Raw genomic sequence first — 66,017 nt, forward strand, 5'->3', positions numbered from 1 at the left:
TACGTCCGTCCTGTGATGAAAAGAGCCGGTCACACCTGCTACACCTCCGCCGCTCCAGCCCCGCAGAACCACCCATCCTGATGCGATGTCCTCGTGATGCCGAGTATCCACCTTCTACAAGGTTATTTTCATTCCTCTATGTCGTTTCAGCTTTAACTCATTCCTAGAGGATATGACGACTTCAGTTCTAAGTAGAATGCAAATTCTTGATATCAGAAATTCAGTGGTAACTAGATATAATGTCAATTCTTGATATTGGAAATAGCTTTAGCTAGTGAGATTAAAAATGTTTTTCTCATTCATTTCAATGGGAGGTGGAATTTGAATAGATTAAAATGTTGTCACGCCCGGCTCGTCCGATCCTCGTGTGTGCCACGCCCCCTGATTATCCACGTGTGCTTCCCTGATCTTGCCCAGTCCTGTCTATTTCAGTCCATGTCTTGCCTTAGTTCATGGTCCGTCATTGATGTTAGTCGATGTTCGTACTAGTGTTCTGTTCTGTCCTGCCCTTACCTTCTAATAAATCCCCAGTTTTCCCCCGTACTTCGCCTGCTTGCCTGCTTTCTGCCTGCTTGCCTGCCTGTGCGATCACCCGCTTCCATGGCGATCGTGACAAATGTGAGTTTCTGATATTAGAAATTCACTATTTATAATTGAATTGTAATTGATGAAATATCAACGTTTGTCAGGGATTCGGCTGTAACTAAGTATAATCAAAACTGAATTATGACTAATTACGATTGAATTCCTGACAGCAGAAATGGGATTTTCAGATAGCTAAATTTTAAAATTGTCATTTTAACTACCTAAAACTGAATTATAACTAATTTCTGAATTCCTGATATCAGAAGTTTCTGATATCAATAATATGCATTTTAATTAACATTTACACATTATAACTAATTACAAATGACTTTCTGATAAGATTTTGCGTTCTAGCTGGCTAGAAATGAACTGAAGCTACAACGACCTGCCAGATCATCACCACTCCTTGTCATTACGGATGGATTCCAAAAACTTCTCACCCTGTTTGCTCAGTGTGCAGTCCTCCTCTGCAAGTCGTGCCCCAGGCCTAACACATCCTAACACTTATTAAACAAACATATGGTGGAACAAATATTGGAAATTATTATAAAGTATGCCTCCAGAACAAGAGGGCTTCTGCCTGTAGTTTTTACTAGAGGCTAATATTAGCATGCTGTCAAGTCCGGAATGTACAGAGGAAAACATAGCATTCAGTTATTTAATAAAAATATACTCACATGTGATGCCGGCACTTGGCTGGATCTTCACGGCGCTGACGGGAGGTATGCTAGCTGCAGGGGGCACAGTCCGGCTGATCTTTGGCGTTTCCATGGGGATTAATTACAGACCCTGTGTCCAAAGGCGCCACACTAATGATGACCACACAATCGGCAAAACGAACATGGGCGAAAAGCCGGCAGCCCTGCGACATCGCAGCCGACTCTAATGCATGTCATTTATGTGCAGCGGATGAAACCTTTTTTCGCCACAGTGCATTGAACGGCACTGTAATCTTTACGAAATGCCGCAGAACATTATAGAAACGCGTACAACAATAAGACAGAGATTCATATGCACAGTCTGCACACAATTTATCCTCAAGCGGTCGAAAGAACACTATTGGCCACAAAAAAAAATGATGTGAACATGAAGGTTTTGCAAGATGAACTGGATAAATGTAAACCAAGTGACTTTTGAAACAGACAAGAGGGGCCAAGGTACATAAAACATTGGATCATCCATCTGAGACTTTAGCTCATGTTTGCTTGTGCTGTTTCCTCAGGATCCCCCACCTCCGTAAAGACTACATGCCTCCCCAGCCCCCACCCCAGAACTTCAGGGAGGAAGTGTGACTCTTTTTATGACACTATTTTTGTGACAGATTTCTGTTCGGTTTCTGATGGTCCCTAAAAGGAGTTGAGTTGCATCACACATTATCTATCATTAATTAGGAAGACAATGCTTCGCGATTACTCAGTACTAAAGCAGCAAATTACAAAATGAGTCATGCATTAAGAATTAGTTATTAACTAGTTTAAAGTGTGAAATTTAAATTTGACAACTGCAAAGCAACTGAGGGCAGAAATAAATAAGGAACATCAGCTTCAGAGCAAAACCAGCATTTTTTTGTCGGAAATACGAGTCATTGCATTATACTGTAGTTAATATACCTTCTAAATATGGTCTAATCGAGGCCTTTGTCCTGGGAGCGTTTCTTGAGTAACTGGGTCCTAATCAATGTTTATACATTCATAACTCTCACTTTATCTTGATTCTCAGTCCTCTCAGAATGTCTTGTCACTGTGGTACGCTTATCGCCATTGAAAGTGCGTAGAGTTATCTGGAAAACTCTTACTGGTTGCATTTTCAAAAGCATAAAATACGATACGCCTGATGAATGTTCTGGTGATTTTTATTTATTTTCATCTCATCTGTGAATATTTCCTACTGAAGTGTCTGCGACAGTCTCTATAGCAACTAAAGACAGACAGCATCCAGAACATACATTTCTTGTTTCATAATTGCGGTGCTTTTGGAATGAGACGCACAGAAACCTGAGCGGGGGAGGCGTTTGGACGACGGATAGATGGACAGACCCCCTAGAGGGCTGATCTCACTCACCAGCACTAGTCACTGTCCTTCTTCACACCTGCTTTTTTGGACGAAGCAGAAAAGGGCGATCTGCTTCGGCGCCCCCTGCTGGTCACTCCTATGAACGCGTGCCGGCATGCCTATTTATCTGTGTCCCCAGCTCTTAATCAATTTCCCCTTCGTTTCTCCCGCTGCCATCGGATAGAGGGAACGGAATGGAAGATATCTGGGCTAAGCGGACACCACCATGGCACATGGTTACAAACTGGCAGACGTCCACCTTGAAGAGAAACATTAGATGTTGTTAGCAGCTATTGTCTGCTGTCTGTTCGCTCCCTACACTTTTGGTGTTTTTAGATCGGTCCTCTGCATGGTGGCAAAGACCTGCCCCTCCATTAGTGCGTTACAGCCCCCCCCCCCCCATAGTTAAATGCAGATTTCACTCTGGCTGTCTGAGAGACCGTGGCGCACCGCTAAGCCACGGGATGCCGGCATTAAGCATCAGGACAACTGCTAGGAGGACGCACGCAGGCTTGTGTCTGCCAGCGGGGAACCGGGGTATTTTCAGTGCTCACAGAATGCTCTGGAACCTCCTCAGGCAGAGGCAAAAGGAAATGGAAATGAGTGTTTGTGTGTGTATCCTCCGTGAGGCTGCCACTCGTCCCCCACGGTGGGAAAGGAGGATCGGCCGTGCTGAACGTGTGGGTGTGGGTGGCTTTTCAGGTCATAATGTAATGAAAAAGCAAATTATTTCCTCGGCTAGATATTCCCGACTGTGGGCTGCAGACATTTCATTAATCCTTCTAAAATTAATTGGTACACAAACATGGTTTCTGGAAATTTAACATAGGTTCATTTTTGTGGCCAGATTTAACAGATTTAACCTTATGATGTCATGTACATGGTATATGTGTGTGTGTGTGTTAGAGAGAAAGAGAGAGAGACCACATCACAATTTTTTGTTTCATTCATTTCTCAGTTTAAGGGTATGTCCTGTATAAAATATATATCTAAAAAAAATTGGCAAACTGCAGCCTGGCTCTTCTCCATTTCTCATTGACAAAGGGATTCTTCCTTGCTTTATGGGACTTCAGTCCTGCTTCTAGAGCCTGATACAAACTGTCCTAGCAGTGCACCTCACACCTGCACTTAATGTTTTCCATTCCTCTTGAAGGTCACATGATGTCATCCCTGATTCATATATATATATATACAGTATTTTTGTTTTGAATCATATTTCTGAGGATTGTTGCAGGGGTCTCATTGAGTTTCATTATTTTATTAGTTAATAAGTTATAAAATCTGCTGTACTGTGCTCACACTGAGTACAATCTCTTCCCCACCGTTTCTTTCAGTAGTTGCAATAAAAATTGTTATGAATCATTACTTTGAACAAACTAAACACAAGGCCTCTTCAAATATGTGCATTATCAGCCACGTGGTGTCCTCAGTTCAGCGTCTGTCTGCGCCCACACAGGACCTAACGGTCCAGAACTGAGGGCGCAAAACAGGTCTGTCTGTCTTTTTATCAAATTTGTTCTGTTGCAAAACAAGACTCCACTGCTTTCATCCACCACATATTTTGGGAGAAGATGCAGCCCCCGAGAGTGTGTGGTTTCATGCTGTGGTCACAGGAGCGGCCCAACACCTGGCCCAGGTGGGCCAGATGGTCCCGGAAATCTGGTGTTACTGTATGTCTGGCAGGTTGGGGAAAACACATCATACAGATAAATCAATAAAAAGGCATGAAAGATGCCCTCATGTTACACGCTGTACGAAGCTGCGTTGAGGCTGAGGCTGAGGTGACCCACAACTGTACTCATGTCTTCCTCATCTCTCACAGTCAAGCCTCCGCCAGTCTGGCAGAAGTTAGCATGTTTGCCAGAACTCCAGAAGTCCATAGTTGAAGCTTCACGTTCCTTTATTGTCATCAGCAGCTGTGAGACATAGTGAGACGAGACGACGTTTCTCCATGGACTGTGATGCAACATACAATAAAATATAACAAGATACAATGTGCACAAGGACAAAACAACACTAAACAGTGCATTGATATTTGACACGGGACTTTCTGTATGCGTGTTTTAAATATAATCAGCATAACGAACAGCATGTTCAGCATCAATTACTGCACAAAAGGAAATTCTAGCAGCTTTTGTTGTGTGTTACAGGTAAAGTGCAAATGCCATAGAGACCATAATGGGATTATTGGGAGCCATTCAGTGAGGTAGTGTGCTAGAATGGCATTTGGCTAGGCAGAGATTTTAACATGAATTTGCATTAAGAAATCTGATGACTTGTGGTATGAAGCTTTTACACAGTCTGGCTGAAGCAGCACACATGCTTCGATGCCATTTACGCAGTCTGGCTGAAGCAGCACACATGCTTCGATGCCATTTACGCAGTCTGGCTGAAGCAGCACACATGCTTCGATGCCATTTACGCAGTCTGGCTGAAGCAGCACACATGCTTCGATGCCATTTACGCAGTCTGGCTGAAGCAGCACACATGCTTCGATGCCATTTACGCAGTCTGGCTGAAGCAGCACACATGCTTCGATGCCATTTACGCAGTCTGGCTGAAGCAGCACACATGCTTCGATGCCATTTACCAGATGGCAGAAGATAAAAAAAGTCCATGTAGTTCAGGCCTTGGTCCTCCACGATGTTAGCGGCTCTGCGAAAGCTGTGATTGTGGTTGGTGGCCCTCAGGGGGGCATCTAATGGCCAGTATATCAAGGAAAGTCCAGCCGTCACCAAAGCATGACATTGTCCCATTAATCTTGGGAAGGGTGACAAACTCAGAGAACATTCAGCGACATCAGTTGACGTAGTCATGGGCGCTATGGGATTTTCACGTCACGTCTTGTGCTTCGACTTGCACGCTTGTGCATCGCAACGACTCAAGGTCGACGTACTTCAGGAGTCGGCGACTTTTAAGGAGCCGATTTTGCCTAAGTGCACCCTGCCATTTCCGGCGTCGCTCCCCTAGCCTGTATGGCGAAATAATTCCCTCCCCTCTGGAAGCTGCGCCTTTTAGTCCTTTTAAAAATAATTTCAGTCGAAGTCAGCAGCCCATTATTTTTTCATTTGAAGTGGCAGCTTCGGCAGAGGGAAGCAGATTTTGATTAAAATATAATGGATTTATCCGGGCTAAAATGTCATGTGTGCATGGAGTAGATTGAAAGATAACACAAAAACAATGCAAATGAAGGCATGTTGAAGAGGCTTTGGAAAGACAGCGTGGCTTGGTGAGTGATGCACTGGGCCGCGGATCAGAGGCGCTGCCTGGGGGTAGGTAGACAGCTCTCCCTTTCAGCCTCATCCTCTCCGTAAATCTGCAGCGGAAGCAATGCTTCAGCCAGCCTGGTAGCTGGCATTGTTTGCATCCTCTGATCTTCCTGGTGGAGAGCGGTAATGTCACAAGTGTAGGGGGTGTAGCGTGGGGTGATGGAGCACACCCAGAATGCATGACATACACAGGAGGAGAGCCCAGCCTGCAACCACCGCCCCACAAATCAGTTACACGAATCCCGTAGCGGTGGGTGCGATTTGAGGGATTAGTGTGAAGCAGGCGGTTTCGAGGTCCGCGCCATGCAAAGGGCTCCATTCACACGTACGCAGGAGTCCTGCAGAAAATGCAAAAAGCAGCGTGGTGCAGCCCGCGGTGGCCGTCTACAGCCCCAGAAGACCTTCTCGGTGCTTCACCACCCTGCTCCTGCCTGTGGCACTTTGCATCACATCCTACATTGTTTGCGCATGGCGAATTGTTTTAGCTTCGATTCATTTCAAGAAGGTATCGCAAATTCACTTCTAACTAGTTAGAATGCAAAATTTTTCCTATTTTAGCTCGTAAGATTCAGAACGTTTTTCACATTAATTTTTTGCCAGGGCTGGATTTTGTACTAATTACATCATGTTACAAATGATATCAGAAATCTTCAATGTCAATAATATTCATTTTAACTAAAGTCAAATTTCTGATCTCAGAAGTAAGCATTATGACTAGTTACAATTCAGTCTTTTTATATCAAGAATTCACATTCAAATGAGTTAGATTTCAATGTATGATATCCCCTAAGATGGCTTGTCATGTTCCTATCGTTGAAGTGCCTGTTAGAAAGCTGCTCGTTAACGAGAAGGCCGGGCTGTTTCCAGATTCCTTTCCGAAACACGGCTGCGGAGCGTGCCGCACATCCATCTTCCGAGAAACGTCATATCTCTACTGAAATGGAGTCCGTCCTGCAGCGGCAAGCAGTGTGAGGGTCATCCGAGGGTGCAGGTCCACCAGAAGCAGCCAGCCTGGAATCGAACCCCGTAATAAATCACGGGGAGCTGACTGCAGGCTGGAGTGACCTTTGGTCTGTAGCAGGAAAACAATTTGGAAACAAGGGAGCTTGTGATGAGCCCATCTACAGAGAGGGGCTTTCATTAAACCACACGAAAAAAGTCCCACGTTTTATGGGCACTGTGCAAGCTTGCGGGCTTTCGGATCCAGCTGTGTGCGCCCCTCCGCCTGCAGTGACTGATGCTCTGCAGGCTTTGGATTAACCTGCGCTAGTGGTCACAACTGTGGGAACACCCAGCATTTCTGACATTATGCTTTAAAAATTACTGCGGGGATACTGGCGGTAATGTTTACGAAGAAAGAATGGGCTCCCTCTCTCCGTTCCGTCTTTTATCTATATTTTTAAGTTCCGGTCGCTTCTTTGGCTCATTCAGGCTTCCTTTCCTAGTTCCTTTTAGCATCTCCCTAACTAGCTTTCAGATGTGCTTCAGAGCCTTATGCATTTGCGTACATCTCCTTTGTCAGAAACCAGGGTCTAATGCATTTCTGATGTTCACCTGTCCTTCATACTCTGTTTTTAAGTATTTTTGTACTCCATTCATGAAAAGCTTTTCTTGAAAAATCTTAGGAGTGACATCAGCCTGGACTCCCCTTGCTGATTCCGTTTCTTATACGCGGCCTCTGTTAGTGATGGCATTCCTGCGTGACCTTCACGGATCCCATGTGACTCATCACATGCAGAGCAGTATCACCCCCCCCCCCCCTTGGACAATGTTGGCTTATTCCGCCTGCTTTAGAAGTTGTTTTTCTTTGGCCTTCGCAGACAGAGCTGCGAGGACGGGCTGACGGACGAGAGCTCCCGGTCGAGGACCAGGAGTAAGCCGGCCTCTCGCAGACCCGGTGGGGCTTCCCCAGCTTATCGCCCCCGCACAGTCCTGCCCCCACCGGCCTCCTCCTTCCCCTACCTCTGTTTGCTGTGAATTTCATTCCCAAGCTCCGCTGCGCAGGAGCAGAACATGTTGACGATGCCTATCGCTCCCCAAAGCAGAACACATCAGAGGGGCGGACTATCTCCGCTTTCCAAAAGGAGTCATTACCCGTCTTTACCGCGGCATGTGGAGGAAGGCAGAAATGTCATCTGAGGAACTGTGACCTAAATTCACGAAGGAGCGCGTGCTTCATTGAAGCAGTGCTGCACGGGTGAACGACTTGCTAAGCTGCAGCTGGATTTTCACACATAAATACGCAAATTCCCCAAGCTGATGACATTATTTTTTTATTTGTTTAGCAGATGTGTTTATGGAACATGACTAACACAGTTTGCTGTTGTAGTTTTTTCCCCCCATTTATTCAGACTTTAACCCTGTGAATACTCTTCAGTGATGCACAGTTATAAACTGCTTGTCATTTCTCTCTGTGACTCACAGCTGTGTGAAGGATTTATTCTTCTGGACTATTTTGGATTTATTTACAAAGTTATGTGCTCTGCAGTAGTACAGAACTTAACAATCAGTAGTTTATGTAGAGATTCACTCTGTGGTCACGCCTTATTACTGGCTGTTAGAAATAAGTCAGATAAATCACAGGAACTTCTATCATCACCGTTCTGCCCAGCATAGTGCAGAGCAACACTCAGATATTCAGGCCAATAAAAGACCATGTTCAGGTCGTGGCACTGGGAACGTTTCCAGGATGCAGTCGCCATCCAAAACAGAGCAGAAACCTGCAGCGATAACCAGCCTGTGCAGGGTCAGCTTCAGCTATAAAAATGTCCATAGTTTTGCTTTAGGCTCATATTCAAGGAGCCTTTAACAAATGCGTCTGATACAGGAGAGATGAGACTGTATTTGCATTCACGCTAGAACGATGGAGACTGTTTGATGGTAGAAACGCCCAGCACGCGTAGAAACGCCCAGCACGATGTCCGTCCCCCATGTGGATGCGCTGCACTGCAGTCAGCAACCTCAGACGCCACTAAATGGATCCATCAAGCGGCTGGTGAGAGTCCGTATTTCTCCGTGTTATTTATCTTGGTGGTCAAAGCTGCAGTATCACTAATATGTGGGCTGAATGAATTTTTAAAGCTTGGGCGATGAGAGGCATGGCGTCAACGTGAGCCTTCATCTAGGCCTCTCCGCTCTGAATAGACTAAGGCGTGCCTTGGAAAGGCAGCGAGAGCAGAAACATCAAAGGAGAGACTGAGATGCAACCCCCCCCCCCCCCCATGGTGGTCCCAGCGGAGAAGCGTATGAATCTTCCTGCTCCACTTCCCGCCTTTGTTTCGGGTTCTCTGCCTCCTCCTCGCAGAATCCGCGCTGCTTCGTCTTCGGCTACAAAGCCACATCTGCAAGGTGCCAGCTGTCCGCAAGACGTTAACTAAGCAGCATGTTTGCTACAGATGATTAGTGCATGCAGATGGTTACCTTTGTTTCTAAATCTCATCCAGAAAAGGAGATACGAATTTAAGATCAAACTCTCCGCAGTGAGTGCAGTGCTGGACTCTTCCGTTATGTCGGGGGCCTTTTTGGGCCTTGGTGGTTTTCCCACCCAGCTCCTTATTTCTCTGCAAAATCCAGTGACATTGTTTCATTTGGCGTCACAAAATGATACCAATAGTTTGGGCGCTTTGAATTGTTTTGGAACATCTGTACAAACATTCCGCAAAGATACTTAAAAGGATTGTTTTTTGTATTATAAACAAGAGAAAATCATTGGTGTTATTTAGTCTATTTGTATGGAATGTAGTTGCACATGCCCTATAAATGCATCTATCCAACTTCTAATCGCTTATCTTGGTCAGGAAAATGGGGGCCTGTTGCCAATCCCAGGCAAGTATCTTAGGGCAGAGGGCAGGGGATACCCAGGACGGGATGCCAGTTCATCACAAGGCACGGGGCTGGGGGGCACCCTGGACGGGATGCCAGTTCATCACAGGGTACAGGAGAGGGGGACACCCTGGATGGGATGCCAATTCATCATAGGGCACGGGGCAGTGGGCATAAGGCTGCAGTACACCATGGATTATAAATCAGTCCCTATATCTGAAGATATCTTCAGAACTTTTCCAGCAATTGGGCCCCTCACTGGTACATCAGCATGTGACTGGAAGAGCCACTCAGAATTTAAGCCCAAAAGACTGGCAGCCATTGTTGCATCTTCCTGATTTCTGGACACTAATGGCGACATGGAAGAGCAGCTTTCAGAGGAAGAACCGTCTGCAGGTGAGCCGACACAGATGGTTCCTGCCGTGCTTGCTGTGCCGTTTCTGCTGCTGCTTCAGGGTAATCTGTGGTGGCCACGCCTCCATCTTCGCATGGAGAAGGAACAAAAGAGTGAATCTACAGATGGAGTGAGAGGACAGTCTGCTTCTCTGCTACAAAGCCAAGGCAGCCCGTCAGCTTCTGGTGTAATTAAAACGGAACGAAGGCTGATGAGGTTTGCAGTCACTCCAATCCCTGACATGAAAGCTTCTGAACTCTTTGTAGATCAAGCAAATAATCAGATCGTACTAGACAGGAGGTGTGTAGTTCAAGAGAGATGGAACCTCTCATGGAATCTTTTAGGGTGATTTGTTTAAATGGTACCCTATCATGTACCTGATGAGCAAGCGGAGATTGGCCCTTCAAGATCTACATGACCCGTGAAGCCTGTGTTTGGACTAGACAACTTTAGGGAGAAGTCAAGGGATGTGGCAGGCGCTAGACTAGACACGCCCCAAATTTACTTTGTGTCATACTTGCCCAAGAAAACCTTTAATGTCCATCCATCCATCCATCCATCCATCCATTTTCTGTACCTACTTGTCCTTTACAGGGTCCAGAAGCTATGGGGATGAGGACGGAAACAGCCCAGGGTGTGGTAGCAACCCATCACAGAACACTTTAATGTGCTTCTTCATGTGCGTGATAAGCGTCTCTGGCCACAAAGCGAGAGAGGATACCACATATCGCTCCCAGGGGAAGGACGGGGGGCCCCGCAGCTGGGCCGCCAGCAGTCCACCCCCTGCTGGTGCCGCGTGATTTTCCGCTGCAGTGCTGATGGGTCTGCATTCACCCCCGAGCTCCTGCACACTGAGGGAAACCAGCAGGGCTATAATGCAAAATTGCACCCACATCTGAAATTTCTTGAGCACTTGGGAAGGCCCTTGTCAAAGCCCAGATCCAAAATCCCGACCCCAATCCCCCAGAGAGCCTGGGCCCATATTCTCCCACCCCCCAGCCCCCAACCCTCGCCCCGTTTCAGAACTGAGGGGAAAAAATAATGACTATGCAGGATGTCCAATCCTGTGGTAGCAGATCAATGCATTCATAAAGAAAGCTCTCTCTCTCTCTCTCTCTCTCTCTCTCTCTCCCTCACACACACACACACAGACACACACACACAAACGTATTCATATCTTCGTGGGGACTCTCCATTCATTTCTAAGGGCGAAACCCTTAAACTATCATAACCCCCACCCAGCCCTAACATTAACCATTAGTAACAAAACTAAATACAAGACTTTTAACACTTTTGGTTTTTTGATTGCAGTCATAGATCTGAGCAACACAATGTCAAAATAACAGGTTTTTATCATGTTGTGGGGAGCAAATGTCCCCACAATGAAATACATACATGACCCCCACACATGCACACATACATTCGCACACACACATGCGCTCGTAATGTGGGAGAACAGTGGAGAATTTCTGAATTACAGCAGAAGACCCTGACAGCAGGGTGCCGAGTTCCTGCATTCTGACGAGAGTTTACGTGCCAGATCTCCTCCATCAGAGTCTCTGCAGATAGTGCTAAACCAGAAAACAATTTACTGAGGCCTGGCGAGCAGGCAGGCCTTTGGGAATAATTAGCTTCATCTTTTCCAGCTCCAGACATCATACAGCTCGGATGGGCTTCTTGGAAAAAAAGGAAACATCATTATTATGCAGCTTCTCCTTTCTGGATCCAGCCGTTGTGGGAATGCGCCGCAGAATGTGCATGCCTGTCGCCTGACACCGTAGGATGCGAGACCACATTAGACGGCTTCATGCTGCATGGTAGCTTCCTGACATGAAAAGCCCATCGTTCCAGAGCAAATTCGAGGAGCTCGCTTTTTTTTTTTTTCTTCATTTTTTTCCCCCTGCCCCGTTTCTACGGCTACGGGCTAAGTATGTGTCATGGCAGCTGTGCAAAACCTCGATGTGCCGCAACCAACCCGTCGAAGGTCACGGAGCCCACAGCAAAACATGCGCGCGCTCCAACTCAAACGTCCCAACGCTGCCAGAATGAAACTCGACCAGTGAACTGCAGACTTTCCATGCCGTTTTTCCAGTCTGACATGACCAACAGAAAAATGCAACACATTGTGTCGACCGTAAGCAGTATAAAAATATCACAGTCGCATTAATAACATCTGATGCTTTTTCCATAGACGAACGGCAGCCATTATTTTATAAAATCTAGTATTACAACTTCTTACCAGAGACATTTCTTCTCATGTTTCGACCGAAAATATCCTAATAAAAATTCCAACAAACAAGAAATAAAGAATGAAAAGTCTTATCCTCCTGCAGCCCTGTACTGGATCAGTAGTTTTAAGATGAAAAGATAGGTAGTTGGATATGATGCCATGCAGCTTTTTGGTCGATCACATTATATCCTGAGTGCTCTCTCCTGTTTTTGTTCAGATTATATATAATTTTTTTTTTTTCACTGAGTCTTCATGGTTCTTTGGACGAGAGACACTCCCAAGTAAACGTGCCGGCATTAATTCTGCCTGATTTATGACAAGTGTGGTCATGTGACCTTGCCAACGGTGGACAGAGGGGACGGCATGACGATAGGATGGAGGAGGCCGAGAACGGCAAATGTATGACTCCCTCCCTGCTACTGTTACGACTCCCGGAGTCATGTGGAGTTTCCTTCTCTTTGCGCACGGCGGGGCGGTGAATCAGTCCATTTCATCTCCATTTCCCCTCTCCTCCCCATGCATCTCAATGAGCCCGCAGCACCGCTAAAGCACGGCAGGCGTGTTGAGAGAGCCTCTCCTCAGACGGACGGCTGCGTCACACGTTTCCCTGCATCATGCCAGCCTCCGGCAGGTGGCCTGCGACTGTAAAGGCATCTGAGTCCCTCAGGCGCGTTTCTCATGTGCCGCAAAGGTCGGCCATTTGGGGGGAAATCGGTTCCCTGGAATTACTGGGAATTTGATGAGGTCCCATCGTTTACGGCAAGGCATGGCTCTCCAGTTGATGCAGGTTCGCCCGAAGAGAAATGATTAACAGGGGTACACTCCAGGACGCAGAACCAGCTGGCCCCTTTCCGCCGGGGGAAGACGCTCTCCCTCTGGACTGCCCCATGCCAACGGCGGGATGTCCCGCGATGCACGGCAGCCTCGGGATCCAGACGCGCACCGTACTCCCGCCTCTCTGCTTTACCTTACTGCCGCGGAAACCCAACACTCAAGGCTCTAGGCGTCTCATTTGCCTTTTGTACATCATTATATATGAATTCTTCCTTGAGCCATACAGTCAGGCACAGGTAGCATACAACAGGGGTTAGACAGTGCAAAACAATGCCTAAAGACCTCACAAAACATCGGAGTAAAGCAGTATCGTGTTTATGGAATAAATATGAAATAAGCCAAAGAAATGGCTAAATCAAGAAATTTGGAAAAATAAATCCATCCATCCATCCATCCATCCACGTTCTCACAGCCTATGCTGGAAGTTACTTGCACAAAGCAGGGAATAAAGTATAAAAATATGAAATAAATATAAATTAAATTAAAGAAATGACAAAGTGGAAATACGGTGCAGTGAGCGAAGGGTCACTCTGCCCAGTGCAGTGTACTGTGTGTTTATAAGGTTGCAGTGTTATTGCTCTGTATTGAGTTACCGGACTGCAGAGGGGTGCAAACTCTTCCTAAACTGCTTGGCGGCTGCCCTGATGCCGTTATCTCTTCAGGCGAATCTTACTTTGGAGAACTGGGGTGAGTTGAGTCATGCAGGATTGCGAGACAACTGTTTCTGCATTGCTTTCTTCCTGACAGGAGAATGCCGTGCATGATCTCCACCCCCCTGCGCCGCACTCCGAGAAAAAAAACACGATTGTTACCAAAATAGCGGCTGGCCGCCAAGGGTCAGGAGCAATCAGCACAGATGAGGGCGTCAATTCTGCGCCGTGTTCCTGCCATGGATTAATCAGGATGGTAAAGGGGCGTGTCTCTTCGCTGGCAAACTGCTTCTCTGCACTGAGCATGTCACGGAGAGCGAAGACCATTGCTTGATTCCTGCAGTGGCAGAGCTCGTAATACTGTACAGTTTTGGCTGCCATTACACAAGGAGCCAGACCACACTGGCTCTGAATGACGTTGCACCCAAACTGGCCTTTAATAGCGATAATGTACTATTAATTGCTTAAACATGTAACAATCCAATATTTTCTATCGATACTTGTTAGCTGTAAGACAGACTTACTCTATTAGATGCGCTTAACGGCCCGGAAGGTTAAACTCATCTATTTTAGTGGCCAAAAAGCACAGTGTGTTTTTTCTGAAACACATTAATTTAGAAATCTTCCATGGTTCAGTTTGTATTTATTCCAATGTTTATCTGAAATTAATTTTGTCTAATTATATTGGGTGTAGCATTTGAGGTGGCAGAGCTCAGCTCCAGCGTAAATTAAGCACTGATGACGACAGGTCCAGAGCTGTTCCACTCTCTGGCCACCTTAAAGCCACAAGCGAAGGCAACTCTCAGAATATACATCCCGAGGCAGAGAGACGAGAAGCGGCACCTGATTGGCTGGTGATTCCAGGTGCGGTGGCCTCCCTGTACAGGCACATGTGGCAGGGTGCTGACGGAATGTTTTCTAGGTGAGTCCCCCCTAGGCAAACAGAAATGCCAAACACAAAATCGGCGATGCTCTGCTGGGCAAACAGAAAACACCCACTAGGACATGTGCCAACACCTGCTGGCTGAGAACTGTCCCCCTCCCCATTCCGAACCCTCCCAACTGTCTCCTGACAGTCCCCCAAAGGGCTCCCTCACTCTGGGACTGGGGGGGGGGGCTGCGGGGATGTCTGTGTGGGGGGTCGGGGGAAGCGGTGGCTGCACTCTCCTCACTCTAATGGCTAATTCCTGAAAATGTGAAGTGGGGGGGCACTAACATGGCCGCCCTTGGAGGCGACTGACACATGAAGAGTGAGAAATGTGTGTCAGGCTCTGCGATGCGCCATCAGGCGGATCCTGCCGCTCAGGGTAGGACAGGCGACGAGGGACGACGACTGACACCCAGCGTCTCCTAGCAACCAACTGAGACAGGGCTGAACTGGCCTGGATTTTGGGGGCCCCCCATAATACATTCGTCCAATCAGGATGGCAGATCCCCACGATGAATTTTTGTAAAGAGGGAGGGGATCCTCCATTAAAACTTTTTCTGACCAGCAGGAGAGAGGGGGGGGTGGGTCTCATGATAAATTTTACCAGCCCACAAATCCATTGACTCATTGCTTAGGGCGCCGTCTTATGGAGGGGGCTGACTTAGTGGGCTTCACTGTCTGAGACAAATTAAATTTGGATGATGATGTGTGCTGGGGGGCAATTGAGCAATGACGCTCTCCTAGGGCGCTCCCCGTCTCCTGTTAGCAGAAATCCCCCTCCCCGCAGATGGTACCGGGGCTGACCTCCGATGGGGATTTCCCATCAGCCCCTGGCATCGCCCCAGACGGCTGCACATGAAGAATCTGGAAGTGCGTGCTGGGCGTTTCTGTGGGGGTCGGCTTCTCACGTTGTTTGTATCCAGATATGTCAAACTCCATTATGCTTCCTTTCCACGGAGTACGGCACCGTCGGGATCAGACAGAGCGGACGCTGTGCTGGGCACCAACAAATGGACTGGCGTGGAAAATATACAGAGGAACGTAAAGAATAGCTTCACTGAATAGCTTTTCATATTTATTAAGAATAACAGCTTCTAAAAGTAAGTGAGTTGTGCTGGGCGACTGTGATTGACGCTGTGTCAGCATTAAACTCACCGGCCAATTGTAACTATTAAAAAAACGGTCATTAACAATGGATGTGATGTAGATTTAATATTGCATTACACTATCAACTGGGAACATGTCCAGTGTGTGTCCCAACATCAAGCCCAGCTCCAAGACTCCTGGGACCCCCAACCAGGATGTGCAATGAGGAGGAAGATGGATGGATGGATGGATGGATGGATGGATCACAGTAGCAGCACATCATAACAGTGACGCTGTCCACTGGCACACAGTAACACACACCTGAGCACTGGCCTGAAAATGCATAATGACTCATAAATCTCCCCAATTCAGCCTGTGAGACAAAACACTTTCCAGAAAATATTTGTGAGGCATCAGTTCTTAATATAAAAATATGAAATCACTGTATCTCTCTTTAAAAAGGCATTTAAAACTTCAACTGTCCTCCAGGGACTAACTTATAATCCTATAACTGATTGCATTTTACCATCAAATTTCACCCCAGCTGAAAAAAATCCTATTGTAAGAAGGTGGTGGTGGAGGTGGTGGGGGGGGATTGTCCGGGTGGATTGTACCATTCTGCATACCATATATACATTGACATTTACTTAGCCAGACGCCCTTAGCACAAGTGCTTAGAAGCCTCATCAGTGAATACGTTCTGAATACACCTTATACAGCTGCAAGAGCACAGGAAGTGGGGGGGAGGTGTCAAGGTGGATCGTACCATTCTGCATACCTCGTACACCTGCATGAATACAGGGTGTGTTTGTGTTTTTGTGCCTGTGTGTGGCGTGGGGGGGGGGGGGGGGTTGAGAGTGGATCGTACCATTCTGCATACCTCGTACACCTGCATGAATACAGGGTGTGTTTGTGTTTTTGTGCCTGTGTGTGGGGGGGGGGGGGGGGGGTTTGAGAGTGGATCGTACCATTCTGCATACCTCATACACCCTCACGAATACAGGAAGATCTGAACGTATTGCTAAATCTTCTATTTAGTTTACATGCAGATTCTGAATCCCTTTGCAAATGCAAATTAGCCTTCATAACTGACTAATTAATGGCCTAGTAATATTTTTTTATATATATATTTTTTTTTAATCTATGGTACTGAAAACTGAGTAAAACATATGATAATCATTTAAAAGCCATATCTGATTTATACAGTACTATTCCACTGAACATGCATTTCAGTGGAAGAGAGTTAATTAAAAGCGTTTACAGTTCAGGCTTAGTAAAGGAACCGAGTGAATCTGTGCTGTCTGACATTATCAGAAATTATATTCACACTTCCTGATGACGGCATTGGCGATGAGCACTCCAGAGCACCCCCTGGTGGCGGGGGCTCGTATGTGCTATCAATCACTCCCTAATCGCCCAATGGGTAACAGACTTACTGTAACTGACAACTCATGCTAATTTTTACTACCACAGGGGTAAAAAGTCCCCTTTCTCGTCCTTCCCACACCACTTGGTGACACACACTAGCCCCCTAACGAGACTACAGAAGTTGAGTGACCCCTGCCCTCCCCCATCCACACAGTGTTATATTTAAAAACAAATGCCATTTTCACCATTTCCTCTGTTCTCTGCATCAAAGCTCATTAGTCTGGGATTTTAGTACATTGCACAATTATTACATTTAGGCCAACGACAGCAAACAAAAATACTTTTTAGCATTTTATATTTTTTCATTTTGAAAAAAATAGGTCCCTATAAATGGCTGGTAAAATGAAAAATACATATAGATGACAGGAAAATTTGGGGGTATATGATGGCTGTAATTTCACAAGTAGGACGTCACATTTGAATGAAGTTCCCATTTTAATGCTTATTTGTAAGGCCGCCTCATGCCGACATACTTGTGGGCCATTACACTAATACAGAAGTAGAGGCACTGCAGGCTTTGGCAGAACTTGAGATAACAGGCCGCTGTGGAGAGAAAGACAGGCTGGGGTCAGGACTGTACGGGCATCAGCTTCAGTTAGGTGTCGCTGGCTGGGATGGAGAGGGACAGGATGCTGTATTGAGAATCCTAGGGTTAGGGTCACCATGCATGTGTGTGTGTGTTTGTCTATACACATGCAGACACATCTACACACACACACACACACACACACACACACACACACACATATATATATATATATATATATATATATATATATATATATATATATATATATATATACACACACAAAATACAGATATTTTATGGGTTCCACTGAGAAAAGTGAAGCTAATTATGAGAATGACCTCAGTGTGTATGTTGATGCTTTCATGTCCTACTCTCACCAGTGTGGGGAAGCAATAAAAAACGCTAATAGGATGTTGGGTTACATCTCTAGGTGTGTGGAGTTTAATTTAAGGGAGGTGATGCTACGATTATATAATTCCTTGGTAAGACCCCACCTAGAATATTGTGTGCAGGTTTGGTCACCATACCTTAACAAGGACATTGCTGCCTTGGAAAGGGTTCAACGTAGGGCTACGAGAATGATTCCTGGTCTTAGAGGAATGTCTTATGAGGAGAGGTTAGCTGAGCTGAACCTGTTCAGCCTCGAGTAAAGGAGACTAAGGGGGGACATGATCAAGGTATATAAGATTCTGACAGGTCTGGATGCTGTTCAGCCAAATAGTTACTTCAGTGTTAGTTAAAATATAAGAACTTGTGGCCATAGATGGAAATTGACAGGAGAACATTTTAAACTGGATTTAAGAGAGCACTTCTTTACACAGCGTGTAGTTAGAGTATGGAATAGTCTTCCTGTTAGTGTAGTGCAAGCTAAAACCTTGGGCTCCTTTGAATGAGAGCTACATAAGATTTTTTTAAAACTTTAAGCCATTACTTGAATTCTCCCCAAACAAGCTCAATTGGCCGCATGGCCTGCTCTCATTTGTAAGGTTCTTATGTTATTAGTACATTTCGTTTAGGGTTTTAAGGGTAGGGTTATGATGCCACCTAGCATTAGCTTCATAATCACGATATTACATTCTTTAACTCGTTCTTTAGCTCAGTGTCCTTCAAATCAGTCCTCAGGGACCCCCAGATGGTCCACATTTTTCCTCTCTCCCAATTCCCTGGGAGCAAAAGCATGGGACGTCTGGAGGGCCCCAAGGAGTGGTTTGAGAGGCAGTGAATTATCTCATTATCAGGTGATTTGTCAGATAGAAAGTCATAACAGATCCCCAGACCCCCCTGGTTTACGATTCGTGCTGAAAGCCTCGGTTTTGCCTCATGCTCCTTGACTGTATTCTGTCTGCACACTTGTTAATGCACCATTCCTCATTCACGACGACGCCTGTGAGTCTTAGGCTCCCATGAATACTCTGTGCGACGAGAAGAAACTGTCGGGATGATGAAGAAAAGCTCCCAGGGAATTATGGGAACTGCCAACTGTGGGCCACAAAAAAAGAATAAAATCCTGAGAGGAACAAAAACAAAATAGACGTTTGTACACCAGACCCTCACCAGAATAAACATGAGAGGGTACAGGGAAATATCTGTCAGATTTTACTGCATTTCCCCTTTAAGTGTCAAGATGGGTAGTACAGAAAGTCAGGCTCACTGTCCCGGGCCACGGGGGTTCCGTATGTGAGCATGACTGCAGGAATATGGCATGACGTCATCAGGTCTCCTGGTGGCTTTTGTACCCACAGAAGAGGCAGAGAGGAAATGATGGACAGGACCTCTATAGAGCACGTAATATGTCTGAGCTGCGATCACACGCTGACCGGCACCCTGTCTACGGTGTGATATCTAGTCACAGCGAACTTTTGGTGATGTAGGAATCATTCTGGTTAAGATACATGATTTGATATTGAGTATAGGTGGGTAGTTCAAAAAATCCAGACCAAGATTTTGTTTCAACCAACCAGTTGAGTATAAAGGGTTACAGTTAATGAGTGCTCAACTGGTTGGTTAAAACAAAACCTTGGTCTAGATTTTTACTCTATGGAGCTGAACTACCCACCTCTGATATTGAGTATGACTATGTGTGAGCATCATGCCTCTCTTGTCTCTTGATGGCTGTAGTGACATACCTAGACATCTCAGCCTGAATTGCAGCCTGTTCTTTCCGGAAGCGTGACTGAGTAGTGAGTTTGAATGTTACCAGTGCAGGAGGACAGCCCCCACGCTCCACCATGAGGCTCAGACTGAAGATCCTGCCTCCTACTCCGGAATGTTCCAGATCACGTGGTCTCACCTAGCCTCACTGATTCCTATGTCTTGCTCCCACGTCAACCCTCCTTTCCTTCCTGGTGTTTGATCATCAGATCTGATGTGAGGGGGTTTGGAAGACAAAAGCTGCCTACACTGTCCCCCCCCCCCACTATGAAAAAGAAGATGCTCATTCTGACCTCAGAGGGTAAACTACACACAATCTCTGTTGTGTTTCTGCAAATGCACTTATATAATATGTAGCCCATTATGTCATGCCTGTCATGGATTGCCCTGGGGAATCCTTATCATCCCAGCCCCAACCCCGGGGATTCCGACCGATAGAGTGATGAGCCCTATCCTCCCGTTTTCTGGTTTTACCTACAAACCTATCCCAGCTGTTTCAAGTTCTCTCCTGATCAATTCTCTATTTCTGGTGACCCGGCTTGTTGATCTACACAACATCTTCATGGTGTGCCCTGACTATGGACAATTCTCCCTGTGTCTGGTTCCCTGTATTTCACTTCTAGATTCCGTGCTTCTGCTCGTCCCTCTCAGTACCGACGCCGGTCGCCTAACCTTAACCCTGGATCACCGACCTTGACTTTCGCCTCAACTCTCTTGGAACCGACACCGATCGCCGGACCCTCGCCCGGATTACTGACCACAGTCTTCGGTTCTGCCCCCCGGTTACCTTTACCCGAAGCTGATCTGCATCAGTGTCTATCTTCTGACCTTCGCAACAATGCCATCCTCATACTTCTAGCCAATCATGCATGGCAGTAGATTAACCACTCCTATCACACTGAGGTGTGCTTCCCCAGCTCCAAGGAGAGAGTGCCTCTGTCCAATCACACGCAGCAGTGGATTGACCAGTCCAATCACATTCAGGTGTGCTTCCTCAGCTCCAAAGAGAGAGAGATCCTCTATCCAATCAAAGTCCGCAATGCCGCCTCGGGACTCTGTGTCCTGACCTAGGAGGAAACTCTTCCTTCTTATTAGCTGAGTGCCACCTAGTCTGCTCCACTCCCCTTTCTATTCATAATCATCTGTTAAACGCGGGTCTGACGAGGTCCACGTTTAACGAGGCTGACAATAGAAACGATTCATCAGTGACAATTTGGAGCGTGGCTGCTGTTTGACTTCGTATAAAGAGCATCTTTATCTTCAGGGAGATTCTCTCTGGGAGAGCTATTAGCTCCCTCCCTGGGGATGCTGGAAAGAGCCCCTAATTACCACTGGAGGTACAGCTGGCCAGACGCTCGGCACCCCCATGAACTCGGCCCCCCACCACGCACCTGTGTTTTACCTCAGAAAGGATGGATTGTACCTGCCACATGTAATTCCCAGGCTCGGGACAAAATTACTTCAACCGGACCCTAAAATGTACCACTCCCCCCGCCCCCCCCCCCCCCCCCCCCCTACAGACCCGGGTCAGCTTCCCCAGCCGGTGAGTCTGTCCCTAACCATGTGATACAAGAGCTGCAGTAATCTGTGTTCACTTATCACTGTTTTAACTGCCTTTTCAATCATTTTAACATTTGCTGTAAAGCAGCAATTTAAAAAAAAATGCTCTAAAACTAAGATCCCACTGAAGTGATTTCCAGTTTTTTATTTTCCATTTAAACATTGTCAGTGCTTTGGGCCAGCAGTTGCGCTTAAGTATTACATTTTAAAATTGATATATTTTCGTAAATTTTATGGCTGTCTTATGATCAGTGCTGGTCGGGGTTTGTACGTATGTGGTACCTTCGTGCGGCAGGGAATTCTCCTGATCACCACACAAATCCCAGACAAGGCTGTCTCCCAGCTCGCACATGTACCTGCTAGTCCGTAGGTGCTTAATTTTCTCCTAAATTGTAATGGTTTCCAGACATTAGGGGCACACTGTGAATGGCTAATTACTGCAGTCTGCGATTATTTAAAGGGGCAAAAGAATGTTACTCAGGTCTAGCAGGCATATTAGGCCTGTCCACTGTACATCTATGCTGCTACTCACCTTTTACTGCGAATTCTGCAGCAGTGAACAGGCTAGTTTATTGAAGGTCCTGGAAGTATTGCACCAAACAACTGAGTCATCTGATTATTGTACTAAACACTTGATATATGGCACAGTGAAGCACTGTATAACTCTTTGGTTGAGATCATTAATAGCCGAGCCAATGACCCTGAGGTCCCACTGTAGCTGCTGAGTTAGGTCAGGCTCGGTAGGTGACGGGGCCACCAATAGACTGGCCGAGACATTTAGGATGGATTCCTCACCTGGTTCCTCATGTCAATCCTCACATGTGTCAGGAAATGAGTCTTTGTTTGATGACTGGCTGCCATCTGTCATGTGACTATTATGTTGCGGGGGAAGAAAATGGAGGACTATAGTTTGTTGCACGCAGTCCACAGCTCAGGTCCGGTGTCTCCTTTATGTAACAGTATTGTTCCTCATGTCATTTTTCACATTATTCTTTTGCTTCTGCCTGTCTCCTTTGCCAGAAACATGAAGAACTGTATTATTTTTCAACTCTATTTCCCATCCGGTTTATGTTTAAATCCGGCCCATTGTCCAACTGGAGCCTTCACAAGCTTCAGCAATAGCCAATCTCGTTTCCAAATGCAAAAATATCCAACGGAACAGAATAATTACGACATTTTCAGCTGCAGGAAGGGAAATAAGTCCTTAGAGCATCATTTCGAATTCCTTCACTCAACAACCTGCATTGAAAACTACTTCGAAATTAATTCATTTTCAAGTGCAGATGATCAAAGCTAATCTCGACCTTTCCAGTTTACTGTTTGGCTTGAACGAGGAACTCATATGCTGAACTGTGCCTGTCAATTGATTATTTTTCCCCCCACAAAAGTAGTTATAAAGGATTTAATTTTCATTAGTGAAACAAGTGAAAACCCTCAGTTACTTCGCTGTGCTCAGACTGACGACGGTGTGTCAAATAGACCGGCAGAGGAAAGACTTCTGAGCACAGCTTGCCTTCACTGCAATGCGTGTCCGCTTGGTCCTTTTACTGCACAATATAAGCTGACTCCGGAAAGATCCGCGGTGCGTGTGACGGCATCTGTCTCCCATGCTGCTCTCACAAAGGGGGAGCGTCTAGTGCATAAGGGATGCAATTTACTGCAAACACCTGATCGGCAAAGGAACCAGTTGTTCTCTAAAAATATTTATTTATTTTGAAATTAAGTTGTAATTAACTGCAGCACATTGCTATGATCCTAATTAATTTCTTTGCGTTCTGACGGAAAGCAGAGATGAATGATTAAGTTGAGGGAAACCTTTTTTAATTCACCACTTAGCCTAAATATGAAGAATATATATATATATATATATATATATATATATATATATATATATATATATATATATATATATATATATATATATATATATATATAAATTTGATGTCTATAATAGTACTTTATGATGTACAGGATTCTTGATATTAATTCATATCCCAGGATTAACCAGAAATTAAAGTACATAGAAATGTTTTCTGCAATAAAACATAAATATTAGTAGTTGAATATTAATGAAATACTGTAACAACATGGCTATGTACAAACAATGTTTCTCTAACAGAAAACATAGGAAAGACTTTAACGGTATAGCTAACTTTGTCAGGGTTAATACTAGGTCCCAAACATTTACCCATGTAGAATTATTTTATTCAATTATGTGTTTATTTCTTATAATTAAATCATAATGGTTTTATTATATCCATAACCGGATGGAGAAATGTTTTGTGGTACGTCATGTCAGGTCCCCCCCATTTCGTGGTCAGATTCGGGGTGTGTTTTGGATCACTGTCTTTTGCACCCAGACTTTGGCATCTGTCCCAGGGAACATGGCATTTGGCCAAAGAGTCTGAGCTCATACAGTCCATCATACATCTATATTAATACAGAAGCAATGATCTGTGTCTAAAATGACCCCAAAATCGGCAAAGCAAACCATAATACCGCCTTTTGTGTCCCAGCCCACTTCGGAAACTACAATTGCACAGACACACGTGCCTTATTACATTTCATATATATTTAGCAGAAGCTTTAATCCAAAGCGACGTGAAATTGAGAAGGCGGGGTCAGACAGAAGAGGGGGCTAAGGGCTCATCAGTGAAATCAATCTGCCGACCCCAGGATTTGAACCAACAACCAACCAATCACACGGACCCTGAACCACACGCCATAACCCCCCTCTCCCAAACAAAAAAAAGTGTGTCATATGCTTTTATTGGCATTCGAAGAACATATAAAACGCACTGAGGACTCCTTGACAAAATAGAAATGGATTAACGCTTGAGCTGCGGTATTCTCAGCAGGCTCCTTCACGTCTTAGAAATACTGATGGAGCTGGTGAGTTTTTGTACATTAACATAATTACAGGTGCTGACATTCTTATCAAAGGATGCTGCTGTTATTGTTATCAAAACATTGCTGCTTTGCCCTTCATTTGTTTAGAGCAGTACTGTCCCAATCCGGTCCTCCAAGACCCGCAGACAGTCCACGTTTTTGCTCCCTCTCAGCTTTCGTCCCAGATGTCTACCATTTCGCATGTCCGTAATCAAAGTGTCTGATCCTTTGCTTTTCCAACAGATATCCCACCTTTGCTGTTCATTTCACAGGCCCTAGGATGGTTCTCTTCTGATAAACCTGCCTAGTGTACGAATGCTGTCTTTGCTGCCTGGAAATGTTCACCTGTATTTCATGGCTGCAGAAAGTAAAACGTATTTTATGCAGAAAGAATCTCGAAGTAGGCCTAAACAAATCTGTTCCATTTCTCCGAGATGGTGCATTTCTAACCATTGACTGTGTAAGCCAAAAACTTAAATGAAAAATATGAGGAAATTGTTTCATTTGTAAAATCCAGATCTCCAGCACTTGGCGCCATGTATTATATCGTATTGAAAGGACTGCCGACCGTTCCTCGCATTCGATCCATTTGGCCAATAGCATAGCCCATTCAATTAACTACTGGTCATGCCTTTGATTACATGAGCTGGTGGTGTCACAGGTCAAATATGTGAGAGACAGTGATCCATAAACGAAGAGTGAAACTGTGTGACAGAAGTATTAAATATTTCTGTGCAGAATCCAACAAATTGTATCTGCCTATGAGGGAAATTGGCTTGCATAAGCTATATTTTACAGGCTGATTATGAATAACGAGGCTTTATCAAAAACCAATTTTGATTTCCAAGTGCATTTAAGTGGGTTTTTTTTTGCAACGGGAAAGGCATTTTAACTGATTCTTCCATCAGATGTTACTGTTTAACCTTTGCATCCACAGGAATCGCTGGAAGCATGACAACATGCTGCATCGTGCAGTAAGAGCTTGTTCAGCCGCGACTGGCTGACTGGTATCTATATGCTCTGACAACGAAGCCTGGGAGCTGATCACCTCCCAGGACTTGCATCAACACACCTTCACGTCTTACTTATAAACCGAAGAACATCTGTAGATGCAGATGACTCATTAATTATTGAAATTGTTGCACTCATGCGTGCATTTCCGATAAACTAATTACCCAATTTAGGTCCGAGGGAAGACGGATACAGCGCTACATGGCAACCGCATGCACACACGGTGCCATCATCTTAGCTGTTCACAGCCATCGGTTCAGCTGGACTGCAGCTGCTGGGTAACAAAAACAGACCCACACAAGCAGACTACAAAGACACACCCAAGGATTGCTCCCCCTGGAGGTGGGAGGTGCAATCGAAGGCAGCAGAACTACAAGGACTCATGCTTGTAGTGGTGCTTTCAACCAGGAAGGTTTAGAGGAAACCTTCAGCATCCATCCAAACGTGCACCATTGTGCTCTCGACTTCTCTGTAAGAGAGGAACAGGTTGTTGAAAATCAGCATCCCCAAGATGGTGGGAGGTCCACGGTGTCTGTACAGCACATCTACACCAGAAGAACTTAACCATTGTCCCATGATTCTGCTGGGTTCCTCCCTTTACTAAGTCAGTTTACAAAGAGCGTAGCAACTCAGAAATGTACCAGTGACGTCCCAGCTGCAAAATGACTCTAAAATGTAATTAAATTTCAGTAATTTTATACAGAGTGATTTCCCAACCCAGACAAATTCCAGACATGAGTACAATACCTGCTGCATGCAGTCTTCGATTGCTTTGGTTTTATTTATCTCTATAAATCTGAATTGAGCAGCAGCGCCCCTCTAAATCTGTGCTGTCTGATCTTCCTAAAATACTTATCAAAGGCATTTCATAAGGTGCAAAGCCTTCATAAGCACTGGAAAATTATAAGTCAACAGGAAAACACATTTCACCCACCCCAGCACCTCTGCTGACAGGAAGAAGAGGAACGAAAAAAACACTGTGACAGCGTGACAGAAACATCACAGGGAAAAGGAAAATTACCTTGGCAATCATTTAGAGTGACTGTGAACGGCCTGTGAACTGTGAAAGCCAAATGATACCCGCGGAATATGCAGGGATCCCAACTGGCCCCCACAATGCCTATGAGGGGAATTCAAAACCAGCGGGACAAATGGGGGTGGGGGTGTAAACAGAGAGCTGGGAGGGGGCCATATACAGATAAATGGATGAGGGAAGGTTTAATGGAGTGCTGGGGGGGGGGGGGGGGGGGGTGGAATATATAGAGAGCTTAGTGGGGGGGGATATACAGAGAGCTGGGAGGGGGGGATATATGGAAAGTTGAGAGATGGGGATATACGGAGTGCTGGGAGGGGGGAATATACAGAGAGCTGGGAGAGGGGGATACATACGGAGAGCTGGGAGAGGGGGATATATGGAGAGCTGGAAGGGGAGATATACGGAGATCTGGGAGGGGGGAATATACGGAGAGCTGGGAGGGGGAAAATACGGAGAGCTGGGAGGAGGGATATACAAAGTGCTCGGAGGGGGGGATATATGGAAAGTTGAGAGATGGGGATATACAGAGAGCTGGGAGAGGGGGATACATACGGAGAGCTGGGAGAGGGGGATATACGGAGAGCTGGAAGGGGAGATATACGGAGATCTGGGAGGGGGGAATATACGGAGTGCTCGGAGGGGGGGATATATGGAAAGTTGAGAGATGGGGATATACGGAGAGCTGGGAGGGGGGGAAATACGGAGAGCTGGGAGGGGGGATATACGGAGAGCTGGGAGGGGGGATATACGAAGTGCTGGGAGGGGGGGGATATACGGAGAGCTGGGAGGGGGGGATATACGAAGTGCTCGGAGGGGGATGCATTTGGAGGTTTTGCCAGTGATTTCTGATTATGAGTGAAATAAGAAGAGGAGCTTCTGTAAGTTTCTGAATGTCAGAGCAAACTGTAGATACAGGTAGTCAAGAGCCAGAGATCTGACATTGTCCTCATAGCACCTTCCGTCAGGCAGGTGAGACACACTCCCCGTCTGTTTCCCAAGTTTATAATTTGAAAGTACAGTAGGCATGCTCCAAAAGATCAGATCGAGAGCAATGCATCCTGCTCCATTTTCTCTCTGTGCTGCAATTTCTCTGCTGTCTTGTAGGAGATTCTTTGATTTTTTTAGTTTTAAAACTCACCCAGCTGACGATGCCAGTGACGAGGAGGGACTCTGCGCTGGTAGAGAAGCAGGCCTTCCGCTCGGAGGGAGGGCAGGTTGGGGGGGTTATCTCCACACATTCATTTTCTGAAACAATCATTTCCTTCTCTGCAGAATTTCAATGCATAATATTAAAATCTGTTCGCTCGGTCCAAAAATGAGTTACACGATAACATCGCCGGATAACGACCCAAAGGCAGAACGGCAGTCAAGAAAGGTGACGGTAACCTTTTTAAAGTAGAAAGACGTTTCGTCTTTAAGAGCTGAGACTTCAAGTTCCGGCTGTTGGACGTGCAGTGCTAACTGGCTAATCTTTCTTTTTTTTGTTCTGATGCAATGGTGTCATTACCGTGAGAAGCCACGCTGGTTGCCCAGGGCAAACGTATATGCAGACGCTCAGAGGAGAGCTACAGATGTTGCTTTCGGAGAGCGCACGGTGTGAGTGCGAGAGGGGAGATTACACAGGAAAAAGTGGGTTGGGAAGAGTTTAGGCAGAGAACTACATGTGATCTTTCTCCATTAGACTTTTGTTTCACACTCATTCCTTTCTGCAGAGGGCCCAGTGAGCCGTGGTACAAACTGCTGGTGAACAGCGGAATGTTTAGAGAAAACCTTCAGCGTCCATCCACACGTGCATCATGGAGAACATCTTCACCGGCCTCAATCGGCCGGCTTGGAGTCTGTAAATCTGTGCGATGCGCGAATTGTGCATGAATTCACTTCACAGACACCCCATCTGATTCTTATCTTAATATGCAAGAAGAGGGTGGATGGAAGTCTAGGCTGATCATGGCTGATTACAGTTACAGCATATGCCCCTCACCTCCAAACAGTCACAGTACCATAAGTACACGCATTGTATATTCTGACCTAATTACATAACTAATGACCCAAGCAGTGGAAAGCATGGCCCTGTGGGAAGCAGAAATCACGCCTGGGGTCCCCTAGTCAGCTGGGCAGGGGCGGTGGGCGAGCAGCTCACAGATGACTGGGGAGGTCTCACTGCGTTACTCATAAATAGTCTGGCATGTGAAGCAAAGTGGTCACAGGCAAACACCTTTTACATCACAGTCTCCAAGTTGCACCTAGGTTGAAATAAACCTCTATCATGGACGCGTTGCAAACAGACAGATACCAGAGGCAACGAGGTACAGTACTGCAGAGTGCTTAACGTTTGGAGAAACACAAGGATGGAGGGAGGGAGGGAGAGAGAGAGAGAGAGACAGACAGGTCATACATTTCAGGACTTGGTGTATCTCGTGGTGTTTTGAGGGGCAGCATTTGCTTAGAGGGCCTGCATGGGGTGTCAGAACACCACACCTTAACCCCACCCCAGCTGAGAATATGGTGATGTGAGGGAGACTGGCTTTCACTCTGCATTTACAGGCTTTTTACCACGCTAGGCAGTCACTTACATGAAACATATGCGCAGTGAACAAACACAGGCGAAACAGAAGCAGACTGTTAGGAATATCACAGTGCTAGTCACAGTGCTAGTCACAGTGCTTTGTATGGAAGTGAAAATCATCCAAAAGCTTCAAACACATCTGACTGGAATAAAAAGAATAAAAGAATAGAAATCAGGAGCCAGAGAATGACTTCTAACATTTAATGATAATAGTAATAACAACAGTAATAACAATGGTAATAACGATAGTGAAAATGATAGACGCCAGGAATGTAATTATGCACATAACATTTTAGAACTGGGTGTACAGGGGATCTCATCTTACCACACGTCTGTCCCTCCTACATCAGTCCTATTTAAAAGGGGCCCACAGGTCCGTCACATGTCAATACAAACACTCACCAGCACGCTGAAAATCACACTGAAAAGGATCAATCGCTTCGATAAAGCGTTGTGGGGTTCTGCATTTTTCACATCATATAAACATTCCTGCCTCTTCTATTGTGTGGCCCCGCGGGCAGGTTCCACTGGGGACGACTCGTGCGACTGGTTAATTAGCACGGAACCTTCTTTAAAATGATCGTGCCTCATCATCAATGAGGTTTACAATACACTTCCTTTGTGCAAAGCAAAACATCACACTTAGTAAACAAAGAGCAGAGGTTTGGCCCAAAAAGCACTACAGAACAGCTAAGCGTCCTCTCGGACACACGGGAATGGGCTTTGGAGCAGGAGAATAGTTTCAAGACGATCAGCATACGTGATTGTCATGCCTTTATACCTCCCCAATGAGAAAGGGTTCTATTTTCCTTGTAAAAAGCACAGAATTAGAAGAGGAAGTAACACAAAGAGGAATTTGGAATGAGATTCTAACCAATCAAGGAGGCCTTTCTTGGAGATCCTGTCCTATTCAGGATGACAGAAATTATGTAGTGAGGTTTCAGGAATAAAGGGCTCTGAGATGGAGTCATGAACCCATGAATGGGTGAATGCGAGAGAAGTCCATCACTGCTTGAACAAGCGGGCGGGTTAGGGTCTAATCAGCTCTCAGACGAGCACTTTCAGTCCAGGGCAGCCAGGAGGACAAAAAGCAACCATTTTCAGGCCACAATTTTCAAGCCAGACAGAAGCTTTCAACCAAGGTTTAGACCAGAGCTGAAGGAGAAGAAGAGACCCGGCTTTAAGAAGGTCTAGGGCAACAATGCCAGGCGTACGGTGGCGGGTCCTTGCAGAGTTATAAAGCACAAATGTGCCGACGAATCCATACGCTCCACTGGAGGTAATGTGACTAACAGCGAAGACGTCAGCTCTGCTTATGCTGAGGATGCAGCAGCGAGGTGAACCTAACAGACTCGTTAAACTAAAATCACGCCCACCCAGGACCCCGAAGGGGGGTGGATGCTTCCAGCCAAATGGCGCCAGGGCACTGACAGCACTGATGCGAAGAGGGTCGGTTTGAAATACGCACCATGGGCAGCTGTTGGGAACCAAACAAATTCCATAACGATAAAAAGATCCTGGTCTGCTTGAGAATCCACTTTAGCGAAACTGCTGAAATGTTGCAGCTTGTGTTATTCTCCAGGAATGATGGTTAATGGGAAACGGCGCACAAAACAAAACTGAATTAATATTTTTGTCCATAAGGTAGTAGATGCTGAAACTTCCCATTCCAGGGTCCCTTAACAGACAAGTCGGGTTCAGTTTCCATGATGACATCACTGGTGATCTAGGTATGTTGTTCCTTGTCACCAGGATGACCAGCTGACCTCCAGCTACCAGCTTACAGTCAGAGGAGCACATCATGTTATTGCTGCTAAGTGAGATAAGCTGATATTTAGCTCTTCAAGAAAGTTCTTTTGTAGACGGGAGCTGTAAGTGAGGTACTGTAAAGCACAATGGGGAAATGACTGTCTCTCCCTGTGGATGGATCACACAGCGTGCTGGGGGTTACCCCCGGTATCGACACACAACTCACTGGGGGTTACCCTCTACACGGTATCTACACACAGCGCCCTGGGGGTTACCCCCTATGCGGTATCTACACACAGCGCCCTGGGGGTTACCCCCTCCATGGTATCTACACACAGCGCGCTGGGGGTTACCCCCTATGCGGTATCGACACACAACTCGCTGGGGGTTACCCCCTCCACGGTATCTACACACAGCGCGCTGGGGGTTACCCCCTACGTGGTATCTACACACAGCGCGCTGGGGGTTACCCCCTCCACGGTATCTACACACAGCGCGCTGGGGGTTACCCCCTACGTGGTATCTACACATACATATAAACAGTCAGGAAAACCACCCATTAAGGTACCATGATGGGAACTGTCTAGCGGTCAAGACAACCATAGTACTGTACAGAGGTAATTATGGTCCAAATCCCAGAGACAAGCATCACTGGAAAACACACATAGAGAGGCGTACACAGATATTGGCTGTGAGGAAACAATCGCCGCAGGGTGCGTCGGAGGAATCGGCAGACGCGTGGTCGAATTTGTGTACGGGTTTGAGACCCAGCATGTGGGGGGCTACAGAAAACAAGCTTGGGTGTGGTGAGTAGTAGTCAGTACAGAGCGCAGTGGTGCTGGGGGGGGGCCTCCGGGTCCTGCTCCTCTGGAAGCTCAGACGGTCTGCTCTTTGGGGAAGTTGTAAGGGAGCTGGGGACCAGGGGGGTTTGTGGGGGCCGGCCTGTCACAGGGGTTCTGAGGCAGGTAGGAGAGAGGGAGGCAGGCAGCAGCAGGGCGAGAGTCCAGGCAGAAGTCTGTGTGGTGAACGTGAGGGCGTCTCAGAGGAACAGACGGGTTCGATACGTCTTCATGGTGCTTCCCGTGGCTCTGTAAAAACATGAGTGAGAGAGGAAATAGACAGAAAGGCACAGCAAAAGTGGGAAAGCTGATTGGTTGGCTAGCTGATTGGCTGGCTGGCTGGCTAGCTGATTGGCTGGCTGGCTGATTGGCTGGCTAGCTTACTGACTGGCTTAGTGAGAGGGTCTCATGAGCAAGGTACAGGTCACAGTGCGACGTCCTCACCTCAGAAACGACATTAGCGAACCCTGTAGTATCCACAGTGGAAAATACCTCCTCAAGTCTATATGCTTCTTCATGTTAATCACACAAAATAAAATCAGATTATTGCAGGCAATGCTGAATTAATTAGCAAAATTCATTATAAATGGACACAACTGATGTACAGTGTGTTTAACAATAATTTAATTATTCTGCTTTGCATGTAAATTCATACTTGGTGTTCAGAAAATTTTTGAAAATTAAACTCTTGAGAACTGATTGTAATTACAGTACCTTTCTTATATTAATTACTGTTATTATTGTAACTATAAATTCATTATTATTAAGTTATAATTATGTATATTTTCTCATTGAAAGCCTTTATTAAAATATCTTGATTCATTAAACCATTTTTTTTCAGTAACATTGATCATTTACATTTGCGCATCTCATTTTAATACCATTCCCCGTGGAAGTGAGTCTAGCATATCTTCAGTATACATCTTTATAGCACCATAGATCTCCTTCCTCAGGAAAGCACAGGATTTCATGGTTCTTTCTGCACTGTGTGGGTGTGAGGACCAGTTTCCATGATGCCATTTCACCCGGGGCTGAGCGTAACAAGGTCATACGATCGCTTCTCGCCTCTTGTTAAGCCTGGTCTGTGTTTGGAGGCCTCTGTGGTCCGATAAAAGAGATCCGTTGAAGGAAACCTTCCCAACCTGCGGGCCGGGACTGGAGCTTGAGCGATTACACTACAGGAACAATTACATGCATCCTCCTGAGATGCAGCAGTTCACTTTTAGCCTCTGTAGAGGACATTTTGCTCATATATCTCAAACTATGCATGACCTGTTGTTCCTTAAAGACATCGTGTGTAGGACATTTTGTGTGTCGAGGTGTGACCTTGTCAACTTCCTCTTCCTGTCAAATCAATATTTTAATCAAGAATAAAGAATTTTTTTTACTTTTTCCTGGATCTCAGGAGGGTATGAGGAGAAGTCAGTCAGCAGTTGTTTTGAATGATGAGGAAGGCAGGGTGGGAAGCGGAAAGAGACGGAGAACGGACTTACGAAGTGCCCCCAAGCATCTGCACGTTTAAGATGATCCGCACTCTGATGGCAGCATGACGAAGGGGTGGACCCAGAGAATAGAGCTGGTCACCTTTGACTGAAACGGCGCCCTCTACATGTCCACAGGAGCGGAACACCATAATGGGAACTCAGGTGGTATAGGGAGACTGGGAGGAAGAGGCATCATGCATGTGTGGCTGTGTAGCTCACCCCTCCAAGAGTGTGTCAGTCTTCTGTCTATGAGCCCATAGGTGTTACTGACCGCATGTGGTGGCAAAAATTGATCTGTGCTATTTGTTTACTCAGACATAAATGCAACCTCTTCCGTTTCATGTATGTACTCTTAACTTGGCCTTGATGTGTACATTTGTGTAACGCAACACAAAGCAAATGTAAAGACATCCCTCTCCCTAACCCTGACACATGCAAGCGTTCATTTGGTGCTGATGGGGCTGTCAGGAAATGAATTACTTGAGCTAGAAGGCTTTGTTGAAACATTTCAGGGGTCTAATATAGGACGTGACAGTACAGTATTTCAGACAGCTTCAGCCTCTGATGTGGTTACTTTGCTGAATTAAGCTGTCAGATTGTTTAGCAAACTATTAAAAGCCACAAAGTACAGTGTATAGTCTGCACTTATCCAGCTGCGGATCTTTTTTTTAAGATAAGTGCCGGCGGAAATCTCAAATAAGGTGGTACCAGAGGGAGTGAAAGTGGGTAAATGCATGTCACGCTTATGTAGTGCTGGGTACAGAGAACGTAAACATGGCTAACAGGGTTAACATGCTGAAGCCACGCTGCGCTAAATTCCCATAGCGTAACATGGCCAGTGTGTCTCCTCGGGGTGCTCTCACGCCCCCACGAACACTTCTCACCGGCCCAATATCTCATGGATATTGGTGTAAAATATTCCGACTTGCCGAGAATAACACTGGCTAGCCAAGCACTAGGCTGGAATGACCCTTTGGCATGAATGAGCAGGCAGAACTGGGCCAAGGCCTGGCAGCCATCTTAGAAGAGTTTACTTTACGGGCCTGTGGGCCATGAGCAACAGGAGGCCAGAGGCCGGCTAAAAATACTATTTTCTCTTCATCATTTTAGAACACCACTATTTTTTCACGTGTTTCCCTTGGCAGCCATTTGCTCTGATATATTATACACGCAGATCATGTGCGTACTCCTGGCTGGTGGCACATACATTACAGGTGAATGAGGAAATGTCTTCTCTAATTACTAATAAAATCAAGAGTGTAATATCCAGGGCAATATGCACTGATTTTTAACTATACAGTAGCTACTTGTCATGCCCTGCTCGTCCGACCCTCCTGTGTGCCACACCCCCTCGTTAACCTTCTGTGGAATCCCCGTGTTTATCAGCTCTTTCTTGTTATTTCTACTAAGTCCTATGCATTTAAGTCCATGTCAGAGTATGTTTCCCTAGGTATGTCATTGAAGTCCAGTGTTTCATGTCTCATTTCCCAATTAAATCCCGAGTTCCCCGATCCTTCGTGTTCTTCTCCTGGTTCCATGGTCCGTTCATCCACGTAAGACACAACACTACTATCTGAAGCATTATTTAAACCAATTTGAAACATTTACAGTTTCGGTTTATTGGAAGGTTTTGCAGTTGATCGTGGTTAATATGTCTTTAATTCACATTCTCTCTTGACTGGATGTATAGGCCGAGGTCGCTGCTTGAAAGTGTAGGACACTGACAATAAACAAATATAATGTCCAAATTATTTCATGACAAATTATTATGGATTGTCAGAGGTGATGTCACAATGCCTAAGATGAACGTTGTATATGAACGATTACAGGTCCATGCTCTCTGTTGGGGTGGGGATTTCCGGTCTTTCCACAATGAATCAGTACAACTGTTGGGTTATCAGTCATTCTGTTGCTGTGTCCTGTTTCAGGTCCGTATTTCCTTCGTGAATTATCAGAACTCTATGGCAGGCTACTTAAGGTAAAGACTTTCTATTCGTAGATGGTATAATCAATCACACATATAAACTGGGTCATATTAATTCCATACTAACGGATAGCAAAAATCTTTGGCTCGCATAATTAACTTCAAAAGCCAGTCATTCAAATAAGACTTGCTTAGCACTCCAGGAGTCAGGTGCTGAGATCTTCTTGGAGAGCATCAAATAAACAATGGCAGTAAGCCAGAAGCCGCCTCCATTGACGCTTTGGGTACACACTATATTCACAATAATCTACAAAAGAAATAAACAAAGTTACTGACTTTTAGCAAAGGCTGTACAAATTTTAAAAATAACTCCAAGTGTGAACTAATTAAGGGCGTTTCTGCTTGTTGACACTTTCCTGCAGAGCATTACAGTGCACATCACAAACAGCCAGGCCAGCATCAGCGTGCAGGAGCCTCTCAGTGTATGTGGGATCTTTCAGCTCTGTGTGGAAGATTCTAAAGAAGCCCACGGAGCGAGAAATCAGATCAGTGAGTCAAGGTGAGATAGAAACACCATGCAGATGCAGTGAGCATCTTTATGGATCAGGATCATGGGCAGAGGGTTGATGAGAAACCCTGATTACGTGGAGACTAGCAGCATCACAGTCCGTGTGCAGTCACATTCAGGAAGATAACTGGCATGCTTCGACTCTGCTTATTGGATCAAAGAGCTAATCTCACTCATGATGAGATGACTCCAAAACATCAAAAATACATCCTATGGCATATATCTATCCATCCGTTTTCTGTAGATGCTTGGTCGCAGGGAGTCCTTGGAGACTACAGGTGCAAGGCAGGGAACAGCCCAGGATGGGGTGCCAAACCATCACAGGGCACACACACACACACCATTTACTCACACAGGCAATTTGGTAGCTCCAATTAACCTCAGCATGATTTCGGACCGCGGGGGGAATCCGGAGTACCCGGAGGAAACGCCACGATGACACGGGGAGAACATGCAAACTCCACACACATGGAACCATGGCAGAGAATCAATTCCTGGTCCCTGAGGTGTGAAGAAACAATGATAAACATTGGCCCACTGTGCCACCTTTGGCATCTCGTGGTAAGTGGGACAGTGAAATGGGCAGCCATCGCCCTTCCCGATGTCCGTTCCTCCTCATGCTTTTGGATGAAGTCGCTATCAATGTCACTCTGCAGCCGCCTACGCAAAATGAACTTAATCCAGAATGTTCCTCTCACTGATCCCTAAGCAGGTTTCCCGAGGTATTTCCAGCAGTCTCATTTTCCTGATTAACAAAGAAATGGTAATGTCAAGAAGCATGAATAGACTGATCGTACTCATTTTCATAAAAAGCGCATTCATCAAGACTTCCCTCCCCTTCCTGCAGTTATGAATCTCGCGAACAAAGAGCGACCCCCGCTAATGCTGCAGCTCGTTTCATAAAATGTCACTCGGCTCTGGAAACACGCCCCAACGGGATGCGATTTAGGGGTTTATGCCAAGGATGCAGGGAGATCCTTCCTCCCAGAAAGGCCGTGTCTCTGAACCAAAACACCACTCTTTGCTGCCTGTTGCTCAGCTTAAAAACAACAACCTTGAAGTCAGCTTATGCTGTGCTCACATACGCTGTTCTGCTAACGTCGTGCGCTTTCACCCAAATGCCTGTCAAATCCCTCCTGATCAGGGGTGACCAATCTTATCCAGAAAGGGCCGGTGCGTATGCGGCTTTTCGCCGCAACTCCCTAATTAGATTACTAATTAGAAGACTGATTAGCTGAAGAGTCCACATACCTGGATATGAACAGCTGACCTAAAGGTTACCCCAAAAACCTGCGCACTCACCGACCCTTTGTGGATAAGATTGGACACCCCTGCTTCAAATGGTCTAGGTTTCATTCACCTGCCGTGTGAGCACAATGAAGGCCCATTCCTCTTGTTGAATCAGACCATCTCTAAGAAACTCTACTGAACACCTCTAATTTTGGTGAGGTCATCTCTAAAAAGGCCATACAATGTGTGTTGAGAAAGAGTTTGCAGATGCAGCTTCATCCACCTTCTCCATCAATGACATCAAAACGGCGTCGGTCCCGTGGCCACTTTCCCCTCCTGACACGCCGCCCTCTGATCTTACTCCTTCCTCCTTTCTGCCCAGCGAGCAGCGCAAACAGCCTTCGGAGAGCCTCTGAAATGCCACACTGTGATGTTAATTGTTTGCCTTTCTGGGGAGCCTGACGCACTCGGGTGAGACCCCCTGAGAATGGTCCCCGCTATTACCTTTCAGAGGAGAATAAATGGGCTTCTCTCCAGGGGAGAGCCCTTTCTTTTTTTTACGAGGTCTGCCAAAGTCCAAGCTGTCCTGCGCTCGAACCTCTAGGTGGAGCACCGAGCTCTGAGTGACCCAAAGGCTGAAAGTCCAAATCCTCGTTCATTTCTAATTAGGACAGATCCCGATAAAATGGCAGTATGCTGCATATAATATATGGCCATAAGTATGTGGACAGCAGCTTTTCCTTCCAAAACTAATATGAAGTTGGTATGCCCACCGTTACTGCAGTAGCTACTACTCTTCTGGGAAGGCTGTTCATAAGGTAACTGGAAAACTGACTGGCAGAAAATCCCACAAGGAGTTCAGTATTGCTGTTGGGTTATCATGTCCCTTTCTGTGAGCTAGTGTGTCCTACCTCTTCACAACTGAACTTCCAGATGTTTTGACCTTCATAGTCACTTCACCCGCGGCTGAGCAGGGCAGCTCTAGCAGGGCATACATGGGGCAAACTGACTTGCTGGAAAGATGGCTTCCTACGATGTTGCCAAGTTGGAAGTCACTAACCTCTTGTGTACAAACTCCGGATCTGCTAATAATGTTTGTTGTTGTGTGTTTAATTATACACCTGTGTCAGCAATGGTTGTGGGTTAATTAGGCATTTCCTCTAATTAGTAGGAGTGTTCACATATTTTTGGCTTATAGTTGCATTTTTATTAAATTTATTATAAGGTCCCAATGGAAGCATATTCATTTTGTAAAATAGCATTAAGTGTAACATCTCTGTGACCCTGACCAGGATAACCGGCTACAGCATAGTAGCATGGTATATGCCTACAGTACGTATCACACTAAAAAGTCCATAACACCTTTAATCCGAGAGCTGTGCCTTCGCAGCAGATGCCTGTCTGTCACATTGAGCGCTCTGATGCTGAGTGATGTATCAGTAAGTCTTTCTGCAGAGCTTGTGGAGCTCATGCGAGTTTTACTTACGCGAAAATGTTCTGAGGGCAGAAGGAACAATGATTGGTTCAGAGAGATAGCCAATCAGATTATACCATACCATACCATATCATACCTTACCATACCATACCTTACCATACCATACCAACTTTATTTATAAAGCACTTTAAAACAACTACACAGGACTAAAGTACAGTACAGAGAATTTAAAATGAAACAATTAAAATTATGTAAATAACAGTTCATAAAATAGGTGCATATACAAAATAAGGTGATATACCATCAAATTAAATAAACTAAAATCAACATCTCACAAGGGATAGAAAGCCAATGAAAAGAGATGGGTTTTCAGGCGGGATTTAAAAACAGACAGAGAAGGGGCCTGTCTAACATGCAAAGATAAATCATTCCACATTCTGGGAGCTGCAGCAGCGAAAGCACTGTCCCCTCTATGCTTAGTTATAGTCATACTCAGGAGCAGCTGGCCAGTTGGCCTGAGAGACCAGGAGGGTATGTAAGGGTGGGGCAGGGGTATGTAAGGGTGGGGCAGGGGTATGTAAGGGTGGGGCAGGGGTATGTAAGGGTGGGGCAGGGGTATGTAAGGGTGGGGCAGGGGTATGTAAGGGTGGGGCAGGGGTATGTAAGGGTGGGGCAGGGGTATGTAAGGGTGTAACAGCTCAAAGAGGCAGGGAGGAGCAAGACCATTAAGAGTCTTAAATTTTAAATGAATTATAAAATGTACAGGCAGCCAGTGGAGCATGGATAAATATTATAGAGGAGGTGGGTCTAAGATTGGTTGGGCCCGACTCACCCACCCCCTCTGCATTCTGATTGTATATGTTTAAATGAAGTAGAATCTTCATATTGACACGGAAGCCATCAGAACAATATTTCACTGGCAAATCTACAATCTGACACTGATACATACAGCAAACTGGTTAAATTTGCAGACGACACCAAGGTGGGTGGTGTAGCAGATATATGATCTAGCAGCACAGAGGCTACAACGGGATCTTGATCTAATTATCGACTGGGCTGATAGCTAGCACATGAAATTTAACGTAGATAAATTTAACGTAGATATATTTCTGCTTCCATGCAGGAAGCAGAAATATAAAGTACAGATATTTTATGGGTTCCACTGAAATAAAGGTAGCCGATTATGAGAAAGACCTCAGAGTGCATGGTGATGCTTTCATGTCCCACTCTTGCCAGTGTGGGGAAGCAATTAAAAAAGCCAATAGGATGTTGGGTTACATCTCTAGGTGTGTGGAGTTTAAGTCAAGGGAGGTGATGCTATGATTATACAATTCCTTGGTAAGACCCCACCTAGAATATTGTGTGCAGGTTTGGTCACCATACCTTAACAAGGACATTGCTGCCTTGGAAAAGGTGCAACGTAGGACGACGAGAATGATTACTGGTCTTAGAGGAATGTCTTATGAGGAGAGGTTAGCCGAGCTGAATCTGTTCAGCCTCGAGCAAAGGAGACTAACAGGTTCTAACAAGTCTGGATGCTGTTCAGGCAAATGGCTACTTTAATATTAGTTTAAATACTAAAACTCGTGGCTATAGGCGGAAATTACCAGGAGAACATTTTAAACTGAATTTGAGAAAACACTTCTTTACACAGCATGTAGTTAGAGTATGGAATAGTCTTCCTGCTAGTGTAGTGCAAGCTAAAACCCTGGGTTCCTTTAAATCAGAGCTAGATAAGATTTTAACAAGTCTTATTTGTTAATTAGCTATTAATTAACAAATATTAATTAAGTTCTCCCCAAACGAACTTGATGGGCCGAATGGCCTCCTCTTGTTTGTGAATTTCTTATGTTCTTTATGGTCATCTCTCTGTACCAATCATTGTTCCTTCTGCCCTCAGAACATTTTTGTATAAGTAAAAGACCCCTGAGCGCTTGTGAACCAGCTGGGACTGCGATGACTCGGCATCTTCTTGGAATTACTTTGCCCCTTCAGTGCGAATGAGTGAGGAATGTGCATCGGAACGAAGGGAAAAAAAAGCCTGTTGACAAATTTGTCATTGCCGATAGCCAAACATCTGGGCAGTCAACGTTCTCCAACAAAAACATTTAAAGTAAAATAAACATGAAATGTTTCACAAGACGGGATAGCAGTATTTCCAGGCTTTAAAACTGAACTGTTTCATTTGTTTGCCGTTATTGTGGTTAAGGCCATTTATGCAGTAATATTTACGTAGAGTTGCAAGCTGTAATCAAAAAAGGTTATACAGACATATTTGAACCACTGGATTATCAAATTACGAATAATCCCCTAAAATGCCGTGAGACCATGGAAACGTATTTATGCAGGAAAAACAAAAGAAAGCTCTTTGAACCTGGTTAGAAAAGATATGTTCAAATGAAGTAGGCTGTATACAATCTTCATATTGACACGGAAGCCATCAGAACAATATTTCATTGGCAAATATGAAATATTCCAAGCAGAATGTTTTTGCCCCAAACGCTGTGTGTGATTAAATCACTGGCGTGAACGGATGAGACTCACGACCCAGTTTTTGAAAAATGAGCCCATCGAGTGTGGGAGAGAGCATGGTCTGCTTCCGAGGAATCAGCTACACCTAATGGTCCTTGTATGATGTCATGTGATGGATTTCACTACACAGACTTTAATAAATTTAACATATTCTCATTATTTATGCTTTTTTTCCCCCAAAAAACATTATGTTTTTTAGTTTTAGTGTCAACTGGTGTATTCGAATACATTTAAACCAGTAGCTTCCCAAAGGATGAGTCATATAAAGAAACTCTACTTCCTCATGGGTAAAAACTCCAGGTTAATGTGCCTGGTGCCATTCTGAGGAGTGGTCAGGCTCTTTAAATGAAAGGACACTGGGAGAGGGAGGGGGTGGGTGTTTTACTGGGATGGAAAGGACCAGAATGATGGCAAAGAGTGGCTGGCAGAGGAGAGGCAGTGTGCCAATGTGTACCTGGAGGCCAAAGTCTGAGGGACAAAGGTTACGATCGCATGCTCTACTGCGAGCTAGGCTGGATGGTAGCATACTCGACCAGGTCCCCTGCAGGGTGCCCGGGGCCTCGGGGGCCAGGCGAGCAGGCCAGGGCCACTGTGTCCAGCTCAGCGTACTGGACGTCAAAGTCTTTGCGGCCAGAGTTCTGGGGGACGAGAGAGGCGAGAGGGAGATGAGGAGAGACCCACTGAGAGGTCATAGAGAGGGCAAGGAAGACAAATGATCAAAGTGCCGGGGGGTAAAAAGCAATAGTGTGGTGATGGAGGGAATGGAGAGATGTGCTGAACACCATGGACATTCACATGGACTCAACGGAAGACAAATGAGGAAGATAAGGAAGGAAACAATGGCGTCTGGTTTTGGTTTTCATGGTCCTAGATTCCTTCGTGCACTTTGGGTTAAACAGTCAAAAATAGATTTTACATTAACCAATAAACAGGGGCAGTGGTAAAGCTTTGCTGATTTTATAAACTATTTCGATGTCAAATTATAGGACCAAAGAAGTCACACATGAGCCTTATATTCAGAGGATTTCGGAACCATTTACTGGGCACCAGGAATAGTTGCTTTATTCCCAGAATGTATATTCATTTCATATTTAAGCTATGATGACTATCATTGTAGACAGAACTCTTATTTCCTTGGCCAGGAAGTGGCAGCAGAATGTACTTCCTTCACACGAGGGCAGCACGCGGTCTCTAGCCGGAGTTCCAGAAAACTACGGCTGAACAGTTAACAGCTTTCATTTCTGGTCAGAAGTGATTTAGATCAGCTGAGGAAAAAGAATCTGCGGACGCAGGCAGCGCGGCGTCACACAAACTCTGTGTAATCATTCACAATCTGGTCCAGGAGCTGAGAGTTTACAGATGGAGCTTCACAGTTTGTTCCTGGAACGATCCCAAGGGTCCGTTTTGTGACATATTACGACCCACGAGAGAAGAATTTAAGGATGTGGCATCACTGGTGCAGAGAAAGCTGATATATCCTGCACCCCGCTTCCCTTTCTCCACGCAGAACATCTGGAGGACGTCAGCATTGGCACCACCATGGAGCAGCTTGGCTAGTAAACACGTCCCATATTGTCGAAGTCACACCTTTCTTCGGAACCATGAATATGTCAGCGCTAAAGGAGGCTGGTGGAGGCCTGACTGTCTGTCTCCCGGGGAATTGAGATGTGGGCACTGAGTGATGGGAATATTGTCAAAAGAAAAATACAGAAGTCTAAAAGTAATCTCTGGGGTCGTTCTTATGTCATTCTCTCTGAGGCTCTGAATTGAGGCCAGGACCCATCAGTAATTGACTTTGATTACCGCAGTCGAATTCAAACGCGCCTTCTGGCAGCACTGAATGGATGTGGACTTATCTTTTAAGCGCAGCATACATTACTTCTCAAAACTCACCACACCAGGCTGAGATTTCCCCCGCTTTTCCATGACAAGGTCCAACCAGACTGTGAGGAGGAGGAGTTGCGGTTTTGTCCAGCAACTGTAGCTGCTGAGCACCACAGCGCCCTCCTGAGGCCAGGGTGAAGCCCAGACTCCAGCTCCAACCTGCGGCCCCGTAATCAGCTTCTGGCAGCTTCTCTGTTTCCTCTTCACTTGCCGTGTTCGATGCCCAGAGCCAAGCGTCCTCCGCTAAGCTCGCATTCCTGTGCTTTTCAAAGGTTCAGCTTTCTTACGGCCTCAAACATCGGGTCAGACAGCTCCGGAGCGAGTCAGCAAGCAACCTTGCCCGAAAATGTGCTTTTCATTACGTGTCATAAAATCAGCTTGCAGTCGCAGGACCTGCCTTCCGTTTGCTCAGTGATCTACTGAGTTACACCATATGGGCAAGCATCCTTCAGAGCTTTAAACCTGGCTGGTGCTCTGCCAGCGTCTCTTCGTGCGGTTTGCCGGATTGTAAATTTCCCCTCATGAGGAAGGAAACTTCCATACTGCCTGATGAAGCTTCAAAATAGCTTTTTAAAAAGTCATTTAGCGTTTTAAAAATCGATGGCTGTTCATTACCTAGGAGGCGGCCCGAGCTGCGGGGTTGAGCTCGGCGCTGCCTCCTTTCTCTTTTTGTTTGTGCTTTGGATCGAATCAGCGCACATCTGCAGTCCCAGCCGGCCCAGAGTTTCCGGGTCGGGGGCAGCAAAGAGGAAGGTAATGGACGTCACTGTCTGCATATCCTCTTTGACATTCTAATTCTCTTTGTCATCAGCTTGTCTGAGAATTAGGAAAACAAGTCAACAGGGTGCTAGTCTTTATAAGGCAACGCTGCTGTTTCAGTACAACACAAAAGAGAGGAGGACACTTCAGATTAAGATAAGGTGAATGTGAAAGAGAAGCCATGCAGTATAAGCACATGTAGGCTGAGGATCTGAGGGCGTCCGGTGCGTGGTCTGACTTCAGCAGGAAGGTAACCGCCACAATGCAAGTTCTTAACTCTACTCTCCCTGACTTACTGAAGCTATTGTCAATTAATAATCACTGGTAATACAATGAAGATATCTGGGTCGTGCTGGTACTGCAGATTACTTCATGAGCTCACGTCTTCTGAGGCTCAGCTCAGAATGGTTATGGACATCCCGCTTGCTTAGCTCCTGCCGCTTTTCTTGGTGGTCTTCCTGTGTGGTCCACCACAGTCTTGCTGAGCTTCTCCAGTGATCTCTTCACGGAGCTGGTCTTTTCTCCTTATAGCGTGCAGCGAGTTTTTTGTTGAAGTAGTAAGTAAATAAGTGTGTAGATAATGCAGATTTTTGCATTCGTTTGGGGTGTTGTTGACCTGTTTCCTTCTCAAAGTGACTTTTCAGCCTCATTTCTGTGGAAGTGATTTACTGTTCATCTGCAGTTTTCCATACCAGCAAAAATATTGCTGTTAACAGAATGTACTCATAACCTTTTTCAACACTTGGGAAAAGGCGTCTGAAAGAGTCTTTTAAAAACCTCCGGATCGCACATTCCTGCAGTCCTGTTGCAAAACACCCTCCCATTCTTATGCACGATTACGAAACAACCCATTACCCTATAACTGGCCACATCTGTAATAATAACCAAATTATCTGTGGGTTTGTGCTGCTTAGAATAATTTCTGCTTTAGGAAACCTCTGGAGAAACTCCTGGCCTTCACCCCCACAGTGGGCAGCCCAAATGGGACAGGGTGCCCTGGGAGTCAAGGGGGTCCTGGCCCTGGTGGGGGCTCGGCTCTGGTTGCCTGGTTACGTCGTTTAAACACAGCAATCCCTTGTGCCCCCGTAACTAATGACTCTGAGAGGTGCTGAGCGATAATGATGAAACCAAAGGTAGCCAACTAGGGCGGAGACCTGCTCATTCTCCCTCACATGGGGGTGGGGGCTGGGGGCTGGGGCACAAGGGCAGGGCAATGAGACTCACCGACTGAGTGGGAGCCATGTCATAGTATGGAGTCTGTGGAGGCAGATTGTGATGGGCCTCCTTGTCCAAGCGGAGCACCTGGAGGGGGGAGAGGGGAAGAAAAGCCAGTGAATGAGCGTCTATGTGGAGAACCCCTCCCCCGCCAAACCTGTCTTTCCTCTGTGAGCCGATAAACCCCACTTCACTAGTGTGAGGGAAGGCCTTTGGGCGTGAATGTAAACAATCACCCTGCAGTCTTCCGGAAAACTCTGCATCTACACTCAAAGTGTAGCACATAGCCGATCCTAGCTGATATGACCCTAGGCGAGTCAGCAGCCCCTTCAGCGCCCTAGACGGCCACCTATGTCGCCTATAGAACTGCCTGGCCCTGGTACAGCAAGCGTCTTCGACGCCACGTGAATTCAGCACGATAAACCGGCGTGAAGGTCCCAAGTGGACTGGTGTCGCCCCTTTAAATTGAAAGTCCATGGCGTCTGGGGGCTCAGGTGTTAGCCACTGTGGTGTGTCACTCAAGGTCAGTGCTTAGCCCAGACAGCCTTCAGGATCGGCGCCCTCCGGTGCTGCCCGAGGGAGTGACGGACACGGTCCCCTTGAGAGCCACGGCCGTTCACTGATAAGGTGGAGGAGGGGCTTCTAAATTGCATCAGCAAAAGGCCTTGGTTTGAAGTGGGAGGGGGGGTGAGGGATGGTAATAACACACTTCTATTTAAGAGAAAAAAAAGACTGAAGGCTGTGTGTGTTTTGCTCAGAGGGGGTTGGAAGCTCCTGATGAGTCGGTGCTGAAACGTTTAAATGGAGGATAATCCTGACTAAATATACCTTTTCAAAATGGCTTTCCTACAAACAAGAGTTCAAACGATTTACAAAGGAAAACAAAAGCAGCTCATAGCAGGATGCGTAGATCGCAGGCTCTGAGCATAGAGGTCGACACAGCAGACAGGCAGCTCCACGCGTCTCCGCCGTAATCATATTCATATCCCTCGCTTACCGGGAGATGCTTAATCAAGTGGTGGTTGTTTTAAAATCAGCCATTTTCAATTTTTTTTTTCTACTTTTAGCCTCTCCGCTCGGGGAATCTGAGATCGACACACACGCCTGTCCTCCCGTGGCTCTGCGCCTCACGGTGCGACGCCGAAGAGGTCACACTAATTAGAGGAGCGGTGTGCCTCTCACAGCGGGCGACTTGCTGCCTTGGCACCCACGTGCCTCTAGGGGGCACCCCTGGGAGGTGGCTGTCAATGGGCAGCGCAAAAATACCTTGGTGGATTTTATCCGGATCTCGCGGTCTCCTGAAGTTCAACACCTCCATACTTCATTACCGTACTGATAGGATTCTGCTGAGCATAAAGGAAATGACTTCTCTTAATTTCAGGTGTTCATAGGATAACTCTGCTTAAGCCGAGATATTCCCATAAGTGGGGAACTATCTGCTTGAGACCATTATGAAGCATAGGTAGGGAAGGGGGAAATGAAATTCCCCGAAGATTTGTCCACAGCTCGGACGGGAAGCACAGGAGTGCCCGCAGGAGCTATGTGTGTGTTAATGAGGGGAGGGATTTGCCAGGGCTGCTGGTTCAGGGTCTCAGAACCGCGACCTCCATTGAGCCAGGTGGCTTGTGGGTAATTTCAGTCCTGTGTGTGAGACTGCCGGAAAGCTCATTGTTTACGCTCAGACTATACACACACGGCAAGGTGTGAATGCCAAGACAAAGCACATGTGTGATCTTGTCAAATCAAATACGCTATATATAAGTATACGTTTCCCTTTAGTATTGCCGTAAAAATAATGCTTTTGAGCTGCAGTCATATTTTTGACACAATGCAGGGAAATTCACCATGATTGCTTCCATATGTTAGTCGTTTCTGGTGGGGGCTTAAATTGGGGGGTTGGGTGTCTTTTATTCATTTGTTGACCTTTGGGACTTCGCCTTCCCTTGAAAGTACAAAATGGTATCTGTGGTTTATGTCCACACGAGGAATGTGAGGGACATAACAAACACACCAGTGACACAGCAGAACAATCTCCCAGTACCTCTTTTAAACTCTGAACCGGCATCGGGGTTAATGTGGCGCTCTGTTATAATGCTTTCTGCATATTCAGCTTTGTAATAAACAAAACATTGTGCCTGCTTGACATTTTAATGTCAGGAAAGGCTGTCGCTTTCTGCGGATGTAACTTCGGCGCAGATGCGGACGACCCGAGTCAAAGTCTAAGCGAAGCATCTTCGCAAACATCAGACGTCCTGAACACGACCGTGTCCCAGTGACGGATATGGGATTTCATACCCGGCTGAGCTATGCATCAAGGGCTGCATACCGAATCATGGTAGCAGTTAAATATAGTGGCGCTTTGGCGGGGGGGGGGGGGGGGGGGGTTGCGTGGATTGATATGCAGATCAGTCGTTTAACCCACAGATACCTGGGAATATGTGCGGCCCCGCTGGCCTACCTGGATGTCGTCAGATGTCAGGAGGGTCCTGGAGTCGCCGCTCCTCTTCAGCGGTGGGGGTGGGGCGCATTTGTGGGAGGCCGGGATGTCCATCCTGTTGGAGGTGTGGAGGTACAGCGTGGATTATGCTGCAAACAACACTCTATGGCCCTGTGCCTTTCTGAATCACCATGGTGGATTCATAGTGGGGGGCGGGCGGGGGGGGGGGGGCGGATGGCGACCACAGCAGGATGGTCTGTGGGAGGGGGAGTATGAGCGTGGCTTTTCGTGATGGCCTCCCTTGGTGGAGTTGATTTTCTGAGAGTGAGACTAGCAGGAGCCAGGCTGAAGGACACAAAACCCCCCTCCCACCCCCCTCCCTCACTAAAGAACCATTTCCTTGGGGACGGCCAGCCACCTGTCAGAATAAGTGCCTAAAGGTCACTGTAAGCACTGTTATGTCCTGCCTCTCCGAATATCCAGACACTATCTAGCATAAAATATATTCAGTATATAATGATTTACATCTACATTTACATGTAATGTCTTACAGGCGGCTCAGTAGGTGGCGCTGTGGCCTCACACCTACTGGAGTTTTGCATGTTCTCCCCGTGTCTGTGTGGGTCTCCTCCAGACGGCCCAAATTCCCCCTACAGTCCAGTGACATCGTTTAGGGGGGGCTTGTGTTTCTGCAGTGCCCTCAGTGACATGCGAGTGCCCCCCACTGCAGACCTGAGCACTGTGCACTGAACACTGGGACGGCCAAGAAAAGGTGTGAAATCACCCCAATTCCATCCGCACATATTTTTCCTCGCGGACGAAAATGTTGACTAGAGTGTTTTTTTTCTTTTTTTTAACCCCAAAGAAAATCATTCAAAAGTAGAGGCAAGCAGGGATAATGAACGGCGATGTAAGCACCTGCCGGGAAAGTAAAAACTGGGGAAAATGAGGAACGCTGCGTGCAATTTTCACAGAAAGCTGCATAATTAGTGGTGCGTGGAGTCCGCAGACAAGTGCGCCGCACCGCGGGCAAGGCGCTCGCGTTTGACTCCATGTGGTTCCTCGTTTTGGCGAAATGACTGACCCCTGCATCCACAGGGGCGTTGCCTTTTTGGGCACTGAGCATGTGACCGTTCCCTCTCTGCTTCTGCATACGGCAGCTCCTGCATCCCATCAAGGTGCCCATAGATTCCCGGAAAACACCTGTGCATCTTGGGAATGCCTAGTAACAGGAATGAGCGGCCAGGGATCCTCCACTGGAGCGACACGGTACCAGCAGGAATGCTGATGCTATTGTAGACAACTGAACCAAGGTCAGGAGGTTAGACCAGAACTCAAAGCTTCATTTCATCCAGTTCTGCATCCCCCTGGTTATAATCACTCCGTGATTAAGGGAGATGGGTGTCTGTCTCCCATCATGCCTCTGGACATGCTAGAGTGTATAAAGAAACGGGGCCACAGGGACACTGGCCCCAGCTGAAAGCTGATTGGCCCCTGGCGTGCCCCTCCTTCATCAATCATCAATTCAAACTCATATCATTGGCTAATGATAAGGTTGGCCCCCGCACCTTAAAAATCATAAAATAGGCCCTGCACCTTATTTTCCTGACCATGTATCGAAACATTTGGTCACCAGGAATAATTAATAGTTATTGTTTTATCCTTCAAGAACAACTATTTTTGAAAAATTTATTATTGGAAGTATAGATTTGCATTAGTATAAGCGATGGTAGGTGCAGCTGGTTTAAGCGTGGCTGTGGAACAACACAACAGTATATTTAATCTGTACCGGCTCCACTTTTTCCCAGTTCTAGGCGTATCTCTTTATCTGTTATGATTAATAATCACGCGACATGCTCTAATGTACACATACAGCCACTTGAACAGCTCACGCAGGTCCTCCCGGAAGACTGATGGAGGTGTCCGCCTTAAATCCGCAGGTTCCCGGGAAAACAAATGAAGCGGTATACCGGAGAAGCGCTACATCATCTGCCATACGTGGCAGAGCTGCCTGCCGTCACTGGGCCGCGGTCTATCAGCGGCAGTTACCGCCTCTCCAGGCGTGGGTCATGTGACATGTCACACCAGGGTGTAAGCCCCACTGAAGGTACCGGGGCCTGCTGATGGGACCGCTGCTGATTGATTGGACTGATGGCTCAATCAATATCTCCTCTCTGCAGCAGCCGACAGACTAAAGTGAGGCTTTTCGGGTAGTGGGGTGGGGGGGAAGTGTGGGGTATGTGGGGGGGGGTGTTTCTGAAGAGGAGTAGAATGGAGCCGAGATGGGTCAGACCACTTCCTGAGAAGACACACACCCCAGCGACCCTGCCTTTCTCCAACCGTGGCCTACCAAGCCTCCTAGACCTCAATCTTTTTTTTTATCCTCCACCCACAAAAGGATTAGGGCAGCTTATGGGGGGGGGGGGAGGGGGGTGGTAGACTCGACCAAGGAGAGGGAAAAAAATCTCTAATCTCTCGGCTGAAAGGGGGAATCAGAAGGAAGAGGTTTACGAAAACGAGTCATGGGTGACCTGAGCACTGTGCCGTGTTGAGGGAGCGAGGAACGGTGACGCTGAAGTGGAATTCGCTCAACTCCGCTGCAAAGTCCGAAGTGAGTGCCGTCCCGGTCCGGCAACCTAGCTGTGCTTGCAGGGTCTGCAGCAGATCCATGGATCCAACACATGACTGTGACAGTAAACCCCCAGGCCTCAGCTGTGAATGACAGCAGGGACACCCGAATATACTGGAATTGCTTTCATCTGCACTTATGTTGCCCGTGTGATGTCAGACACCTGGGACGGCCGCCTGTACCCCGCCGGGACAAATGCACGGCACGACCCCCTCTGAGGGAGCCAGTCTTCGGAGTCTTTCTGCTCATATCGATTTCTCATGATTGCCGTCTTATTGGCCAATTTAAATGGTAATCATACTTTTAATTGGGTGCCGGAGGTAAACCGCCATGCATCTGATCCTGAGGAGCCCTGGAGGAACATGTGGCTTTTCTAATCGAAGGCAGTCCGGCCCTCTCACCGAGGACGTCACCGAGCCTCCAGGAAGCGACAGCCAGCGCGTCAGATGACCAAGGTGGCATTTTGGGTCCCGGGGCATCCCTGGCCTTCTGCCTCTCATATATATCCAGCCGAATTAATCAAAGCCAGTGTACTTACTTAAAGCGTCGCTGATTTTTGCATGCTGATATTATTAATGTATTAATATATTACTGTCGTGGCCCTGATATGAAGCTGAATGAATATCCTTGGCTTGTTATTGATGATTATTGGTAAAATGTCACAGAAGTATTCAGCATGCCCTGTGATCGATGACAAGGCTGCCTCTGTTCCTCCAACATTTCTTGGATATCCACAATCTGAGTGAGCCTGGCAGCCGACAGACGTATCAAAAACCTAAACGTCCAGCTCATATATTACACTCTTTTATAGGCTTTCTCGTTCGCGCTGATTACGTACAAATTCATCTCCTCCGTGTAATAAATCTCCATCTCATTTCCACCATGGCCTGCGCCCATCCCTGCTTTCAAAGTCTCCTCGCAGCGGTGCAAGGAGACGCGGCGTTTCCAGGGGAGAGAGCTTACACTCAGCCGCTCGCTAATTCCACGAATATCAAACACAATTGGCCCGGCTTTCCAAAGAGCTGCACCGGACCGTGTCAACAGCTGTCAGGTTGTACGCCCCGTGCCGTTGGTTTGCGAAGGTGATTTTATCAATAGCTGTCGTGCTCCCATGACTGGCTGTGGACCAGTGGTGCGGGGGCACCCGTTTGGCGCTTAGAGGGAGATTTAACGCTCCCCGTAATCTCTCCAAGGGAATCTAGTACCGGCAGCCTGCAGAGAAACGCAAGCAGCTAATATACTTTGTTACTGCATCGCTGTCGTTGTTAGCGGCAAACTGCTAGTGGGGAACGATAAGGTAACTTCACACTGATATCTGAAGGTCAGGCAAGGCTTTTGGGCTCTTTCTGTCACAGGCCCCGCCTCCTTGCCACAACCTTACAACCAGGCAGCCATTTTAAATCAGGGATAGATTCCATTACAGATCGGGCATTCACCACTATGACTGCCCCATGGTCGAAGCGTCCAATCTGTAAGTCAAAGACACGCCAACAGCTGAGTAACATCGGCACCTAGGCCTTTTGGTGATTGGCTACACCGCTCCCCATAATTCTGTGAATACAGAGAATACATTAGGCTAGTGTTTCTCAATTCAGCCCTTGGGGACCCCCAGACACCGTTTTCGTCAGAGCCCATCAAATTCACCGAATACCTGGTACAGATGTGTCAGGAGCTGGGAGGGAGCAAAAATGCGGACCGCCTGGGGGTCGCCAAGGACTAGATTGACAAATGCTGCTCTAGGCTGTAAGGTTGTTTAGGAGCAGGTTGCTTCGTGTCAACCTGCCATCACATGACCCTCGGTTTGATGGCTATGTGGCTGCGAACAGGTGGGGGGTGGACATTTGGACCTGGTGCGCAGGCCAAACCACTCGATGTTACAATGAGGAGCATGACGTCATTCATCTCAAGATTAAATAAAACCCAGCAGTCCTGGTTAAAATGAGCTCAGACAAAGGGCAGGCCCTCTTTAAGGCTTTGGAAAGAGTCGATGTTATGACTGATGAATGCGATAAAGACGACAACGCGGTGACTGGCTTCCTGAAGCCCTCTGCTGAGAGCAGGCTTCCTGTTTCCATAAATTCCTGGGGGCTGTAATGGCTCGCAGTCATGTCAGACAACACAGCTCCCTGGGGGCCCTGCCATGTGCTAACGCTCCTTTTAGATGAATTAACGCGGCATTAGATCTCAGATAAACAAACTTAAACAAGTGGCTCCTCTCAGCTAAAGGGCGAAGACCGTGAATCTCATACTTAGTCATTTTCTATGAGTGGAATATCGCTATTGATCACGTCGACTCTTTCAGCGAGGAGGCAATCGAAGATGATGTTAGACCCCAGGCGTCAAACAAGCAGGCCACAACTGAGAAATTTCAACACGGTTATTAAACGAAGGGACGATTCTGCAAGGATAAAGCGTTCGATTTATGGCCGTTAGTCAGGTTAGGGACATAGACCCGTAAAGTGAAGCTCCTGGTGAAGCAGAAGGAGCACAGCTCTGGTAAGGCAGTGACCAGGACCACCGCCCTGCAAATGGCCATTTGGATGTGGCAGTCCACAATGTGCTGTAGAAGAATCGAGACCATCACGGCAGCATTATTTCCGCATTATCCTCCTCGGAAAGGCCGTTTGCGGGACCTATTGTGTACAGGAGGCAACAGAGTCAATCGTTTAAATGTTTATCTCGGCCTGGCGATCATTCAGCAGGGGAGTCCAAGCTGAATACCGTTTCCATCCCAACAGCCTTCTGCAGAGTATCGTCTCTGAGACGTGGAGAATGAGACAGTTTGGGTACTTTTAATAATATTAAATAATGATCATAAATATAGGCAGCATTCATGTTTATTATCTGCCTGACTTTGAATGTTATTTCAGCAGCCAATGCCCGGGTCCCGACTGTAATGGAAATATAAATATATCTGGCCCCGCCGAGCCCCAGGCTGCCTGCTCCTGCTCAGCTCCGTAGTGGAAGATCCCGAGATCACACTGGAATAGAACGGTCACAAGTGCGGGAGGCTTATTAGGGGTTAGGGCTCTTATCACAGAGCCACCTCACATCTGCCGTCCCAAAGCCATCTCCCCACTGCTCATGGATCCAGCAAAGCTGGTACTGCTGGTGAACGCCCCTCTGTGTCGGGATAAATCCATGCGCTTCTGGAGCTCACAGTGCCCGCTTGGCTCCATTCCATCCCAAACTGAAAGGAGGGATGTCCGGGAGATCCAGCAGCGAAGGGGAAATCCTCGCACGCCTGGCTGTCAGAATAGCAGGTCTCTTTGAACGGTAACTCAGCCAGGCGGAGTCCGCTGACAGCACACAGAAGGTCCCCACTGCATGCAAGTCAACGCCACAGCACACAGGTGTCCGAACCCTGAGCCATGTGTACACAAGGGATCTGGCAGGGGTGACTCAGCTGTTCTTCCCTTGCGGGGGAGGGGGCAGGCTTTTCCTGACTCTATTTTCCTGCCTGAGAGATACGTACAGCTATCAGCATCGGCACTGCTAGGGGCATCAGACAAGGAGGTGCACTGGAGTGACAGGGAGAGGTGGGGCCATCACTGCAGAACAGGGAGTCAGAGAAAGGGTGATAGGGTGACATATCAGAGCTGTAGGGATTAGCGGCACGTACCCTCAGTCTTTGATTATATTTTATGTAACCAGTGAATTAAATATATGCATAGACAAAGGACAGGAAATTGCAGAGTGCGAAGATAAAAAAACAAAGCATCTTGCCTGATAGCATTCCTAGAAAGAGATCATTGACCGCGTAATAAACACAGGAAAACACGATCAGGTGGGTCACTCCAGTGAGTTCCAACAGTCTGTTACGATGGCGGTTAAGGGACACTGGGTGGGGGGGCAGGGTGAGGTGGAGCTGCTCTGCTGCTGAGGCGCCTCCTAGTGGTCCAAAGGGACCGCTGCACACTGGGGTGTCAGCCTGAACCGCAGGAGAGGTGCATTAGCGGCTTTCTGAACATCCAAAAGCAGCCATCTGCTTTTTAAAAAATGCAGCTAAAGAGAAGACCTCTGCAGCCATGTGCGTCATTTAGGGATAATCAGGCAGGATGGCTTTTAGTGCTGCTGCTGCAACCGAGTCTAGGAAAAGTGCGGCCCTCATTTTGTGACTGTACCCGTCGTCTCAGTGAATGAGCTTATTCCTAACTGTGACATGTGAAAGACTCATTTACGTGCTTACGCATGCACAGAATCCATTACAAAAAAGGTCTTTGAAACCCAGTGTGGAACAAACACAGTCGTTAATGGCAGTGCTTCGATGGTGAGGCATTATTATTATTATTATTATTATTATAATTGATCTTATAATGATTGGTACCACCGTGTCCAAACGTGGCACTCAGAATAACAGCACAGCCCGGCGTGCTTGCAGCAGGACCAGCGGGTCATGGCCAAGGGTTCGAATCAAGTTGCAATCACAGGCTGCTTAGCAATCAGGCCAATCAGATAATCATCCGCTCGGCTGAATCGCGTGAATGTTTAATGTTCTGCCTGTGATCAACTCCGGTTACCATAAACAAGGTCACCTCTGGACTGTCTGTAAAGGACCATATTCCCTTTGAACTGATGCTTGCGGGGTTCTTCGTGGTGGTGGGGGGGGGGGGGGGTACTCACCCGTCGTTATCTTCCTTGCTTCGCGTCCTGTGCTGTCGCTGGTAGATGGTGTAGACGGTCACAGCCACGCCCACAATGAGTCCCAAGGCAACCAGCCCCCCCAGGATTCTGAGGAGACCCCCAGGAGCTCCACGTGGCAAAGGCTTTTCTGGGTGGAGGAGAGAAAAATCACGAGGTTAAATACCTTCCCGCTCTCTACACACACCAGCAAAAGAACAACAATCAATTTACCAATAGTAATGCAGCGTTACAAACCAGCCACCGTGTTATGAATGCAGGCCTCTACGCAGAGATGCGGCCTGGGATTCGAGGAGGTGCATTAGCACCAAGATTAAATCATCGCGTTCTGCTGTCTGTGCTCTCTCGCCGTAGCAGTCCCTGGTACGGTGGCAGTCAGAGTTAGCAGCTGTAGCAGCGTTTGCCAAGTCGAATTTCTTCTTGAGGTGGGTATAAGTATACAGCACTCTCTGTTCACAGTCGGGGACCTGTGTTTTTTGTCAATGTCTCAGGAAAAATCAGCTGTTTTCATGGGAAATGGCAGGAGAGAGCCTCCTTTGAATGATGAAAGGGCAGCCAGCCAGATACACACCGAAACAGGAGACTTGGAGAAGCAGCGTTCTCAGAGAGTGTCGCGGCACCTGATGAGATTAGAAGTTACGCATTGGACCTTGGCAGCTGCTCCTGATCTATAGGGCTTGTCCGACAGCAGGAGATGGAAAGTGTGTAAGGATGCTCTGAAGGAAATATCACCAACCAGTGGGCTGCATCTCAGTGAAAGCAGCATGGTGTGGGGGCCAGCTGATCCTAACCCTATCCCTAATCTTAAACCTAAACCTAACCCTAACCCCAAACCTAACCCTAACCCCAATCCTAACCCTAACCCCAAACCCACTCACTGTCCAGGAGGCTTTCTGATCCTGACCCTAACCTCAAACCCACTCACTGTCCAGTAGGCTTTCTGATCCTGAGCTCAAAACCACTCATGGCCAGGAGGCCTTCTGATCCTGACCCTAACCTCAAACCCACTCACTGTCCAGTAGGCTTTCTGATCCAGACCCCAAAAGAGTAGGTTTCCGATGCTTGGGAAGATCCTGTCGATGGAGGTCACATTCTGGTTCCTGATCAAGAAACCCCGAAAAGAACAGCTTGGGTCTAAGTGGGAGGGTCCATATCAGGTACTGTTAACAACAAATGCAGCAGTTAAAATGTGTGGTAAAAGCAGATGGATTTATGCTAGCCACTGCAAAGGGGTAGACTATGTTCCTGAGATCAGACGCGCTAAGGTGATGTGCTAGTAACCTCTCCCTTACTGGCCTACGCTGCTGGGCGACAAAGTCACAGACTTTAACCAGCCAGAAGATGAACAACACACACACACACACACACACACACACGCACACACACACACACACACACACACACACACACACACACGCACGCACGCACACACACACACACACATATCGTGGATTGTCAAGCTTTTCATTTGCTTTTCTGGTAATCTGTGCAGATCTGTGTATGGAAACATGATTGCCAAAACTGATGATGATGATGATGATTATGATTGATTAATTATGATTGATTAATGGATATGGGTTCATTTTTTATTATTTTATTTTGCTACCTTTTTGCAAGGTGCCTCACTTGGTCTTTAGAACCTAGTGTAGATCCAAGGCTTTATGCAGAGTTTTTACAGTTATATTCTGATCAGTCATTTACTTGTTGTGATTAATTACTCGTGATGATTTGATGTGTTTTGTTTTCCACAGAATCATAGGGGGGACTGAAGGATTCCCCTAGTTAATTTGTAGTTATCTAATTATGTTCATTTAGTTCATTAATTTATAGGTTCATATTTCTTGGCATAGATCAAGGCCCTGCTTCCCTCAGTGGGGGCAGAGACAGACACAGATAGACACTGACCCGGCCGTGTGAAACATCTTTCTGTAACATCATTATGTATTAATAAACTGCTTAAACTTAAGGAACCTGCTTCATCATTCTACTAAAAGAACCTGAGGTTTCACTGAAGAAATCTATCACTGTCCATTAGACTTTCTGACCCTGACCCTAACCCCACTCACTGTCCAGTAGGCTTTCTGATCCTGACCCTAACCCCACTCACTGACCAGTAGGCTTTCTGATCCTGACCCTAACCCGACTCACTGCCCAGGAGGTTTTCTGATCCTGACCCTAACCCCACTCACTGCCCAGGAGGCTTTCTGATCCTGACCCTAACCTCATTCACTGCCCAGGAGGCTTTCTGATCCTGACCCTAACCCCACTCACTGTCCAGTAGGCTTTCTGATCCTGACCCTAACCCCACTCACTGCCCAGGAGGCTTTCTGATCCTGACCCTAACCTCATTCACTGCCCAGGAGGCTTTCTGATCCTGACCCTAACCCCACTCACTGTCCAGTAGGCTTTCTGATCCTGACCCTAACCCCACTCACTGTCCAGTAGGCTTTCTGATCCTGACCCTAACCCCACTCACTGACCAGTAGGCTTTCTGATCCTGACCCTAACCCGACTCACTGCCCAGGAGGTTTTCTGATCCTGACCCTAACCCCACTCACTGCCCAGGAGGCTTTCTGATCCTGACCCTAACCCCACTCACTGCCTAGTAGGCTTTCTGATCCTGACTCTAACCCCACTCACTGCCCAGTAGGCTTTCTGGTTTTGACCCTAACAGCACTCACTGCCCAGGAGGCTTTATGATCCTGACCCTAACGCCACCAATTCTCTGAAAATGATCATTTTATTTACACATTTTACAAATATCTGGCTCCACATGAAGCAGTCTAGCATAAAACACCCAAATTTCATACACCACTGTCAGCATATCAGTTTTATCAGCAATCACACCAGTAAACATATCTTTCAGTTGCGTTAAACAGACACACTGCCGTTCCCATGCAGTGTGCACCCCAGCCCGTGCCCTGTGCCGCCTGGAATAGACTCCTCGTCCCCGTGACCCTGGCCAGGATGAGCAGTTTGAAGCTGGATGGATTCTCAGTGCACCCTCCTACCTCCATTAAATCTAATAGCTGAGCTTCAGCTGAACTGCAGCCCAGCCACAGCTAAGAGGATCACAAGCAAGATTAAGCATGACCCTGTGGAAAATAATGCACTCCCAGAAAGCCATTGTGGGGGATTATATAACACGTTTTGTCACATTCATTTCACTATTTTTTTTTTTGAAGATTCAACCTCAAAAGCTGTAGTGCTCTAGAGATCATACCCTGCCACTTTAATCACTTCCAAAAGCCTTGTCCAAGATGACTTTTTGAACCGGTTCATTCAAGTGAAGGGTCCTGTCAGCCCAACGCAAACAGCAGGAATCCACAGAGCAAAAAAAAAAAAAACGTAGACATCTATTATCCTTTCACGGTGAGAAAAACTCAAAATTAAGGATGTTAACTGGTATTATGCTATTATTAAGGGATATACAGCATTACAAAAGGTCATTAGGCATCTCTGCCGTCATACCAGTCACAAAGAAAATTCGACTGAACTTAGTAAACTGAGTGAGAATAATTCAGAAATCCCCCTTGATGGCCTGGACTGCCGTTCCATAACTGCATGAAACCCCTGCTAGGTGACGTGAGCTGACGTTCTCCTCTGACAGGAGGGGAGAGGCCGCGGTGCTACATTCTGCCTGATTACAAATCAAACAGCTGCTTTGGCTAAAGCGGGACCCATCAACATGAAGGAAGTCAGTCATGACTGACATACATGGAAGCCCAAGTCTACAGATATGATTAAATTCTGAAGACGAATCACATCTCCAGTGATCTGTAGAACCACAGTTTAAAATGACCTCTAATCCAACTCTTGTTTGGACTAGGAGACGGGAACAAAATGTATCTCACAAAAAAATGTGCCCGTTCAGGGTCACCAAACTGAAAGTCATAAGCGGCGGCTTGTTGTCTCCTGACATCGACTGCAGCCCACGTTTTTAGATGTTCTTTGAAACATAAACGCTTGAACAGAGCATTTGGAGAACATAGAAATGTCTAAGCAGAGGAAGGCTGTGAAATGTCATGGGGAGAGAGCCCAGTGGAAGCGGCTCCTTCAGTCGAAGAGCGAGCGAGGCGAGCGTTATTAGCTCCTGCAGGTGCTGAAAAATGGTTGTCAAGTGATAAATGACAGGCCTGACCGGACCCAAAAAGAGGCAAACATGACTTTTTATGCATATCCGCTGCTGCCTGTGGCTGGACTTCCACTGTAAATAATGTTTTCATTTTGATAGTGACTGCTAATGCACTTTGACTTGCCCTGCCACAGTAATTTCCTGTCACTCCAGCGTTCATGGGCCGTGGACGGAGCTGCACCATGGCCCCCTCGCTGACACCAAATGCTCCCATGAGAGGTGCACCATGGGCAGACAGGCTGGTCCTGTCACAGTTGCCATTTTCAAGCACGGCCGTGACACCAGGTCACACCTTCAGCCCTGATCATCTGCTCTTACCTTTGTTTGCCTGTCGTTCCATGTTCTGACATGGAAAGGAATTTTCCAGACTTTACCCTTTGAATTCCCTACATTTCCTCTCTCTTCCCAACTTTGCCATTTGAATTCCCTACATTTCCTCTCTTTTCCAGACTTTTCCCTTTGACTCCCTCATGGTTCCACTCTCTTCCAGAATGAACATGTTGAGTCCTTCCTGAACATCTGTAGTAAAACAGAAATAGATTTTTCATGTCATGAACCCTGACTTCTGACTATAGCTCACAATTTTCTTCATTCATTTTCACCCTCCCACCCTGTCTCTCAGTTATTCCTCCAGGGTAGCTGGGTGATCTCAGCACTCTGGCATCCTTTCGAACCGTGAAGACTCGTAGCCACATTTTGCCAATGCCCTCTGATGGTTCCAGCTTGCTTGAATTTCATGCCCGGTAGCTGACAGCGTCTTGACCCTCTAAAGCAAAACTGAATGCTGGGCCTTGTCCCTACTAGTCCGCTGGGCCTCCGAGGCGGGACCGCGGATGGCTGTTTCACGCCCGGCTGAACGTGAACGTTTGCGAAGACAAAAGCATGTTCTTGGGGTAACCAAGGTGACACCCACAGGACCATCTCACCGATATCAACCATCCATCCATCCATCCATTTTCCAAACCGCTTATCCTACTCGGTCGCGGGGGGTCTGGAGCCTATCCCGGAAGCAATGGGCATGAGGCAGGGAACGACCCAGGATGGGGGGCCAGCCGTCACCGATATAAGTGATCCCATTTTTGTCAAATAACCGTGGTCCAGTTACTGGAACAGTTTGTGTGACACAGTCATCAGATTAGCCAGTCAGTCTACAGCACGGAGGAGAATGAAGCCATTGCCAGTGAATAATGCCCTAGAGAGAGGACATTTATTGACACACTTCATACCGTTCCAGTTGCACTGATCACACTGCATTCTGGTCACACCTGTACTCTCCTCGCATATTTACACAATAATGTTACCCAGGCTTTGGAAATGGCTGCACAGCTCCTGATTTAGTTTGTGGGTGCGCTCTGAAGCAGACTCTCCAGAAAATGATTCATCCATGGAACATGAGAGTACAAGGAGGGTGTACTGGCTGTTGGAAAGCAGCATGGCAGTGGATACAGTTTGGATATAAATGGATTCCCAGAGGACAGAGCGGAACAAAGCTGGAGTGGAACTGAACGGACAGACTTTGCAATTTTACTGATTTGTGTTTTATGCGGTAAAAATCGATTGCCAATTAAGGCTTTCGCTGTGGTTTTTATCTGCTCGTACCATTCCCCTTACCTGTGGGGGCCAGGAGGAAAGAGCAGCATCTAGCACTTCGGTCTTTCCATCTGCTCGATTAGTCACACATGGCAAAGAGGCCAGCGAGCTGCTGAGATCTCCAGTTGGACCAGGCTCCACCCTCCCAGAACCCAGGAGCCTATCCCAGACTGTGGGGCTTGAGTCTGCCCGTGCTAAGTGGAAACAGGTTTGCTTTGGGATCGCGCCGCTGTGCCTGTCACCGACTCGGGGTTCGGATGGCTTGTTCCGACACACCGCAGCGTTCTGGGCTGGAATTTGCTAGGCAATTAGGAGGCGTCTGCATCAGACCTGGTGCCTTTAGTGGCATTGGCTCTTTTTTGATCTGGGCTTCAGCAAATGCCTTAGTTTCTGGAGCTTTCCTGAGGTCACGCCCCCTGGTTCCGCTCCTCTCCCCGGGCCGTAAAGGCTGGACAGCGGGGGGGGTCCCGCTGTATTCCAGCTCTCTCGGGGAGCATTCAGATGGCCGGGCAGCCATGTTGGCTCAGAAGCCTGGCCGGCGTGTGAGGGCCACCTGTTCCAAAGAACACAAAAGGCAGGAGGATGCCACGAGCGCCCCGAGCCAGGGGACAGAGCCCGGGAGACTGGCTGGGGCCCAGAAGGTCTGTTTGCAATTAATTCAAATGGGATTTTTTTTGGCCTCCCCATTGGAGGCAGATACCGCAGACCTCAGTAAAGCAGTAGAAATCTGTCTTAATGAAGCCCATAAATCAGCGTCCGCCACTGCCAGGCCGGGCTAGAGCCCGCTGACTTTACCCGAATCTCATTACTCCTCTCGCCGCCCCCCCCCCCGTCTCACTACGTCCCCCCCACCCCCCTGGGCTGCGCCTGCGTCTCGCTCAGAGCGGCTTGCACGCTGAAACACTATCGTGTCGGCCTGCAGTTTGGATCAGCGCCAGCTGGGAAGCACTTCGCATGCAAATTGGCAGCACCTGGAATGTGTTAATTCCATATAAAAAAGGGCCGTTTTGGGCCTTGAGCTGGGAGGTTGCTGGGAAAAACCACTGGAGGAAACAGATCCTGTGTTTCAAAGCTGTATGAGGATTTCATAAACTAACGTCGCACTAAATGTGCTGTGACTTGCTCACACTGATGTGAACAGGGGTAAATATAAACCAAGGAGAGGAATCTTATTATCTCTCTGATGCAGGAATAAACACAGATTAAGGTTTTCCCTCCAAAATAATCCGACCAAAATTTGTTAACCTACTCAGTTACCAGTCACTAAATGTGTGGAGCCGTTGAAAGCTCATATCATCAAATAATGATATCTGGAAGACTACATCAGGGTTTTAATGGCTTTTTGGATGACATGACAGGACATCTGTTCAGTGAGATCTGGCAAAAATGAGAAGCATCAAATTTGTAGTGGAGGACACAGACGGGCAGCCGGCAAATTCGACTGTTTTTACCTCCAGCCAGGCTGCTGCTTGCCTCCCCCCTCCAGCCTCGTATCTTTACAGAGGGGGAGAGGGAGTCATACGGCACCATGCCCGCCCCACAGAGCATATCGGTGACCCCCCCCCCCTCCCGAGCAGCCACTGACCCTGGGTACGCATCGCTAATCTCCAGGCAACGGGCAGTCCGAAATGCATTGTGAAATGCGTGACGCTTCAGCCCGGCGATTTCGGTGGCCACCTCTCGTGGGGCACAGCTGGGCTTCCGGCTGAATGTTAATCTAAGGCCGCTTCCTTGCTGAGAGTGCAGGAGCTGCTCCACGGAAACGGAACCCTAGCCCCCCCCCCCCCCCCCCCCACATACTCTCTGTCCGTGAGTGCAAATGACCCCTCAGTATCCAGGTGTGTGATGGAAAGGTCATCGCTGTCACTTCCTTCTTGGGTTAACATCACGCCGCGTCTGAGTCCCAGGCAGAGTGAATTTTCTGAAGATTCCAGAATATTCAGGCCGGTCCAGGATCTGAAAGGGCTCCCGGCAGAGAAGCCTTCTGCAACAGTTGGTGTTTATCTCTGTTCAGGATTAAAACGTCCTTCGTCATTTTGAGGACAAGCCACAGGCAAATACATTCAAAAGAATCTGGTTTATTGCCATTTCTATATATGAATCTTCAATATAGCATATTTTCTCTTGTTTTCAAAGTAAATTTCAGTCGTTTTTTTTTTTTAGCTGGATTAATTGAATATTTTTTTTTTAACTCTGGATCTGGTGTCAATGATAACGCAGATTGTTATGGCAGAGCATGATGGAGGAAGAGACGATCTACGTAGCGGCTGTGTCAAGACAGGGTTTTATTAACGAAACAGAACATGAAGGGAGTAACAGAAAATAAAGAGACCATGTGAGGACAAAACTAAACTAAGGCAGGAGCAACATCAGGAACAACAATACTGAGGGTAGAAAGGCACACAGGGAACTTCAATAACAAAAACAGGGTAACTGCAACTAAGAATGAACCAGCAATGGAACAGGCGCTTAAATACACTGCTAACAGGACACAACGCAGGACAGGTGAGAACCACAACCAAAACAGCCAATCACTAAGGGCACGGAGCAACACGGAACGGGAGTAAATTACAATTACACTAGAGACTAGGGAACAAGAACAAACACTGAGAACTAACACCAGGAGCAATCAAGGAACACAAGTAAAATGGAACAAAGACAAGGCACGGGCAGGGTAACCATAAACAAGACATAAATTAGCCATACAGGGGTCAAAACAAAACCAAAATGTAACACAAGGGTGAAGCAGGCCTCAGGCCAGCCTCAAACTCACGATAGGAGGGGTATCACCATCTGAGCCACATGGAAGCCTGGGGCGTAGGGGAGCACACTAGGGCAACACCAAACGGTATGGCCAGCGGGAACTCTTGGCCAAACGGAGAAAAGACACATGGGACTAGGACAGATGGGCACCGACCCTGACAGCAAATATCATTTCTCATGTAAGAGGTGGACATTACATCTCCATCGGGGAGGCAGCAGTCATTACAAGTGCCAGTCACATGCCATATATCACCAAGGAACAGTGGGCCGTGATTCTCAGGCTTTGACTGATTCAGGAGTAAACTGGGGGCTTTATGTGGATTTTAGATAGGGCTGTTTTCATCTGAGAACCTCTGCAATGAGCAGCCTTCAGTGACTAAAGTCACTTCACATATATGTGCTTCATTTCCAGGGTGGACCAAGTGGCATTATTTGTGAACGTTCATTTGACGGTTTCCCTCAAACTCCACCCCTCTGTCTTTCTGGATGAGGCACAGAATGATTTAGCCCGTCTTAAATGTCTTAAATTCTCTACTATGGTTCTGTATAAAAACGTCAGGGCTTGTGGGTGTTTTTCCACACAAGGGACAGCTTTGCATGACAGAAGTAGTCTGGTCCCATAAATACAGCAGGAAATTGGCCCAGAATGAGTTCTGTGTGGCTGAATGGACCCGCTCCTCTTTGTGTCTGTGCCTCCCGAAACTCTGCCGTAATATGAATTCTTTCAAGCGACACTAAAGTGAGGTTTATTCTGCTGTATTCCCGACACTTTGTTAGAGAGACTCTCGGCCTTTTATGATTCTTTTCATGTCTCGATGCCGTTTCAAAGAGCACCTGAAGCCGTCCCGCGTGAGCGCGTGCATCTCCATTGTTCTTTTTTTCCACGGAACCTGCGTGAATTTGCCGCCCGGCGTGCCACTCTTTATAATGAAAATAGCGGGCCCCCGCTCAGCTTGCCTGAGCTCTCTCTCTCTCTCTCTCTCTGTTGCTAGGCATTTCCCTCAAGTCAGGTCCCAATTCCCGAGAAAACGAGCCAAACCATAGCAAAATAAAAAAAAGTGAAAATCAGAGAGGGAAGTAAAACTGGATGTAGGGGAGATGGGGGGTGCATCCACGTTCCTGGCTGACTCGCCGAAAAGCAAACAGCCCCCCCCCCCCCTCCCTAACAGGGGCCAGAGAGGGAGCACGGCACAAGGAAGGAGCAGCCTTCTTCTGTAACTGGAAAGAAACCTGGAAAAGCTGAGATGGGCGGGGCTTCTTCTCCATGATTCAGAGCCGACCCAAGGTCCCAGAAGCAGCCTTCAAGCGTCTCGCTGCCAGAGACCGAGAGGTGCGACCGGCCAAGGCTCCTACATCAGAAGATGAGGAACACTAATGAGTGGACTGAATGCAACTCTGGGCAGGAGTTCTGCCAAAAGTTACGAAGCACTTGTGTAGCCATAGCAATGCGGGCCCAAGAGTAAGCTGCGATTTAATAACGGCGATGAGGAACGGCTCGACGTCCCCTCGAGAGTGAGCGGAGGCAGACTGGAGACCTCGGGAAATGAGCTGAGGTTCGTGACTCTGAAATCAGAGGCCTTACATGCTCCAGTCTGTGACGGACTGGATTTTACAGCAGAAAACTGCAGTATTAACACACAGAGAGCAGTGAAGGAGAAGCGAGTGGATGTGTGTGTTTTAACAGACACCCAAAGTGCGTGCTGTGCAAAACACCACCCACCAGCTCGAGTTTTAATGGCAATCTGTTGGACGGTACACAAGTGTTGTATATTTTTTATTAGTGTCTCCCAGAAAACCCACAAGCTGCAGTTTTAACACACTGGGAGATGTGTGAAGTCCCCTCGTGGTCTTTTGGCAGGGGACACCTGGTATGGTCGTTACTCAGGTTATGTGCCATAGCAGCAAGGAGCCCTTCCAGGCTGTTCCATGTTAGGAAAAGCTTGGTCCTGAAGCCCTTCAAGAAGAGTCAGTGAAAGCATCAGGAGTCATGTGTGCATCATTTTACTCGCCACTCAGCTGAAAATATGATATCTTTCTGCTTTCATCTCCCATTGCCACAACATCTAAAGGAGGTCTTTTACCGTCAGGCATCACAACTGAATGTCACATATGATCTTACAAGGAATCTATCTCACAGCATTCAGAAGAGCCAATTTACCTTCAAAGCAAAAAGCTCCTTTTTTTGAGGAGCACATTGCTTTCCAGCAGCGTAGTTTAATATTCTCTTGGTTTTAACTGGAACAAGCATGCCATGGTGATTAGACAGTGACACTACAGTCAAGTGCACTTAATTCACTTAACACTTCATTAAAGTCGACCTTTACGCAAAGTAACCGTGCACGGCATTATGAAGTGATGCAATAACTCAACCTGCCAGCCGGGTCACGTCGCAGCGTATGCAAAAGGATAACGGTGGGAATGCAGGTTCGGAGCACGGCTACTTAGTGCCGTACAGGGATCAGACTTCCTCACAGAGATAGAGGGCATCGGGTCGAGCCGCATATCTGGGCGGCTGGGGAATCTGCTTGGCCTCCCGGGAAAGACCTCATTCGGATCTGCTTGGAGCGAGTTAATGACAGTGACGGTCTCAATGACACACTGGAGCCTTGTTCCGCTAGTGACCCACAGCAAACTCTACAAGGCTTTAGAAGACAGATGCCAAAATGGGGTGGATGAAGTTACTGCCGCAGAAATCGCCGTCTGCTTATTAGAAAGCGAAAGCCGGACATTACCTGCGTAATGAATCTCATACTTCCTACGAAGGTGGCTGTCTGTACACCAGAACTTTTCAAACTGTGATGAAATGAGAAAGTTATGGCACTGAAAACAAGCCTTGGGTCTATCTGTGTCCAAGGGCTGATCTGTATTCGCTTAGTGCCTCTGTCATCTGTCATAGTGACGGGTGAAACTCATAAAGGTGCATTTTCCTCACATCAGGATGCTTTGTTTTTTCCTGAGCTCTGTGCCTTTGCTGATAAGCTGTTTGGAAAACTGTTAATGCCATTAAGAAGTTGGTCTGTGACAGTCGCTGAGTCGCAGGACACCAGTTTTGGAGACTGTTTATATATTTCCAAACGTGTCACATTTGAAATCTCCACCTTACCCTCAAGAACTGCTTGTTACAAATGTTCTTTTTTGCAGTCAAAGCCCATGGGCCAAATTTCAACACAGCTTTAATGTTAA

The 66,017-nt window shown here is 46.9% G+C and overlaps 1 protein-coding gene across 1 annotated transcript; it reads right to left on the minus strand.

Annotated features, from left to right (window-relative positions):
* Positions 1 to 29,215: 29,215 nt before the first annotated feature.
* Positions 29,216 to 60,588, minus strand: LOC125712008 (uncharacterized). The gene is made up of 5 exons (XM_048981584.1): positions 60,402 to 60,588; positions 54,329 to 54,476; positions 47,098 to 47,191; positions 44,649 to 44,726; positions 29,216 to 31,857 (listed from the first exon to the last, which is right to left on the minus strand). The coding sequence occupies exons 1-5, from the start codon at positions 60,586 to 60,588 to the stop codon at positions 31,645 to 31,647; spliced, it is 720 nt and encodes a 239-aa protein (XP_048837541.1). The 3' UTR covers positions 29,216 to 31,644.
* Between the last annotated feature and the right edge of the window lie 5,429 nt (positions 60,589 to 66,017).

Source organism: Brienomyrus brachyistius, chromosome 17 (genome assembly GCF_023856365.1).
Source record: "Brienomyrus brachyistius isolate T26 chromosome 17, BBRACH_0.4, whole genome shotgun sequence".
NCBI classification, from domain to species: Eukaryota; Metazoa; Chordata; class Actinopteri; order Osteoglossiformes; family Mormyridae; genus Brienomyrus; species Brienomyrus brachyistius.

Bases quoted from the DNA above. Each gene is read 5' to 3' on its own strand.
- LOC125712008 (XM_048981584.1), bottom strand. From the start codon at position 60,588: ATGGCTGCCCGGCCATCTGAATGCTCCCCGAGAGAGCTGGAATACAGC. The intron at 47,192-54,328 runs GTGAGTACCCCC...CACCTCCAACAG, and splicing joins AGCAAGGAAGATAACGACGG to GATGGACATCCCGGCCTCCC. The intron at 31,858-44,648 runs GTGAGTCTCATT...ATGTTTTTACAG, and splicing joins ACATGGCTCCCACTCAGTCG to AGCCACGGGAAGCACCATGA.